The sequence below is a fragment of the Crotalus tigris genome, unplaced genomic scaffold, assembly GCF_016545835.1.
Source record: "Crotalus tigris isolate CLP2741 ecotype Arizona unplaced genomic scaffold, ASM1654583v1 scf7180000022970.308977840:1548163, whole genome shotgun sequence".
Classification (NCBI taxonomy): domain Eukaryota; kingdom Metazoa; phylum Chordata; class Lepidosauria; order Squamata; family Viperidae; genus Crotalus; species Crotalus tigris.
Window position 1 is genome coordinate 1291218 of NW_024099557.1, and position 60948 is coordinate 1352165.

At 45.1% G+C, this 60948-nt stretch overlaps 1 protein-coding gene across 3 annotated transcripts; it reads right to left on the reverse strand.

Annotated features, from left to right (window-relative positions):
- Positions 1-5706: 5706 nt before the first annotated feature.
- SHC2 (SHC adaptor protein 2) lies at positions 5707-56876 on the reverse strand. Of its 3 annotated transcripts, XM_039319272.1 has the most exons (13): positions 56257-56876; positions 47122-47192; positions 45368-45428; positions 44921-45040; positions 43311-43364; positions 32788-32839; positions 30520-30646; positions 28737-28914; positions 22689-22755; positions 18476-18631; positions 10376-10683; positions 7631-7766; positions 5707-6019 (listed from the first exon to the last, which is right to left on the reverse strand). In XM_039319272.1, the coding sequence occupies exons 1-12, from the start codon at positions 56743-56745 to the stop codon at positions 7638-7640; spliced, it is 1812 nt and encodes a 603-aa protein (XP_039175206.1). In that variant the 5' UTR covers positions 56746-56876; the 3' UTR covers positions 5707-6019; positions 7631-7637. The 3 variants fall into 3 exon arrangements, with proteins under 3 accessions (XP_039175206.1, XP_039175208.1, XP_039175207.1); XM_039319274.1 differs by lacking the exon at positions 44921-45040; XM_039319273.1 differs by lacking the exon at positions 43311-43364.
- Positions 56877-60948: the final 4072 nt, after the last annotated feature.

Consider the following 60948-nt stretch of genomic DNA (forward strand, 5'->3'; position numbering starts at 1 on the left):
AGAGACAGCTGGGGGAGGGGGGGGAGAGAGAGACATCATAGAAGTCTTCCAATCCTTGAAGGGTGCGGATTTATTCTCCATAGTGCCCAGTTAGACAACAAAAACCATCAGGTGGAAGATTTATAGAAGCAGATTCGAACATTTCCAGACCACAAAACAAAAGAGTCAGAGGAGCAGCTGTAGGAGGTGCAACACTACAGGTAGTCCTGGACTTACAACAGTTCATTTAGTGACCACTGGAAGTTACAACAGTGCTGAAGAAAGTGACTTACAACACTTGCAGCCTCCCCAGGGTCACGTGATCAAAATTCGAACACTTTGGCAACTGGCTCATCTTTACGACGGTTGCCGCGTCCCAGGGGTCATGTGATCCCCTTTTGCGACCTTCTGACAAGCAGAGTCAATGAGGGAAGCCAGATTCACTTAATGACCGTGTTATTAACTTAACAACTGGAGTGATTCACTTAACAACTGTGGCAAGAAAGGCCGTAAAATGGAGGGGCAAATGTCTCAGTTAATGACAGAAATTTGGGGCTCAATTGTGGTCATAAGTCGAGGACTACACATACAGGTTTTTCAAGGGAAGACCGGACGACAAGTCATTCAAGAATCCTGTCCAAGGCTGGGGTTGGACTGGATGACCTCTAAGGTCCCTCCCAAGCCCATGATTCTATGAAACAGGGCCTCCCTGTGCCAAAGTTTGGTTGTATAATCTCCTTATTTTTTCAGACTCAGAAATAAGAAACAGAGGCTTACTTTCTGGAGGGTTATTGTTATTTGTTTGACTTTAAAACCCACACCCACGCCACAAAAACAGAGCAAGATTTCAGACAATGTATGATTGCCCTGCCTTTTACAGTTCTCAGATGCCAAAAAGTAATAATAATAAATAACAGGTTTGATTCCCTTGGCCACAAAAGGTTTCAGGAAATGGAAGCAGTTTCTCTTTGCAAGTCATTCTGGTTTATTTGCCAATTAAATTAATGAACAGAGAAAGCCTATCGCAGTCCCAAGACAGCCGTTTTGAAATTGTCAGCCTACAATCCTAGCCCACACAACCTTAACCTGGGCCTAATCAAAAGAAAACACCACTCTGTTCTATGTGCATTTATCTCTCAGTGTGTAAAGCAGGGATGGGGAGCTATGGCCCCTTTATGATCTGTGGACTTCAACTCCCAGAATTCCTGAGCCAGCCAATACCAATCAAGGAACTTTCCTGTCCTCTAAGATGGAGGTAGGGAACTATGGCCCATTTATGACTTGTGGACTTCAATTCCCAGAATTCCTGAGCCAGCCATGCCAATCAAGGAACTTTCCTGTCCTCTAAGATGGAGGTAGGGAACTATGGCCCCTTTATGACTTGAGGACTTCAATTCCCAGAATTCCTGAGCATGGTTGGGCTCGGGAATTCTGGGAGTTGAAGTCCACAGGTCATACAGGGACCATAGTTCCTCACCCTTAGTCTATACCAGTGGTTCTCAACCTTTTTAATGCCGCGACCCCCAAGCAGTCATAAGTCGAGGACCACTCAACCAGTCATAAGTCGAGGACTACTCAACTGGTGCAGCACCATTTGCAGAATGGGACTTTTGGTGGGCTCAGCAGGACAGAGACAGCCTGGACAATTCCTAATAGCTTTTGAAAGCCAATAGAATTAGACTCTATTCAAGAGAGTCTATTCTATTGGCTTTCAAAAGCCAATAGAATAAAAGGGAGTAGCACAGCTAAGGAAAAGGGGGAAAAAATGGCGGACTGCGTTGTTTGGCGACTCCCGTGAAATGGTCATTCAACCCCAAATGGGGTCCCGACCCACAGGTTGAGAACCACTGGTCTATACAGCAAGGGTCTTCAAACTTGGGCCTTTTATGACTTGTGGACTTCAACTCTTAGAATTCCTCAGCCAGGCTTGTTGAAGTTCACAAGTCATAGAAGGGCCAAGTTTGAAGACTCCTGGTTTATAGAATTGTAATTAAGGTATTTTAACAGTTTGAATTTTTCATTCTTTTTTTTTAAAAAAAAATAATCCTTAGGAGTTAAGGTTTGTTGGAGAAATTGGGATGCTGTATATACCTGTATACAAAATGTGAAGGACTGAAAAGGTTTTTTTTAAAAAAAAAAAGAATTGGGGCCACGTTAAACATCTGTACGCTCAATTAAGACATAATTAAAACAGTGATTTTCGGTCCTCTGATGCTTTTCTGGATAATTGCATGATTACAGCATAGGTCATATATATATTTATACGTGTGCTAAAAATTCTCTTAAAAAGCTATTCAGCTGAAAGAGGGAGGGGAATCGCCAAAAGAGGGAAAATAAAACTTTAAAGAAGCAAAGGCTAGATTTAAAAAAAAAAAATTGTCAAGAAAAAAAATTGTTCTGGCGTCACAGCGCCCCCTAGTGACCTGTCTGGGCATTTCTCCCAGCTCTCCCTCCCAATCTATAACTCTTAAATAGAGATTTGGGCAGGACAATATGGGACTATCTAAGAGGCTGATAAATTGCTGGGGTCTTTGTAGTGCTATGAGTTAGCATGATATTTGTTAAATTAGTTTCATATAATAAAGGTTTGGGGGGGGCATGAGCAATTGGGCTCTTTGTAAAGGGTTGATGAGTGTGGGGATGTACAGGTAGTTCTCAACTTAGGACCCAAAATTAAAAGCAAATTAAATTTGTTCCATTTTACGACGTTTCTTGCAAGAGTCAATCCCTGCAGCTATTAAGTTAGTACCACAGTTGTTAAGTGAATCTGGCCTCCCCATGGGCTTTGCCTGTCAGGTCTCAAAAGGGGATCACATGACCTCGGCACGCGGGAACCGTCATAAATATGAGTCAGTTGCCAAGCGTCTGGATTTGGATCATGTGACCCTGGGGATGCTGCAACGGTTGTCAGTGTGAAAAACAGTTGTGAGTCGTTTTTTTCCAGTGCCTTTGTAACTTCGAACGGTCGCTAAATGAAAGGTTGTAAGCCAAGGACTTTCTGTAATGGTATGAGCGAATCACCTTGGGAAACGGAGGGAGGGGGGAAGATCCACAGGCTAGAGAAGAGATAAGAGGCAGCTGAGCCCTCAGAAAATGATCCGTGAGAATCCTCTCAGAAGGAACCCTCCCTAGTTTCCGGAAGTGGGTGGGGCTAAGATCTGGAGCTGGGGAATCATGGTTACAAAGGGATAAATCAAGGTTAAACCTCTGGGGGGCTTTAGGCTCTCAATTCGCCCCTTAACTGACCCCTTAGAACGGGTCTTCACACGTGGCCACTTTAAGACTTGTGGACTTCAACTCCCAGAATTCCTCAGCCAGCCAAGGGCAGGCTGAGGAATTCTGGGAGTTGAAGTCCACAAGTCTTAAAGTGGCCATGTTTGAAGACCCCTGCCTTAGAATGAAAACCTTGGGCCAAGGTGTGACTCCATCTTCTCCGAGAACACAGAAGGATACTGCAGTGGAATGAGCGAATGGCTTTGGGAGACAGGAGAAAGAGCTGCAGACTAGGCAGTGGGCGGATAAGAGGCAGCTGAGCCTGCGGGAGGAAGGGAACATGGGAAATCTCCCAGAAGGGACCCTCCCTAGTTCCTCGGACTGTAAAGGCGAGGGAGGAGAATGGTACTTTCCAACCTGCAAGATTCTGTTAATGTAACTTTGGGGTCCTTGGTGATCTCCGAGCTTGGCTGTTTCCTGGCAGACGTTTCATTACCCAGCCAGGTAACACCATCAGTCCTACTGCCGCTGACGTGCTAGCCCTGAAGATAACATTCAGCTTAGCCTCCAGAAGGAATGAGGCCTTAGCAAACATCTCAGAAGGGACCCTCCCGAGTTTCTTCGACTGTAATGGGGGTGGGGGGAGGAGAGATATGTTATAATAATAATAATAATAATAATAATAATAATAATAATAATAATAATAAGAAGGGTAGTACCAATAGTCATAGGCTCCTTGGGCGCAATCCCAAAACAACTGGAGCACCACTTGAATACCATTGGCATTGACAAATTTGCTATTAGTCAATTGCAAAAGGCGGCCTTATTAGGAACTGCTTCCATCCTGCGACGATACCTGTAATACCATCAAACATCCACATCTGCCTATCCCAGGTCCTGGGTAAGGACTCGATAGGTAGACAAAATGCCAAATCCAGGCTGAACATCTGGCTGACTGTGCGATGAATGATAATAATAATAATAAATTAATAATAATGATGATGATAATAACAATAACAATAACAATAATAATAATAATAAAGTTGGAAGGGACCTTGGAGGTCATCTAGTCCAGTGATGGCGAACCTTTTAGAGACCAAGTGCCCAAACTGCAAACCAAAACCCACTTATGCATCGTTGGGTGCCGGGTGGGTGTGGCCCATTGGCTGGGTGTGGCCAATTGGGGGGGGTGGCCCATTGGGTGGGCATGGCTGCGGTGGTAACAGCAGACTGGGTGGGACTAAAAAGTTCAACCAACCAATTCCAACTTTGCAAGATCTTTTTCTTTCCCGCAAGAAGTTGAAATTGACTGATTGATTGAACCTTTTCTTTTTTTTTTTTTTTGCACATGGCAGCAGAGGCCTAAAGCGAAAAGCTTTTATAAAAACCAGCTGAAGGCCTAGGACTGGGGCGATGGCACGCGTGCCCACAAAGAGGGCTCTGTCTGCCGCCTCTGGCACCCATGCCATAGGTTCACCACCACTGATCTAGTCCAACCCCCTTCTCAGGCAGGAAACCCTATACCCTTTCGGACAAAAATCTGTTAATGCATCGGTACGGTAAAATTAGAATTAGTGCTTCTGGGTGTGCTTCGGGTCTGGACTACCTCGCAAGGCTGGTTCAAAGGAACTTCGGGGCCTCTCCTAAATACAGGCAGGAGAAACAACAGCCCCTTACCGCATCTTCTCATCAAGCCAAAATCCTAGAATTGTAACGTACAGAAATTACGTACAGAATTGTAGAATTGTAACGTACAGAAACACTTCAGGGCAGGGTGAAAGGCAGTAGAAATCCCAGGATGGTTCACGTTGCCTCTTCGTTTGCAACTGAGTTTGTCGCGTGAGCAAAAAGAAATAAAGATGGGGGGGAAAAAAGAGGAGGAGAATTGGGAGAAGTTTAATCTAATAATATACCCTCGGTTTGTTTTTGTTTTTTGGTTTGGGGAAACTGAATTATCGGGAAAAGCCCTGTCAAAGTTCCCAACGTTGAACGGAAGCAGGCACCCTTCATGCCCTCAACGAATGTCTTTTTAGTTCTCGCGTAAAAATTGGATTAGAGTTGGAACAAGGTTTTTCTTCTGCAGTTCCTTCTTCTTCCCACTCACACACCCATACACCTTTGCTTGAGTTGTATTCCTAAACACAACCAGCAAACCCTTGCAGGGTTTTCATGGAACATAGAATAGTATACTTGGAAGGGACCTTGGGGGTCTTCTAGTCCACCCCCACCCCCCCACCACCCCGCTTGAGTAGGAGACCCTGTACTATTTCATATAAATGATTATCCAGTCTCTTCTTAAAAATCTCCGGTGATGGAGCGCCCACAATTTCTGGTGGCAAGCTGTTCCACTGGTTGATTGTTCTCACCTTAGGAGGTTTCTCCTTAATTCCAGGTTGCTTCTCTCCTTGGTTAGTTTCTGTCCGTTGTTTCTCATCTTGCCTTTTTGGTCCTTTTTGGAAAATGGGGGGGGGGGGGCAGTTGAGTTCCAAAAAGCTAAATATACATCATTTGCTAATCATCATTCCCACATCCATCTTGCAAGGTAGGCTCCTGAGGTTCCCACCACCTTTGCAAAAAAAAAACAAAAACCCTGGGACACGCAAGGAAGTGGTAGCAATAAGAAACCGCTACAGAGAAGATCAAGTGAAGGCAGTAAAGAGTTTAAATGCAGGTTTTTGTGGTTTTTCTCCAAGAGTTGTAAGTCTCTTGCTGGAAAGGCAGAGGTGAAGCCTTGCAAAGCTGTCGGTGGGTTTGCTGGCCTCCAGGTCAAAAAAAAATAAACTTTCAAAAACTGTCCGGTGTTTATTTCAGAGCAGAGGGACGGTTCCTAAGAAAGGAAAGGAAGAGCGATGAGTACTCTCATCTCATTTTCCCCTCGCCCTCCAGTTAGCTTTTCGGCTGCCTATTGGATGTTCATTTATTTTTGAATTGCACTGTCTTTCTGCACTCCATTTTAGGGGTTAGATTTGGATCGCTTCCTCGCCCGTCGAAAACAGTGGGAAATAAAACCAGACAGACGTGGCAATTTCAAATTTAGAGCTTGCTGCTGAGCATAAGGAAGGAAGCAAGAGTCAACTGGATTCAGGTAGCACCTAAATAGGGGAGGGGAGGGGAGGGAAAGGAAGGGGGAGGGAGAAGGAGGGGAAGGGGGAAGGGGAAAAGGGGGGAAGGGAAGAGGGAGGGGGAAGGGGGAGAGGAAAGGAGAAGGGAAGGGGAGGGGGAAAGGAGAGGAGGAGGGGAAGGTGAAAGAGAAGGAGAGGGGAAGGGTAAAAAGAAGAAAAGGGGAAGGGGAAGGAGGAGGGGGAGGGTGAAGGGGAGGGGGAGGGGAGGGGGAGGGGGAGGGGGAGGGAGGGGAAAGAGAAGAAGGGGAGGGGAAGGGGAAGGGGAAAAGAAGGAGAGGGGAAGGGGAGAGGGAAGGGCAAAGAGAAGAAAAGGGGGAGGGGGAGGGGAGGGGAAGTAAGGGGGAGGGGAAGGTGAAAGAGAAGGAGAGGGGAAGGGCAAGGGCAAGGGGAAAGAGGGGGAGGGGGAGGGGAAGTAAGAGGGGGAGGGGAAGGTGAAAGAGGAGAGGGGAAGGGGGAGAAGGAGGGGGAAGGGGAAAGAGAAGAAAAGGGGGAGGGGAAGGGGAGGGGAAAGAAGAAAGGGGAGGTGAGGGAGAGGGGAAGGCAAAGGAGGAGGGGGAAGGGGGAAGGGGAAAGAGAATAAAAGGGGGAGGGGAAGGGGAGGGGAAGGGAGAGGGGGAAGGGAAAGAAGGAGAGAAGGGGAGGGGGAGGGGGAGGCAAAAGAGGAGAGGGGAAGGGGGAGAAGGAGGGGGAAGGGGAAAGAGAAGAAAAGGGGGAGGGGAAGGGGAGGGGAAAGAAGGGGGAGGGGAGGAAGGCAAAGGAGGAGGGGAAGGGGAAAGGGGAAAGAGAATAAAAGGGGGAGGAGGAGGGGAGGGAAAGGGAGAGGGGGAAGGGAAAGGAGAGAAGGGGAGGGGGAGGGGAAGGCAAAAGAGGAGAGGGGGAGGGGAGGGGAAGGGGAAAGAGAGGAAAAGGGGGAGGGGAAGGCAAAAGAGAGGGGGAGGGGGAGGGGAAGAGAAGGAAGGAAAGCTTTATAAATGAATCTTTGATGCTACCCTTGGGGTAAATATAAAATCCTACAAACCATCAATACTAACACCAGCTTCATTGTGAGGTTACAACAATAGAACCGCCCAAGTCTAAAAACAGCTCTCCTCTCCTTTACTTTGGCTCTCCTGAAAACAAGGGAGGGTCTCCTTGTGTGAAACCCTTTCCACGCCCATTTCCCTTCTCTGGGCTGAGGTATCCCTTATCCGAACCATTCCCTCGGCTGCGGCCCTTCCTCCTTCTTCCTCCCCCCCAAGGTCATTCTCACAGACCCCTTCGCTTCTACCACCACCCCCCAACGGTCCCGGTGCCTGACAAGAACCGCGGGGGCGTACCGCAACATCATGGCTTCCATCTGACCACCTGCCGCAGGTGGAGTTCGCTCTCCGCGGCCACGATTGGCTGTTCGTTTTGCAGGTGGTAATTTATGAGGTGGCTGATGCTTTCAAACAGGGCGTCTTTTGTTCTCACCTGGGGAAACAACGACGAGAAACGAGGAGTGGAAAAGCTCCCGCATTTCACTTCCTTATTATCAGAATCAAAGATTTCGGTCAGCCAGTGGGATAAACAGAACAGACAAGAAACACTGGAAGTCTTTAAGAAGAGACTGGACAGTCATTTGTCTGAAACGTTCTAAACCAGGGGTAGGCAACCTCGGCTCTTTTATGACTGGTGAACTTCAACTCCCAGAATTCCTGAGCCAGCCATGCTGAGGGGACAGGGAGAGGTTTCCAAGCTGAGCCATGCTGGCTCAGGAATTCTGGGAGTTGAAGTCCACCAGTCATAAAAGAGCCAAGGTTGCCTACCCTTGATCTAGATCTATCTGTCTGTCTGTCTGTCTGTCTGTCTGTCTGTCTGTCTATCTATCTATCTATCTATCTATCTATCTATCTATCTATCTATCTATCTATCATCTAGGTGAGGGATAGGCAACCTGGACTTTTTTATGACTCATGGACTTCAACTCCCAGAATTCCTGAGCCAGCCATGCTGAGGGGAAAGGGAAAGGTTTCAAAGCTGAGCCAAGCTGGCTCAGGAATTCTGGGAGTTGAAGTCCACGAGTCATAAAAGAGACAAGGTTGCCTAGCCCTGGTATACGGTTTCCTGCCTGAGCAGGGGGTTGGACTAGATGACCTCCAAGGTCCCTTCCAACATTATTATTATTATTATTATTATTATTATTATTATTATTATTATTATTATTATTATTAAGAACGTGGAATTGCCGATTCTGGGAAACTGGCTTTCCAGCCCCGCCGCACTTATAGGCAGAGAGTCCTCCCCTTATAACAGTTCGTTTACTGACCATTCAAAATGGCGACGGCATGCAAAAAAGGAAGTGACGGCCATTTTTTCCACATGTACGACCGTTGCTGCAACTGGCTCAAATTTAGTGTCCCGGGGTTGTGTGATCCCCTTTTGTGACCTTCTGGCAAGCAAAGTCAATGGGGGAAAGGCAGGTTGGCTTAACAACCATGTAATTAACTGAACCACTGCAGTGATCCGCTTAACAACTCAGGCAAAAAAGGTCGTAAAATGAGGCAAAATTCACCTCACGAATGTCTCGCTTAGCTGCAAAAACTTTGGGCCCAATCGTGGTGCAAGTCGACAACTGCCTATATTTAAAATATTTTTAACTTGTTTTCCACGAACTTAAAAGTAATGGATACGTCTACCTCCCATGCCGAAATAAGTCAAAATTACCCCATCTTGGAGAGGCTGGCTATGAGCCCTGGCTGACGAATCGTACAGAGAGATACAGGGTAACCTCTTCATCTGTTAGTGGCGCCCTTTCAGCTTTCTCCGCGTTTCCCAATTATTTTCACACATTTCTTCCCTTTTTCTCACAGCCACACTTCCTGTTTGAGGAGCGTGCTGTGGTGTTGTGCCAGACCTTATCTCCCAGGCTGGCTTGCATGCTGCACTCCAGCGACAAGGCGGTTATTCATTACACTGAGTATTAATTAAAAACAACATATTAACTGGCCCATCAACCAAGTCTACTATAATAATCATCCTTTTTTTCCCGTTATTGCTCACAAATGTTGCCAGCAAATTTATCACTTGATCTTGCAGTTGGAGGGACGGAGGGAGGGAGCGAGGAAGGGAGGGAGGAAGGAAGGAAGGAAGGAAGGAAGGAAGGAAGGAAGGAAGGAAGGAAGAGGGAGGGAGGGAGGGAGGGAGGAAGGAAGGAAGGAAGGAGAGGTGGGATTAAGGCAGAAAGAAAGGAAGAAGGAAAAAAGGAAGGAAGGAAAAAAGAAAGGAAGGAGGGAGGGAGGAAGGAACAAAAGGAAGGAGGAAGGAAGGAAGGAAAGAGGGAGGGAGGGAGGAAGGAAGGAAGGAAGAAGAAATGAAGGAAGGAAAGTGGGAGGGAAAGAGAAAAGAAGGAAAGGAGAGGAAAGGAGAGGAAAGAAGGAAGGAAGGAAGGAAGGAAGGAAAGAGGGAAGGAAGGAAGGGAAGGATGGGGGAAGGAAAGGAAGGGGGAGGTGGCATTAAGTAAGGAAGGAAGAAAAGGAAGGAGGAAGGAAGGAAAGAGGGAGGGAGGAAGGGAGGAAGAAGAAATGAAGAAAAGTGGAAGGAGAAGAAGGAAAGGAGAGGAAAGAAGGAAGGAAGGAAGGGAAGGATAGAGGAAGGAAAGGAAGGGGGAGGTGGGATTAAGGAAGGAGGAAGGAAGAAAAGGAAGGGAGGAAGGAAGGAAGAAGAAATGAAGGAAAGAAAATGGGAGGGAAGGAGAAAAGAAGAAGGGAGGAAAAGAAAGGAAAGGGGAGGGGGAGAAGAGTGGAGGGGAAGAGGAGGAAAGCAAAGGAAGCAAATAGAGAAGGGAAAGGGGAAAAAAATCAGGATTAGGATCTCCCTTTTCCTGCTGGTGATCCCTCTAGTGACGTGCTCCAGAATTTATCACAGGGACCCTTATTTTCGTTGCTTTCCAGCCTTCAGGGACGCCGGTGAGCTTCCTTGCAAAGCCCAGGGTTCAAGACATCCTTCCTGCCTTATTGCCTTTTCTACAGCAGATGAAACGACGTTTCAGGCTGCCTAGCCCAGCGCCAGCCTCTCCCAATCCTGCTCTGACTTGCACTTACCACTCCCTCAGGATCGACCAGGAGCAAATGCTTAGGCTGCCCGCCGTGCATGCCTGTCAGGACGTATTGCCCGGGGTTGGTGATGCTGTCCCGGACGAGGAAGTCACCGTCCGTGTGCAACAGCTTCTCCGCATCCCGTCGGCTCATCTTCCCGTGGTACCACAGTTCCTGCTTCAGCTGGTCTTCGGTGGGGGCAATGGGAGCCTTGCGGCTGGGCGGGCTGGGCCACTGGTCCTCCATCTGGAGGCCGCTGTGCGCCCCGCAAGCGGACATGGACTCGTGATGCTTTAGAGCGTCTTCAAAGGGCCCTGGGAGGGGGAGGGGGAGAAGAGACGTCAGGATGACTTAGAATATCCATCAGCATCCCTAGTGCCACCTGCCTATTTTTTTCATCATTTATAGGCTAGTCTCGCCTTGGGCCAGTCACTTTCGCTCTGCCCTGAGGAGGAGGAGGCAATGGCAAACCAGTCCTGAAAAAATCTTGTCCAGAAAACTGCACAGTCCCTAAGAATTGAACATGGGAGAAAGGTAGGTAAGTAGGTAGTGGATGGATGGATGGATGGATGGATAGCTGACGGATGGATGGACAACTGATAGATAGATAGTGATGGATGGATAGGATAGATAGATAGATAGATAGATAGATAGATAGATAGATAGATAGATAGATAGATAGATAGATAGATAGATAGATAGATAGATAGATAGACAGACAGGATGGATGGATGGATGGATAGATAGCTGATGGATGGATGGACAACTGATAGATAGTGATGGATGGATTGGATAGATAGACAGACAGGATGGATGGATGGATGGATGGATGGAAAGCAGATAGATAGATAGATAGATAGATAGATAGATAGATAGATAGATAGATAGATAGCTGATGGATGGAGATAGATAGATAGATAGATAGATAGATAGATAGATAGATAGATAGATAGATAGATAAATAGATAGATAGATAGATAGATAGATATGATATTTATCTTTTTTGAAAAAAATTATTAAAGAAATTTTAAGAGAATTCAAACAATACAAGTTTTGAAAAGAGTAAAGAAAAGCAACAAGAAAGGGGAGAAAAAGATGCAAAGGAAGAGAGAGAAAAGGAAAATAAGAAAAGTTATAAAGAAGCAGCTTCTGATCTTCTTAACAGTAACTACAAGTACATTTATATTTTACCTTCTCTATGGTTACATCATAATTTCCTTCTTTTCATAATCTACCCTTTCTATCACCAAACTCATAAATCACATTTTTTTTCTTTTTTTCAGTAAAAAGTCCATAAGGCAGCGGTTCTCAACCTGTGGGTCGCGACCCCATTTGGGGTCGAAGGACCATTTCACGGGGGTCGCCAAACAATGCAGTCCGCCATTTTCCCCCCCTTTTCCTTAGCTGTGCTACTCCCTTTTATTCTATTGGCTTTTGAAAGCCAATAGAATAGACTCTCTTGAATAGAATTCTATTGGCTTTCAAAATCCAATAGGAATTGTCCAGGCTGTCTCTGCCCTGCTGAGCCCACCAAAAGTCCCATTCTGCAAACAGTGCTGCAAGTTGTCTGCAGTGAAGGCGAGCTGTCTGGAAGCTTCCACCCCTCCCTGCTGAGCAACTACTAAAACTGTAAGTAAAAGAGGGCCAGGGGTGGGAGGTGGGTGGCCGGCAGGTGCAGGGAGGGTTGCTGGCTCGCGTGGGGCCTGGCAGGTGCCTTATCTCCCTTGGGCTGGGCCAGCTGGTGGCCCAGCCGGTGGTCGCCTTGCGCCATCGCTGCCACTTGCCAGCTATGCCTCGGCCGGCGCAGGGGGCGGCACCACGCATGCGCGGCACTTCTGGGCAGGGAAAGTCCTCAACTTACGACCGGTTGGGTAGTCCTCGACTTACGACTGGTTGGGTAGTCCTCAATTTACGACCGGTTGGGGGTTGCGGCATTAAAAAGGTTGAGAACCACTGCCATAAGAGGTTTCCAATCAGGAAACTGTACTCTTATTCAGTTTCAAGAGCTTCCATTGTGCATTGAAATGAGGAAGATTGAAAGTGTGTATGGAACGCATTTTCATCTATACATCTCCCAGAGCACTTTAGTGATTGAAAAATGGGCCAATTAACTAACTCGCCCACGGAAGAAGCAAATAAAACACTAACAGAGAAGGAGGGAAAGGAAAAAAAAAAACCCTAGAGATCAAACTGAGAGCTTAGCAAAAAGTTGTAGCAAGACAATAGGAAATAAAATGGAGCAATTATTTTTAACCCCTGCAAACAACCCAGAGTCAGGAACCTGAGATGGGTGGCTATATAGATTGAAATTATAAATACAAATATTTGGATGCAAAGAATGTCCAATTCGGTCTTTAGCATTTCTAGCGTAGAAGGCCCTCTCAATTCCTGGCAAATAGGTGGGGAAGAAATGGAGGTAGTGACAGATAGATCTTCCTGGGCTCCAAGATCACCACAGATGGGGACTGCAGCCAAGAAATTAAAAGACGCTTGCTCCTGGGGAGGAAAGCTATGGCAAATCTAGATAGCATACTAAAAAGCAGAGGCATCACCCCTGCCAACAAAAGTGCGTCTAGTCAAGGCCATGCTTTTCCCAGTTGCAAAGTATGGCTGTGAAAGTTGGACCATAAGAAAGGCTGAGCGCCAAAGAATGGAGGCCTTTGAACTATGGTGCTGGAGAAGACTCCTGCGAGTCCCCTGGACAGCAAGGCCATCAAACTGGTCAGTCCTAGAGGACATCAACCCTGACTGCTCTTTAGAAGGCCAGATCCTGAAGTTGAAACTCAAGTACTTTGGCCACCTAATGAGAAGGAAGGACTCACTGGAGAAGAGCCTGATGCTGGGAAAGATGGAGGGCAAGAGAAGAAGGGGACGACAGAGAAGGAGGTGGCTGGATGGATGGAGTCACTGAAGCAGTAGGCGTGACCTTAAATGGACTCCAGAAGATGGTAGAGGACGGGAAGGCCTGGAGGAATGTTGTCCATGGGGTTGCGATGGGTCGGACATGGGGAATGGGGAAGGCCGGTTTCTGCTGGCACACCCAGGACAACTGCTAGTGTCAGCTGCCACCTCACTCGTGTGCTTCACTGCCGCTGGATGCCAGTCTGCCATGAGCTCTGAGGAGGGGGCTGAAGGGGAGGGGGAAAATTTCAAGGGTTACGAAAAGTTCACTGTATCTCCCCAAGACACTGCTTCAAGGTCAACCAGCTGGTAATGGAACACAGCTGCATACCAAACCTACCGTCAACTCTACAATGAACTTGGCTGCAGCTATCTTTCTCTTCATTCTAGGTTACCGCATAGAACGGAGGGAGGGGGGGGGCTTGCCCAGGTACTTCACGAGTCAAAATAATCTTCTGTCCCATTTGAACCAAGGTCATCTACTGCTCCCACGACTGGGCGTTGTATAAGAAAGCCCGCCAAATGTATATATTGGCGAATGTAGTGATGGCATAGCTTTGTGGGTGGGACATTATACTTTGTAACTGGGAAAATTTTTAGTGGGAATTTCAGACATGGTTTCACTTTTGACCCTGCTGATGCTTTGTAACTAATAAACATGTTTGTTGAGGAATTTCCAAGCCTCGGAGTTCTGCTTTATTTGTCTCTGTCTGTCAGAACCATGATATCTACATGGAGCTATTGGTGCCAGATGTGAGGTAAAGCCTACCCCGAAAATAAGACCTATTGTAAGACCTTTTATATATCTTGGAAACACTCACGCACGCGTAGGAGCAGCAGAGCGAAAAAGCAAGAGGACTTTATTGGATACACATCCTGCCAACAGCCTTCCAGGGAAAGAACGGTTGTGCTTTGGGGTAGAAACGAGGAGAGGGAATGAGCAAAAGCATGCAACACAATGGGGTGGTTGGAAACACACGAACGAATCAACGGTTGGGGAAAAGGAGGAGGGGGGAGTAGCGACCCTAAAAATCATTGAGATTACAGCAGATAGCCATGGGCAGGTGAGGGAAACAACCGAAAAAGAGAGGGAGGAAGGAACAACAAATCTGGATGATGGGATGCATACGAAGAAAGCAATGGGCAAAAGAAAGGAGAACAGCAGCCCTAGAAATTGGTGGTGCAATGACAGACAGCGGGGGATGCACAAGGGAGGGGATGGGAGAAAAGAAAGTGGATAAGGTAATTGCGGCTTTAAAAACCATCAAGGGAACAGCGAGTACGTGCCTTTCAAGAATGAAACAATCAGAGACATCAGATGGACTGATGACTAGGTCCAAGAGCCGTGCGCAAAAATCGGCCGGTATTATAAAAGGAAACTCCCATTGACTTGTTTCTATGCTCTGATGATGTCAGCAGTGCTGGCCGACGAAAGCTCGGCGTTTTTATTAAACAAATCCTAGTTGGATATTATCCTGGTGTTCGTGTTTATTTGTTTTTACTACATGGCATTACCCAGGATTCGAATTTTTAACGTAATTAGATATATAGACTGCTCAGCATTCATTTCCATATTTCTCTAGAGGGGATTAAAACCTGTCTTCGTTTGGATGCATTTGAGCTGTTTTCTTGCTACTTCCATCTTGAGGAGGATAGCCACGCCAGCAACATAGCCTAAAAAAAACTTCTAGGAACACAGCTTAGACCAGTGATGGCGAACCTTTTAGAGACCAAGTGCCCAAAAACTGGCCCCGCCCACACTTCACCTCCCTGCTCCGCCCCCACTCTGCCCCCCCCATCCCCCGCCCCGCCTGCCCACAGGACCACTCATTGCCTCCAGGGCCCGCCACAGATCGCCCAGGCAGCCCAGCAGTGCTATGGCAGCCACACCCTCTGCCCGTGCCCTGCAGCATCAACTGGATGATGGGATGTGAGGGCAGAGTCTTGTCTACACTGCCTGGCTGCCATGTCCTTGGCTGCACTGCTCCGTGTGGGCCACGCTCGCTGGCGACTCTCCTTCAGGGGGGCTGCTGGAGAGGAGAGGGTCGTGGGGGGAGGCAAGGCTGGAGTAACGGCACGTGTGCCCACAGAGAGGGCTCCGAGTGCCGCCTGTGGCACCTGTGCCATAGGTTCGCCACCACTGGCTTAGACCTTGGGTTCGGGGAACCAAATATTTATTTAAAATCAAGTGTAAATTGTTTATTTTTGCAATCTCTCTTTGCAGTCAAAAGAAATTGAGTAGGCCTGTCCGAGCAGGAATCCAGCATGAATGTTTTCCTCTGTCCGAAGTTATTAGCACTGTCCATGGTCCTGAATCCACACTGGCAAGCTTCGCTCCTGATCACAACTATGGGTATGCTTTCCCAGCCATCTTTACCTGAACCCATTTGCAAAGCCAGTTCAAACCCTCTATTTTTGTCTTCAACAAAAAGACATGGAGATCTGGGAGTGGACAATCACTTAAACAGGAGCCAGCCGTGTGCTGCAGCTGCCAAAAAAGCCGATGCAGTACTAGGCTGCATTAACAGAGGGATAGAATCAAGATCACGAGAAGATGATTAGGGGACTGGAGGCTATAACATATAAATAACGGTTGCTGGAATTGGGTATGTCTAGTTTAATGAAGAGAAGGACGAGGGGGGACATGATAGCAGTCTTCCAATATCTCAGGGGCTGCCCCAAAGAAGAGGGAGTCAAGCTCTTCTCCAAAGCACCTGAACGTAGAACAAGAAATAACAGATGGAAACTTATCAAAGAGAGAAGCAACCTATAACCAAGGAGAAACTTCCTGACAGTTAGAACAATTAACCAGTGGAACTACCTGCCTCCAGAAGCGGTGAATGGTCCAACACTGGAAGTGTTTAAGAAGAGACTGGACAGCCATTTGTCTGAAATGGTATAGTTTCCTGCCTGAGCAGGGGGTTGGACTAGATGACCTCAAAGGTCCCTTCCAACATTATTATTATTATTATTATTATTATTATTATTATTAACAACAACAACACTTTATAATGCCTTGGTAAGGCCAGAGTTGGAATACTGCATCCAGGTTTTGTTGCCACAATATAAAAAAGATGTTGAGACTCTGGAAAGAGTGCAGAGAAGAGCAACAAAGATGATCAGGGGACTGGAGGTTAAAACATACGAAGAACGGTTGCAGGAATTGGGTAGGTCTCGTAGTTTAATGAAAAGGAGGATTAGGGCCGGGGTGACAGGATAGCAGTCTTGCAATATTGCCCCAGAGAAGAGGGGGTCAAGCTATTCTCCAAAGCACCTGAAGGCAGGACAAGAAGCAATAAATAGAAACTAATCAAGGAGAGAAGCAACCTGGAACTAAGGAGAAATTTCCCAACCGTGAGAACAATTAATCAGTGGAACGACTTGCCTCTAGACGTTATGAGTGCTCCATCACTGGAGGATTTTAAGAAAAGTCTGGACAGTCACTTGCCTGAAATGTTATATGGTCTCCTGCTTGAGCAGGGGGTTGGACTAAAACTGGGATAGGCAACCTCAGCTCTTTTATGACTCATGGACTTCAACTCCCAGAATTCCTGAGTCAGCTATGCTGACTCAGGAATTCTGGGAGTTGAAGTCCATGAGTCATAAAAGAGCTGAGGTTGCCTACCCCTGGACCAGAAGAAGTGCCTTCTAACTCTGTTATTATGCTATTCCGTTAAGAAATTATGCACCACAGGGAAATGTATTTAAGTATTTTCAGCTACCGATATATTTCTTTAAACTGTAAACTTGGGAAGAGGCTGAACCAGTGTGTGTTAACCTTGGCTACTTTAAGATGTCTGGAGTGCAACTCCCAGAATTGGCTGGCTGGGCAATTCCGGGAGCTCAAAAATTTAAATCTTAAAGTGGTTGAGAAGATTGGTTTGGACATAGAACTTGAATATACAATCCAACTGTTTCTAATTGCCCCACCGGGTCCGGATTCCATTCTTCCTTTAAATTGGATTAGGAATTTTGCCTAGGAAAATAAACTTTCCCGCCTGCCCTCATCGCTCTTTCCCAACATATGTAAATTTTGTGCTTCCTATTTTCCCGATTCTCCCCTTTATTCAACCTGAGCATCATTTTGAAGTAGGAAACTATTAATAGCATTATTATTCGGTTTTTCAAAAGGGGAGCTGCACACTCCTGTCATTGGCACTGACAGCATTGGCAAACATGATTTAAATTAGATCTTTATCCTGCCTTTATTACTTTATCAGTAACTCAAGGTGGCGGACATGCTAATATTCCTTCTTCCTCCTATTTTCCCCGCAACAACAACCCTGTGAGGTAGGCTAGGCTGAAAGAGAGAGAGACTGGCCCAAAGTCACCCAGCCAGTTTTGATTCCTAAGGTGGAACTAGAACTCACTGTCTCCTGGTGATTATCCCAAAATCACTCAGCTGGCTTCCAGACTTAAGGTGCCACTAGAACTCACCGCCTCCTGGTGATTATCTCAAAGTCACCCAGCTGGCTTCTAGACCTAAGGCTGGACTAGAACTCACTGCCTCCTGGTGATTGGCCCAGAGTCACCCAGCTGGCTTCTAGACCTAAGGCGGGACTAGAACTCACTGTCTCCTGGTCATTGGCCCGAAGTCACCCAGGTGGCTTCTAGACTTAAGGCAGGACTAGAACTCACTGCCTCCTGGTGATTGGCCCAGAGTGACCCAGCTGGCTTCTAGACCTAAGATGGGACTAGAACTCACCACCTCCTGGTGATTATCTCAAAGTCACCCAGCTGGCTTCTAGACCTAAGACGGGACTAGAACTTTCCACCTCCTGGTGATTATCTCAAAGTTACCCAGCTGGCTTCTAGACCTAAGACGGGACTAGAACTCTCCACCTCCTGGTGATTGGCCCAAAGTCAGAGCTGGCTTCCAGACCTAAGGCGGGACTAGAACTCTCCACCTCCTGGTGATTGGCCCAAAGTCACCCAGCTGGCTTCTAGGCATAATGCGGAATGAGAACTCACTGTCTCCTGGTCATTGGCCCGAAGTCACCCAGCTGGCTTCTAGACCTAAGGCGGGACTAGAGCTCACTGCTTCCTGGTGATTGGCCCAAAGTCACCCAGCTGGCTTTTATGCCTAAGGGAAGTCTAGAATTCAGTCTCCTGGTTTCTAGGTCAGCCCCTTCCCTACTAGACCAAACTGGCTCTAGAACCAGTTCTGGCTAAAATCCTTCTTTCCTCATAAGCCCTCTCTCTTACGCATATCGAAAAGATCTTTGGGAGGACTCTCCTCCAGTTTCCCAGCATTGGCCTCCCAGCTGTTGAAGTTTTCCGTGTTGACATACATGTGCTGTTCATAATCCTGGGAGCCCAGAGGTTTGCTGTCTGCCTGAACGTAGCCATCGCAACACTGGCCTGAAAGACAGAACGGTACCATTATTTCCATCATTTTAATAACATTCTGTTTCTCTCACACTCTTGAATTCCTTCTGTCCCATTTCCCAAATCAGTCTGCGTCTTCCAACATTCAAAAAAAAAAAAGTTCTGTGTTTGCATTTGTCATACATTTTCTGGCTTTATGATATACATATTTTTGGAAGTTCTTTCCCCATAGAGTTCTGTTTCCTACCATTTTTTTTCCATCTATGTATTTTTGAACAGAAGGAGGGAGCATCACAAAACTCCCCCAAAAGAAATTGCCAAATAGGGAAAGCTCCAGTCCCGATCCTGATTTGAGAATTTATTCTGAATTAATTAAGTTTGTAGGAACTAAATTGCATCCCCCCCCCTCCCCGCTTCTTTATTTCCATCCATTTCAGAAGTTTGGACTCGAAGGGCTGCTTTTACATCCAAAACAGCACCACTTGAGCGAAAGCCAGCTTGCAACAGCTGGCAAAAAAATGCAAAACCAGAACTAAAAAAAAAAAAAATCTGTAAATTCATTTCTGCTCCTGAAGCTCAGAGCATAATTGCCGTTTTTTTAAAAGCCAAAACTGCACTGCTTGTAGGCAAGAATGTGGGAGGAAGGTGAGGAATAAAGAAAAGCTCGACAGTTGGAGAAAAAAACAATTAAAAATGTAGGGAAGGAGCCGTAAGCATCCATCCCCACCAACTACAGCTGAGAAATTCCAAAGGTGCTTTTTCCAAAGGCATCTGGACGTTATTTGTTTTTGCTTGAAGACGTTTCACTTCTCATCCAAGAAGCTTCTTCGGTTCTGACTAAATAGTGGTGAATGGAAGGATTTCCAAAGAAGAGGGAGTCAATCTATTCTCCAAAGCGCCTGAAGGCAGGACAAGAAGCAACGGATGGAAACTAACCAAGGAGAGAAGCAACCTAGAACTAAGGAGAAACTTCCTGGCAGTGAGAACAATTAACCAGTGGAACAAACTGCCTCCAGAAGCAGTGAATGCTCCAACACTGGAAGTTTTTAAGAAGAGATGGACAGCCATTTGTCCAAAATGGTGTAGGGTTTCCTGCCTGAGCAGGGGGCTGGACTAGATGACCTCCAAGGTCCCTTCCACCACCACCACCACCACCACCACCACCACCACCACCATTATTATTATGGATCATCGCACAGTCAGCCAGATGTTCAGACTGTATTTGGCATTTTGTCTACCTATCGAGTCCTTACCCAGGACCTGGGATAGGCAGATGTGGATGTTTGATGGTATTACAGGTATCGTTGCAGGATGGAAGCAGTTCCTAGCAAGGCCGCCTTTTGCAATTGACTAATAGCGAATTTGTCAATGCCAATGGTGTTCAAGTGGTGCTCCAGTTGTTTTGGGATTGCACCCAATGAGCCTATGACTATTGGTACTACCCTTGCTTGCTTTTGCCACAGTCTTTCTATTTCTATTTGTAGGTCTTTGTATTTTGTTATCTTCTCCAGTTCTTTCTCATCTATTCTGCTGTCTCCAGGCACTGCCACATCCACTATCCAGACTTTTTTGTCTTTCTATCGACAATTGTTAAGTCTGTGGTGTTATGTTGCAGGTGCTTGTCTGTTTGAATTCTGAAGTCCCAGAGCAGTTTAATTTTATCATTTTCTATGACTTTCTCTATTTTATGATCCCACCAGTTTTGCTTACAGGCAAATGATATTTTTTGCAGATCTTCCAATGCACCATTGTTGCTACTTTGTCATGCCGCTGCTTGTAATCAGTTTGTGCAATCTTCTTGCAACAGCTTACCAAGTGGTCCACTGTTTCTTCAGCTTCTTTGCATAGGCGGCACTTACTGTCTGTTGCTGTCTTCTCAATTTTGACTTTGTATGCATTTGTCCTTAAGGCTTGTTCTTGTGCAGCCAGAATTAATCCCTCGGTCTCTTTCTTCAATTTTCCTGCTCTTAGCCATTGCCAGGTTTTATTATTATCTGCTTTCCCAGCTATTTTTTTCATGTATTGGCCATGTAGTGCTTTGTCTTCCCAGGTCTCTATTCTGTTCTTCATTTGATCTTTCTTGTAGGCCAGTTTGGTCTCTCCAGTAGTTAGTAAACCTTCCTGATATACTAATTTCAGTGCATCTTCATCATTGTTCTTCATATATTCTTCCAAAGCCATTTTTTCTTCTTCAACCATCTGATGTACTTGTAGCATTCCACGCCCACCTATTTGCCTTGGTAGATAAAGTCTGTCAATGTCACTGCGTGGATGAAGGGCATGATTCATTGTCATTATTTTTCTGTCTTCCTATCCATTGCTTTTAGTTCTGCTTGAGTCCAGTCCACTATTCCAGCTGTGTACCTAATGACTGGATTGCCCAGGTGTTGATTGCCTTTATGGTATTTCCTCCATTGAGTTTGGACTTTAAGATCTTCTTCACTCTCTTGATGTATTCACCTCTAATCTTTTTCTTGACTTCAGTGTGTTTGATGTTGTCAGCTTGAAGGATACCCAAGTATTTGTAGTATTCTTCCTCATCCAGACTCTTAATGTTATTTTCGTGGGGCATCTTGATTCCTTCAGTTTTCACTATTTTTCCTTGTTTGATAGCAAGTGTGGCACATTTGTCCAAGCCAAACTCCATTACAATATCTTGGCTATATATACGGACAGTGTTGAGCAGCGATTCTATTTCAGATGATCTTTTTCCATACAGTTTCAGATCATCCATGTAAAGGAGATGGGATAGTCTGGCAGATATTTTTGATGTTTGATAGCCATGTCCTGAGTTATTCAGTATTGTTGACAGAGGAAATAGTGCAATGACAAATAGTAATGGTGATAATGAATCTCCTTGAAATATTCCTCTCTTGATATTAACCTCTCCCAGCTTCTCACCATTGATCTGCAACTGTGTCTTCCATTGTGCCATCGATCTTTGCACAAATTTTCTGATGTTTCTACTGACTCCTGTTATTTCTAGGCACTTGATTATCCAGTCATTATCCAATAATCATTATTATTATTATTATTATTATTATTATTATTATTATTATATTCTTTGCAGTGATCTGATCATTAGCACTCTCTCTGAGAGTCGTTGAGGCCACTTGGAGGTTTATCTGTGCCCTCGGGGAACTGCTGAAAGGCCAGTCCTCAGAGAGAGCGCTAACGACCAGATGACTGCAAGGAATATTAAATCCTTCCATTCTCCACCATTCAGTCAGAACTGAAGAAGCTTCTTGGATGAACAGTGAAATGTTTTCAAGGAAAAACAAAAAAAGTCCAGTTGCCTTTGGTAAAAGCAGCTTTGGGACAACCATGACTGGATGATTGAGAATTTCCATAGCCCAGGGGTAGGCAACCTCGGCTCTTTTATGACTCGTGGACTTCAACTCCCAGAAGTCCTGAGCCAGCCATGCTGAGGGAAAAGGGAGAGGTTTCCAAGCTGAGCCATGCTGGCTCAGGAATTCTGGGAGTTGAAGTTCACGAGTCATAAAAGAACCAAGATTGCCTACCCCTGCCACAGCCATATAAGTGAGAAAGAAGAAAGTAAAGGACCAGGCTGATGGGAAACAGAAGAGGAACATTTGACACACCGCAACATTTTATTGCAGCTTTTCCCAAACTGCTCTCCTCTGTATGTCTTGGAGTGGCAACATGCAACCTGTTGAGAAGGGTGCCTATAGAAACTAAATAAATAAATATAAATCCAAAGTTTCCTACAGCCAGTTGTGACACTAGATGGGGAAGAAGATTTGTTGAGAATTGAGACGATAAATCACTTTCAAGTGCAGCTTGGTTTGGGCTGATTTTGTAGAGGTGTATCCCAAACTTGGCCATTTTAAGACGTGTGGACTTCAACTCCCAGAATACACCCAGCTAACAATGCTAGCTGTTGTATTCTGGGAGTTGACGTCCACACACCTTAAAATGGCTACGGTTGCTCTAGGGTCTGCTTCCAACCCAGCATCTTGGCAAAACCTGATTTATTTATTTTTTTTACAATCTTTGCCTAATTCACACGGTGCCTAGCTTCATAAATAGAATGGAGTATGGTAGCTCACAGGATAAATATAGTAGTTACCAGTAAGATCAGCATCCCAGTTCAGGTTTGAGTGGCTACTGGGCTCCCTTCTGGCTGAAGATCCGACCTGTGGGTTGAAAAGAAATGGAATTATATTGGCTCAGAGGAGCAAGGATGCTTTTTCATAAGACCATCTACATCAGGGGTGTTAAACTGTCAGCCCGCGGGCCAGATGCGTCACGTGGAAACCGTAATCCCCCCAACTCCGTCAAGGGGAAAAAAGTTGCAACATGTCACGTGACGCAGCAAGTTTGACACCCCTAACCTACATGATTAACATGAAGGTAAGAGAAAGACATATTTGGGGAAAACTTATGGAACTCACTGCCACAAGATACAGAGTCAGCCAATAGCTTCGATTTGATGTGCCTGCTCAAGATAGTTAAGCAGAATACAGGGAACATTATCCAAATGTGATTTATTTTCTATACCACAGGTAGACAACCTTGGCTCTTTTAGGATTCGTGGACTTCAACTCCCAAAATTCCTGAGCCAGCCATGCTGAGGAGAAAGGGGGAGGTTTCCAAGCTGAGCCATGCTGGCTCAGGAATTCTGGGAGTTGAAGTCCACGAGTCCTAAAAGAGCCAAGGTTGCCTATCCCTGAACTAGCCCTTCTACACAGAGCACCATATTTTCTCTTTATAGGCTGTATTAGTCCTCACTTAGCAACTGCAACTTTGTCATTAAGTGAAGCGGTCTCTAAGTGAAACCACAGCTTGGCGTATGATCTAACTTCAGTTTTCTTTTGCTTTACAGACCCGCAAACCCCCACCCACTGCAAAAGTCCATCCAGATGGCCATGCAGCCTCTGTTCCAGAGTTTTCAACTTTGGCCACCTGAAAGATGGGTGGACTTCAACTCCCAGAATTCCCCAGCCAGCACCATTCTGAGGTAAACCCAGAAGGCTGGCAATGATTACATTAAGTGGAAGTCAGCTGTTCTGAAAAATATCATCAGATACAGAGGTGGTTCTCAACTTACAATCATTCAGTTAGTGACTATTCAAAGTTACAACAGCACTGAAAAAAGTGACTTATAGCTGTCCGTATGTATAGTCAAGGCCATGGTTTTCCCAGTTGCAATGTATGGCCGTGAAAGTTGGACCATAAGAAAGGCTGAGCGCCAAAGAATGGAGGCCTTTGAACTCTGGTGCTGGAGAAGACTTCTGCAAGTCCCCTGGACTGCAAGGCGATCAAACCGGTCAGTCTTAGAGGAGATCAACCCTGACTGCTCTTTAGAAGGCCAGATCCTGAAGTGGAAACTCAAGTACTTTGGCCACCTAATGAGAAGGAAGGACTCACTGGAGAAGAGCCTCATGCTGGGAAAGATGGAGGGCAATAGAAGAAGGGGACGACAGAGAAGGAAGTGGCTGGAGGGAGTCACTGAAGCAGAAGGCGTGAGCTTAAAGGGACTCCAGAAGATGGTAGAGGACAGGAAGGCCTGGAGGAACGTTGTCCATGGGGTCGCGATGGGTCGGACACAACTTTGCAACTAACAAGAACAACAGCTGTCCTCACGTTTATTTGTTGTGGCATTATCCCACAGTAACATGATCAAAATTCAGGCACCCGGCAACTGGCATGTATTTATCAGGGCTGCTGTGTCCCAAGGGGGGGGTCACATTATCCCCTTTTGCGACCTTCTTATAAGCAAAGTCAACGGGGAAGCCGGATTCACTTAACAACCGTGTGACTAATTTAACAATTCGCTTAACAGCAGGGTCACGTGATCGCCATTGGCCACCTTCCCAGAATGGCTTCCAACAAGCAAAGTCAATGGGGGAAGCTGGATTCGCTTCACAATTGCTTAACAACTGCAGGGATTCGCTTAACAGCCGTGGCAAAAAAGGTCATACAACCAGGCCTGACTCGCTTAACCACCACCTTGCTTAACAAAAATTAGGGTCCCAGTTGTAGTCCTAAGTCAAGGACTATCAATAAGCTGAGTTGGTCACGGAAAAGTACAGAGAAATTTCATCCTCTCTTCACATCTATGAGATGTTTTGATCATTACGACAATGTGAAAGTTTTTGTTTATATCTTTTTCCTGTGCCTCTCTCTCCCGTAGCCTGCTGCTAATAAAATACAGAATACCGAATATCAGAACTGAAAGGGTTGATAGAGGTCATCTAGTCCAACCCCCTGCTTAAGCAGGAAATCCTATACCGGTGATGGCAAACCTTTTAGACACCAAGTGCCCAAACTGCAACCCAAAACTTACTTATGTATCATCAGGTGCCAGGTGGGCATGGCCCATTGGGCGGGTGTGGCCCATTGGGTGGGTGTGGCCCATTGGGTGGGCGTGGCCACGGTGGTAACGGCAGACTAGGTGGGACTAAAAAGTTCAATCAATCAATTCCAACTTTGCGAGATCTTTTTTTTCCCCGCGATAAGTTGAAATTGATTGATTGATTGAACCTTTATTTATTTTTTTTGCACACAGCGGCGGAGGCCTAAAGCGAAAAGGTTTTATAAAACCCAGCTGAAGGCCTAGGACTGGGGTGATGGTGCGTGTGCCCACAGAGAGGGCTCTGAGTGCCACATGTGGCACGCGTGCCATAGGTTCGCCACCACGGTCCTATACCATTTCAGACAAATGGTTGTCCAATCTCTTTTTAAAATGATGGAGTACCCACAACTTTTGGAGGCAAGTCATTCCACTGGTGAATTGTTCTACTGTCAGGAAGTTTCTCCTTAATTCCAGGTTGCTTCTCTCCTTGATTAGTTTCCATCCATTGTTTCTTGTCTTGCCTTCTGGTGCTTTGGAGAATAGTTTGATCCCCCCTCCTCTTTGTGACAGCCCTTCAAAGACTTGAAGACTGCTATTATATCACGCCTAATCCTTCTTTTGTCTAGAGTAGACATTCCCAATTTCTGCAACTGTTCTTCATATGATTTAGTCTCTGTGATTAAGAAATTAAGGAGCTGCGTCTTTCTTTCACTCCTGTGTTTCTCGATCTTCAGTATGTCATTTACATCAAACTTTCCTGCACTGTGTATTTCTCAATAAGTCTATCTTTCGCTCCAGATATAATTAACATCTGTTTGCATTCACCAACACAGCTGGGTTAAGCCTCTTCTTGGCATTCAAACGAGGCTATCCGCATTTATCTTTTGGAATTGGCTCTGCCACTGAATTGCTCATGTTTCTTTAATGCTCTGCGCGTTCTCAGGAGCCCATCCCCTAACAGAGGCTCCTGCTGAGTTCGGATTTCCACCAAAAGGATCTTATTACAAGCGCAAAGAATTGGTTAGCCTGCAGTTTCATCCCCCACTGCCCTTAGGTGAGCCTAGGGCAGAAATCTGTTCATAATCCAGAAGGAAATTGTTCTTGGCCAGACTCTGCCAATTTGGGGGTCCCCTGTAGGGCTGGACCGTTGCCTGGGGTGATGAAAGTTGTAGTTCCCCTGCGGGAATGGCATTCTTTCAAGACAAGGTATTCTAATCCGCAATTCCATTCCGAATGTCATTCTCCTATCATGATAGTTTTATTTTGCTGTTCAGAGAAAAAAAAATAATCCTTTGTGATAGGATTTTTTTTCTGCAGAAGACAAAGATTTAAATTAAAAACACACACACACACTGTCAAGGTTCTATAGCACTGATGGCGAACCTTTTAGAGACCGAGTGCCCAAACTGCAACCCAAAACCCACTTATGCATCGTTGGGTGATGGGTGGGTATGGCCCACTGGCTGGGTGTGGCCAGTTAGGTGGGTGTGGCCCATTGGGTGGGCGTGGCTGTAGTGGTAACAGCAGACTGGGTGGGACTAAAAAGTTCAATAAATCAATTCCAACTTTGCAAGATCTTTTTTTTCCCACGAGAAGTTGAAATTGTCTGATTGAACTTTTTTTTTTTTGCACATGGCAGCAAAGGCCTAAAGCGAAAAGGTTATATAAAACCCAGATGAAGGCCTAGGACTGGGGCGACGGTGCATGTGCCCACAGAGAGGGCTCTGAGTGCCGCCTCTGGCACCCGTGCCATAGGTTCGCCACCACTATTCTATAGGAAACACCCTAATAAACTGAGAGGCAATCCCTAACATGTGCTTTTGTTTACATTACAGGATCTGTCCTTTTTCTAAGTGGGGGGCAGATGTCAACGCTGCTAACATCGGATGTTTTTGCTTTGACAACAGTTAGAGATGCAACCATTTTCTTCTTATGTTTTGCTTTTAGAGCTAGATAATGCTGGGGGGGGGAGGAATGTGCATGAGAATTTAGATAGACATAACAATACTGGACCTAGCATGAGAATCAAGGTTATTGAAATAAGAGATGATAAGAATTGGAGGGCAGGAGAACTGGAGGGAGAGCCTGCATTTCAAGCTAATTGGGGAATGTGATTGATGACTGTTAATTGGAGGAGGGAATTGTGCTTTGATACTATGTGCTCAGGGGAGGGGAATTCAGATTTTGTCTTCGACTGTGTTAGTGCCGATGCTATGCTACTCAAATAAAGATTCTTTAAGGTAAACAATGCCTCAAAGTTCTTTGAAGAGTTTCATCTGTCAGAACCATGACATGCATATCCAATGTCTGATTAATTGGTGGGGGGGCAGTACCTTTGGATTGCAGAAAGGGAGGTTTTAAAGCAACCATTTTCTTAAATTATAGGTAGTCCTCGACTTAAAACCGTTCCTGAAAAAAGGGACTTATGACCATTTTTCACACTTATGACTGTTGCAGCATCCCCAGGGTCATACAGTCAAAATTCATATGCTTGGCAACTGGTTCATATTTGTAATGGTTACAGTATTCACAGGTCACGTGATCCCCTTTTGCTATCTTTGGACAAAGCCAATGGGGAAACCAAATTCGCTTTACAACCATGTTACTAACTTAACAACTGCAGTGATTCGGTTAACAACGTGTGGCAAGAAAAGTTGTAAAATGGGGCAAAACTCACTTAACAACAGTCTTGCTTAGCAACAGAAATTTTGGGCTCAGTTTTGGACAGACGTCAAGGACTACCTGTAGTCCTTTTTTCGTAGATTTTTTTTCTGCAGAAGAAAAAAAAATTAAATAAAAAATACACACATCCAATGTGTGGTTAACAAAAGGGGGCGGCCCCTTTTGATTTGCAGAAAGAGAGATTTTAAAAACAACCAATTTTCTTAATTATGTGGATCCTTCACCATGTTCTGGCGTCAGTTCTTCTTTCACCACAGGAAAGATTTGGTGGGGATGGGGCGGGAAGAGATCACAGTTAAGGAACAAGTGATGATGCCCTTTAGTTGAGCTAAAGTATTAATACCACTTTACAATGCCTTGGTAAGGCCACACTTGGAATCCTGCATCCAGTTTCGGTCACTACGATGTAAAAAAGATGTTGAGACTCTAGAAAGAGTGCAGAGAAGAGCAACAAAGATTATCAGGGGACTGGAGGCTAAAACATATAAGGAACGGTTGCTGGAATTGGGTATGTCTAGTTTAATGAAGAGAAGGACAAGGGGGGACATGATAGCCGTCTTCCAATATCTCAGGGGCTGCCCCAAAGAAGAGGGAGTCAAGCTATTCTCCAAAGCACCTGAAGGTAGGACAAGAAGCAACAGATGGAAACTAACCAAGGAGAGAAGCAACCTAGAACTAAGGAGACAGTTAATTGTCCTCTTGACAGTGAGGACAATTAACCAGTGGAACAACCTGCCTCCAGAAGCTGTGAATGCCCCAACACTGGAAGTTTTTAAGAAGAGACTGAACAGCCATTTGTCCAAAATGGTATAGGGTTTCCCAGTGCTTTTTTTTTTTTGTAAAAAAAAACAAGGTGCCGGAACTCACACACATCATACAACCTGTTTTGCAAACCCTACAAGGTTCCACCCAAAAAAGGTGCCGGAACTCCATTCTGGGCGTTCTATGAGAAAAAAAGCCCTGGGGTTTCCTGCCTGAGCAGGGGGTTGGATTCAATGACCTCCAAGGCCCCTTTCAACATCATCATCATCATCATCATCATCATCATCGTTGTCGTCGTTGTTGTTGTTGTTTTTATTGTTATTATTAAACAGGCTTGGAAACACCAGCTGGACCTGTCAAGGATTTCGGGGTCACCTGGCTGAAATGAGTCGCGTAGGAACCCAGCGAGAGCGTGTGGCTGGAAGCTGATCTATAATGGAGACGAGAGTCCACCAGACCTCCAAGTGGGGGCTGCTTCCCGGGGATGCTGTTATAGTAGTTGTGTCCTGACGGGTCTTCCTCTTCACACCAAGAATCATCCACTCCCATTGTCCTGATTAGAAAGATAAAAGGGGAGAAGGCCAACGCTATATAAACTGAGTGAATGAATGAATGAATCAATCAATCAACAATCAATCAAACATCACAAACTAGGGGAGAATGTCACATATTTAAGAAACATGGACATCTATAATGTATGTGTGTATGTGTGGGGAAGAGAGAGGGAGAGTCTGTATGTGTGTGTGAGTGAGTGAGAGAAAGAGTGTGAGAATGTGTGAGAGACACCTGTGTGTGTTTGTGAGAGAATCTATGTGTTTATGAGTCTGTGTGTCTGTGTGTGTGACAGAGAGAGTCTCTGTGTGAGAGTCTGTGTGTTTGTGTTTGTGAGAGTCTGTGTGTGAGTGTGTGTTTGTGAGAGAGTCTGTGTGAGAGAATCTGTGTGTGTTTCTGAGAGTCTGTGTGGGTGAGACTGTATGTTTGTGAGAGAATATATGTATGTGTGAGAGAGAGACTGAGTCTGTGTGTGAGTCTGTATGTGTGTGAGAGACAGAGTCTGTGTATTTATGTGAGAGAGTATTTGTGTTTGAGAGGGAGACTGTGCATGTGTGTGTGAATCTGTGTGTATGTGTGCATGTGTGTGTGTGTGTGTAAGAGGCAGTATGTGTGTGAGAGAGGAGTGTGTGAGTGTGTGTTTATAAGAAAAAGTGTGTATGTGTGTGTGAGAGAGAGAGTCTGTGTGTATGTGTGTACAAAAAATCAAGGTGGATGCTGCAATTGAATGATCAAACTTCACTCCATTTATACATTGGGGGGGCTTCAATTTCATGTGTCATCTTTTTTTTATTAGAACTGGTCCAGCTCCTCCCTCACTACACCTAATTGGCTCTTAGGCTGGGAGGGAGGGGCTGCCCAGTGTCAGCCAGTGGCTGAAAGAGGACTAGATCCTGGGTCTCCCAATCTGTCCTTTCCCCACCACACCTGATTGGCTGTTGGATTGAGAGGGAGGGACAGAGTCAATTCAGCCAATGAGCTTCCATGTCTGAAGAGAGATTAGAACCTAGGGGTCTCATTTCCTAGTCCAGCCCTTTCCCCACTATATCTCTTGGGCTGAGATGGAGGGACTGGCTCACATTCAGCCAATAAGCATCTGTGGTTGAGGAAAGACTTGAACAGGCGCTTATATGATTCATGGACTTCAACTCCCAGAATTCCTGAGCCAGCATGGCTCAGCTTGGAAACCTCTCCCTTCCTCTCAGCATGGCTGGCTCAGGAATTCTGGGAGTTGAAGTCCACGAGTCATAAAAGAGCCAAGGTTGCCTACCCCTGGACTAGAACCTTGGTCTCCCCACTCCTAGTCTAGCCCCTATCTACCAAACACAATTGGTTTTTGGCTGAGAGGAAGGGAATGGCTCACATTCAGCCAATGAGCTTCTGTAGCTGAGCAGGATCTAGAATCCAGATTTCCCTGTCCTCAGACCAGCCCCTTCTCCAGTAGAGTACACCTGATTGGGAATAAGATGGAGGGACTGACTTAAAGTCAGCCAATCAGCTTTTTTGCCCGGGGGGGGGGAAACAGAGGGCAGTCTAGAACCTGCAAATCCAAATGCACAGATCTCAGCAGGATGCCCAGGGGGAAACTGAGGCTACAATCCCATACCTCTCATGTGGTGCTACAGTTTGGGGAGGGCTGTGCAGGTACTGTTTAAAGCGGAGCTCAAAGGCCTGACCCACAGTGTTGATGATGCTCTGCGCCAATCCGTCACAGCATTCCAAGATGTGGCAGGCTGCCAGAGAGAAAGAGAAGACCCACAGCCAGAAGTTAAACATTCCCCCCCCCCAAAAAAAACAGGTGTGGGAAGTCAGCCCTCCAGAGAAGGAAATATTAAAAGGACAGAAAAATGTATTTCCTAAAAGGATCTTAAAGAGGCAGAAAAGCATGCCCAGTTTTTTCTTAATATCCCCAAGTCTCCCTCCCCCAAGCAGAAACCAGCTCTGTAGAAATGGAGATGTAAACCATTCGGGAAGGTTGAAGCTAGAAGATTAAGAAGACAAAGACACCTAAAATCTACATACCCCACCCAAACTCTAAGAGGGGACATAATAGGATTAACCCACAGATGCCAAAGGGACACAGGTCAAAATATATGACACAAGAAATACAAAGCCTCAAACAGGAATAGGAAACAACCTCAAGAGCCCCAGAGGGTATAAAAACCCACTCCCTACATGTGCTCTCTTTCTTTTCTTCCAGAGCCATCTTTCTATCTGGCTCTCCTCTTCAATAAACTGCAACCTTCTTTCTAAAGCAGTTGCCATGTTGTTTATTCCCGGCTTGGATTGAACCATGATGAAGACTTTTCCTTCAACACAGGTACACAACAAGACACAAACAGGATCCCGCAGTGTGATGCAGCTGCAGAAACAGCCAATGCACTCTTAGGCTGTGTTAACAGAGCCAAAGGGCCTGGTGAACACAGCCTAGTACTCCTCGACTTATGAGCACAACTGAGTCCAAAACTTCCCTTGCTAAGCAAGACAGTGGTGAAATGAATTCTGCCCCATTTTACAACCTGTCTTGCCACTGTTGTTAAGTGAAGCACTGCAGTTGCTAAGTTAGGAACACGATTGTTAAGTTAATCTCACTTCCCCATTTGACTTTGCTTCTCAGAAGGTTACAAAAGGGGATCAACATGACCCCCGAGACACTGCAATGGTCATACGTTGGAGTCAAGCTTCTGAATTTTGATCACACATCTGTGGAGATGCTGCAACAGTCGCAAGTGTGAAAAACGGTCCTAAGTCACTTTTTTTTCAGTGCCACTGTAAATTCGAACAGTCACTAAATGAACTGTTGTAAGTCAAGGATTACCAGTAGGACATGTTTGGACAAGTGAAAGTAAAAGTAAAAGTAAAAATGAGGGGTTGAGGTGGGGAATGAAAGAATAGAAGTAAGTTTTCCACTTTGATAACATTTATTTCAAAATTTACATTCTTTTCCCTGGTATTTTCATTACAGCTATTTACTGACATATCATGCAGGTAGTCCTCACTTAATGACCAGTTGTTTCACAACCATTCAAAATTTTGATGGACCCCCAACAAAAGTCCTTTTGATCCAATTTCGAAGTTCTGATGGTCACATCTTTTCCCAAAGTCATATGATTGCATTTTGGGCCCTTGTCAGCCAGCTCCCATTTGCGGCTGTCTGCACATCCTACTGTCATGTTGCTGCGATTTGTGGCAGGTTTGAATGGTTGCTAAGGAATTGGTCATTAAATGAGGACTATCTGTATGTTATGTCAGTGAATGGTTGTAATGAACCACACACACACGGTCATTTTCACTTTACTTCTTTACCACTAGTTTCCATCAAAAAATGTCCGAAGACAATAGAACAGAACAGAACAGAATAGAATAGAACAGTGGTGGCGAACCTATAGCACGGGTGCCAGAGGTGGTACTCAGAGCCTTCTCTGTGGGCACGTGCGCCGTCACCCCAGTCCTAGGCCTTCAGCTGGGTTTTATAAAACCTTTTCGTTTTAGGCCTCCACCGCCATGTGCAAAAAAAAAAAAAGTTCAATCAATCAGTCAATTTCAACTTCTCATGGGAAAAAAAAAAATCTTGCAAAGTTGGAATTGATTGATTGAACTTTTTAGTCCCACCCAGTCTGCTATTAGCACCGTGGCCATGCCCACCCAGTGGGCCACACCCATCCAATGGGCCACACCCACCCGGCACTCGACGATGCATAAGTGGGTTTTGGGTTGCAGTTTGGGCACTCGGTCTCTAAAAAGTTCGCCATCACTGGAATAGAATAAACACAGATAAAACATAGAATAGCTTTTTTAATAACATCTTTTGCAAATTTTTGTACCGTGCTTAAACTTTTAAAAAGCAGCATGCCATTTCTCTAATCACACTCACCTCGCTGGTTGATGGGATCCTTGGCAACATAAGCGACGTAATCGGTTATATCCTGGCCAGAAATATAATTCAGAAAAAAGGGAGTTAAGTTTGAGGCCGCTGAGGCTAAGCAGCAGGACTTACAGTCAGAAGGAGTGAAGAGGAAGAGGAATTAAGAGGAATAAATTTAGCCTGAATAGGTTACGGCTATGTTAGCAGTAGCATTCCACAATCTCCAAATGTGCTATTCCAATAATCCCCTGCCACAGGATTTGTTGTGATTTTTTTTTTAATTTAACATCATTAGAATGCAGAGGTGGGCCAAGGATGGGAAAGAGATCAACCCTGTACCAGTTTAGCTGAATAAGAGGGAAATTTTATTTACGGAGGGTGGGGGTGACTTCTGTGCTGATCAGTTGTGTGGGCCAGAATTCCTCCCTGATCACCTTTCTACGTTTGTTTTTAAACTTTTACATTCCACAATCAGAAAAAATATGTTCCCCATGGTGAGAGTTGATCAATTGTGAATAGACTAGACCTTTTCTTCAGAGGTCGGATTTAAAAGAAGTTGGGAAGGCCTTTGGGGGAGATTTGGTAATGATGGGTTCCTACCCTGGGTGAAGGGTTGGATTAGATGACCTCCAGGGCCCCTTCCAACTTTTTCATTCAAGGATTCTATAAAAGAATAAATTAGCCAAGGTTATGGTTTATTAACCTTGTTTAGCATGCTGTGGGAATGCAACTGCTAGCTAAAAATGGACTGGAACAATGTGCCTCAATCCTTCGTGACAATCCTTTCTCAAGCTTGGCAGCTTGAAGACTTGGGGACTTCAGCTCCCAGAATTCCCTAGCCAGCTATGTTGGCTGGGGAATTCTGGGAGTTGAAGTCCACAGGCCTTCAAGCCCACAAGGTTGAGAAACACTGTTCCATGAAATAAAGCAATACATTACAGAAAACTGTAACTCTTTAGTGCCATCTACCGAGTGCCTGAATGTTTGCAACCCAAATAGGACAATGTATACACCTCACAATGAGGGATGTCCATAGGGTTGGGGGCAAACAAGTCAAGATGGCTGCTCTGATTGCCACCATCTTGTTTTTTGCCCCATCTCTACTAGGGTTCCCTCATGACAGGCACACCAAACCTTTCTTTTTCCCCTTTATTTAAATCTTTATATATTTTCTCCTTTATTCAGACTTTTCCTGACAGACCCAGGAGCAAAATCTTAGCTTCAGCCCCATTTCTGTACTGTCTTCTGACTTCACTCTGTTTCTGAGTCTCTTTTTCCTTCATTGTTTTTTGTTTGTTAAAGCTCAGTAGGCAGGACTGTGTGAGGAACTCCCCAAAATACTGAATTAACTTTTGGGGTTATGTTTTAACCAAGGATGCCCGCAGCTGGGTTAAAAAAAGTCAAAAGGCTGGTAAAAGTTGGCTTTTTTAATTTGTTTTTTTTTTGTTTTGTGCATTTTATATTCTTTCTACCTTTTAAAGTTTTTTACTCCTTTTTAAAAATAAAAGTTTAAAAAGCTTTTTAAAAAGCTTTTACTGTTTTTATTCTACTCTTCCTATGCCGATCTACGACAATAATAAAGATTTGAACTGATTTGTCTATACCTGTATGATTGAAGCCCCACCCTTTTTAAAGGGGGTGGGGCTTCAATCCCATCGACAGAGCTGAGCTGCCATTTTGACTTCTTTGACCTCCCATGAGGTTGCCTTTGATTTGAACAGGTTATTTTTATTGCCTTGAATGAAAATAACTGATCCCATATTGACTTTGGTCCAGGCCATAACATGGGGAGGAGGGAATACCATATTTAGAATTTTTTATGGGAAGATGTCAGAATTCAAACAGAGGAATCAGAGAGGGCTCAAAGAAGTCAAAATGGTGGCTGTGACAATGCAATCAAAACCTGCTTTTGCTTGAGCCATGCATGCACAACACATGTAAAAATGGCATAAGGCAGGGGTGTCAAACTGCCGACCCGCAGGTCAGATGCGTCACGAGGAAATCGCGCCCACCCCATTGCCGGCAATGGGGAAAAAGCTCCAATACGTCGTGTGACATCACATGACGTTACGAGTTTGACATGTCTGGCATAAGGCTTCTGTCATGTCTGCAAGAAGCCATCTTGATTTTTTGACTCCTTCCCTCTGCATCAAGGTTTCCCAACCTTGGACACTTTAAAACATATGGACTCAACTCCCAGAATTCTCATAAATGGCTTCTCTGACTGTGGAATTCTGGGATTTGAAGTTTACACCTCTGGAAGTGAATTGGGTTAAGAAACCCTATAAGGACATTCCTGTACACAAACCCTGAAAAGCTCTGACATCAATACAGCTTGGCATTCTGGGAAAATAAAATGACCTTCAATGACAGTTAATGGAATCTGCTCAGGAGTGCCAAAAACAAACTTTAGAAAAAAGAGAGAAACAGATAAAATGAATGTAATGTAATGAGGCAGCTCGACAGGATGGCAATGAATAGATGCACAAGAGAATATGGTAAATGCATCTTCTCTGTCATTGTTATGTGTAAAATAACACTTGACCCAAATGTTGCCGGGTGTCAATCCTTCCTTTCTGCTTTAATCTCTGCCCATATTTGCAGATATTTCAACATGGATGTGCTAAAAAGACCCCTGAGCTCAGATTTCAGCAATCTGAGTGCTCTCCAGATAACTGGACTTCAACTTCCAGAATGCATTGTAACTGTCTGGCTAACTGCAGATTGGAATTTCCAGCTAGCCGGGCTGTTACAATGCATTCTGGGAGTTAAAGTCCATATATCAGAAAAGTCATGCTGGCTGGGAGTTCTTGTCTGCGTTGCAAGCTATGAAGGGTTGGCCCTGATTAGTACTGGAAAAGAGACCACCAGGAAATCTTAGACGAGAGAAAACAGTGGTAAACCATTTCTGTAAAGCTGCCAAGAACTGCTCTGGATTTGAGGATTCTAAACAAGTGTTTTGTAAAGTAGGCCACTTTAAGACATACTGACTTCTTAGAATTCCCCAGCCAGCCATGCTGGCTAGGGAATTCTGGGAGCTGACGTCCACACGTCTTAAAGTGGCTAAGGTTGAGAAATCTTAGTCTAAATCTTTTTAATTTGACCTCAGCTCTTTCATACTTGGTACAATTCAGGCCTGTGGCCTCTCAGGTGTGACTTCCTTGCTAAGTCCCACATCTGCTTGGACCGCAGCAGCAGAACCCCCACAACCATCTTCCTCATCTGACATGCTGTCATAGATCCACAAAAGCTCCTGGTTACTCTCTGGCTTATTTCAAAACTATGCTCCATTTTGTAAAGGGAAGCAGAGAACCTAATCGTGCCCTAATTACCAGTGTTTTACAGGTTGTATCTAAGGTGACCAACTGTCCTCCTTTAGGGACAGTCCTCCTTTTGTGAGTTCTGTCCTCCTTCGAAAAGTGTCCTCCTACATGTCCTCCTTTTTGATATTTGAAGACTAATCTGCAGGGCTTTTTTTTTTCCTCATAGAACGCTCAGAACGGCGTTCCAGCACCTTTTTTTGATGTTTTTTTTTTCAACTTTTGCATGAGCTGTGCTACTCTCACTATTGGCTTTCGAAAGCCAATAGGAATTGCTGCTGAGCGCACCAAAACACCCGGCTGGCAAACTTGGCACATGTAAGTTGTCTGCAGCGAAGGCGGCAAGAACTTTGCACCCCTCCCTGCTACCCAACTACACCATCTCCTAGTTAGTCCCAAAGATACCTGGAGGAGACTGGAGCAGCGACACTATGGTAACTTTCTCTTGATCTTCGGCCCTGCTAGGGCAATAATGGCTGCGGGTGCAAGAGGCAGGGGCAGTGGGGCTGCTGCGGGCGAGGGTGTGAGGGGCGGCAGTGGTGGCTGCCCCCCGTGCTGTGGGAGCTGCAGGGCCTGCTCTACACGGGGTTGTGCAGGGTGGGTGGTGGTGCGGGTGGGGCGGCTGCAGATGGGGTGTGTTGATGCCGGGCTGCCCCCCCCCCCAGGGCCGGAGCCGGTGCAGCTGGTGCTTTGGGAGCCACGGGGCCTGCTCTACACGGCGGGGCAGCAGTGCTGGCGGGGCGGCTGTGGGCGGGGGCACAGCATGTAAGCATAATTACAATATAAAATGTTATTGTTACAAATGTTTTTATTATGCATTTATCATATTGTAGTGTATTCTGTATTATTGTTGCAATGAATAAACTGTTTCTTTTATTTACAATATTTTTTTCTTCAATTTATTTGTGTCCTCCTTTTCGTTGTAAAAAAGTTGGTCACCTTAATGACACACACTTACCAAACTGGCCGTGCTCTGAGTTTTTCCAGTCCACAGATCCACAAACTGAAATGTTATAGGTTTCGTATTTGAGCAAGGGGTTGGACTAGAAGACCTCCAAGGTCCCTTCCAACTCTGTTCTTCTCTTATTCTGACTGGACAAGCTATATGTTGCCTCACAAAAATAACCTAACCAAGATTAAAAGCTAATGGTTGTGAGAAGGCAGCCGCTGGGCTTTTATCTCATCTGGGCTAAGCGGGGCCTGTGAATCTGAGTAGCATTTAACAGGGCACAGGAGATGCTTCCTAGCTTCTCCTCAGGCCGAGAGGCTTTGAAAAAAATCCATCTCGTTAGTTGGTAAATTGCCTTTGTTCGTTTCCTGCAAGGCAGAATCTCTCACTCGATTTTTCTGTGACATTTACACAGCCCAGACAAACACTTTGAGATTTTGGCACCTGAGCAAGCGGCAAGCTTTTTTCTAGCTTGGAAACGGGCCTTTTGTTATCTTCTGCACATCTCTGTGTGTGTATGTGTGCGCGCACGCGCGCATATGTGCGCAGGTGTTTCTGTGTATCACACACACACACACACACAGAGAGAGATGTACATCCTTTCTTACTTTCACGCCTTCACCTGCATTTCATCCCCATCTAAGGGAAAATTTTAGCAGAGATGTCTTTGTAAAACACCATGCAGTTAGTCCTCAACTTACCACAGTTCATTTAGTGACGGTTCAGAGTTACAACCACACTGAAAAAAGGGACATGTGACCATTTGTCACACCTACAATCATTGCAGCATCCCCATGGTCACGTGATCAATATTCAGACACTTGGCAACTGACTCATGTTTACGACAGTCGCAGTGTCCCTGGGGCCACGTGATCCCCTTTTGCGATCTCCTGACAAGCAAAGCCAATGGTGGGAGCCAGATTCACTTAACAACCATGTTGCTAACTTCACCAGCACAGTGCTTCACTTAAGAACTGTGGCGAGAAAGGTTGTAAAATGGGGCAACATTCACTTAACAACTGTCTCCTTAGCAACAAAAATTTTGGGCTCAGTTGTGGTCGTAAGACAAGGACTACCTGTACTGAGAAATGCCATATCCTTATCATTATCACCATTATTTTAAAAGACATTATTGTCATCTTCTGCAGCAGCAGAATTACAACCACAATTGGGACTGGAACTTGTTGCTTAGTGAGTTACACCCCATTCTTTGCTACAAGTCTTTAAGTGAGTCATGCAGTCACCGAGCGAATCCTGATTTGACTTTTCTTGTCGATAGCTGGTTGGGAAGTCACAAATGACCATCCAGTCACTCAGGATGCCGCAATCGTCTTAAATACATTTCAGTTGCCAAGCACCCAAATCACAATCACATGACCACTGGGATGCTGCAATGGTCCTAGGTGTGAGGACCAGCTGTAAGTCAAAGCACCGCTGCAACTTTGAACGATAGTTCAACTAATAGGATTATCTGTAGTATCATCTTTGGTAATTAAGAGAGTGTCGATCTTTGATGTTGGACCAAGGCTGGTGTTTCTCAAAAACTCTATGGATTGTGCCTCTGTTTAGCTGGAAAGCAAGTGTTTTGTTGCTGTTGAAAATATTGCTGTTGTTGAAAATATTTTCTTAGTTAAATAAGAAAAGAAGAGACGAAGAGCCTCTATACCAGTGATGGAGAATCTTTTAGAGACTGAGTGCCCCAAAATTGGCCCCGCCCTCACTCCACCTCCTGCCCCCCCAGCCCACCTGCCCACAGGGCCACTCACTGCCTCCAGGGCCTGCCGCAGATCATCCAGGCAGCCCAGCAGCGCCATGGCAGCCACGCCCTCTGCCCGTGTCCCGCAGCATCAACTGTGCATGATGGGGCATGAGGGCAGAGTCTTTTCCACTCTGCCTGGCTGCCATGTCCTTGGCTGCACTGCTCCGCGTGGGCCACGCTCAGGGGCGACTCTCCTCCAGGGGGGCTGTTGGGGAGGAGGGGGCCATGGGGGGAGGCGGGGCTGGGGCAACGGCACATGTGCCCACAGAGAGGGCTCCGAGTGCCGCCTCTGGCACCCGTGCCATAGGTTCGCCACCACTGCTTTTTATACTATGAGGATTAGGGTCCAAGTGATTGAGTCTTCCCTTCTCCTTTTCATCCATTTACTTTTTTTCCTTTCCTTTCCTTTCCTTTTTCCTGTCCTTTCCTTTCCTTCCCTTTCCTCTCCTCCCCACTACTCTACTCTCCTTCTTTTTCATCCATTTACTTCCTTTCCTCTCCTCTCTTCCTTTCCTTCCCTTCTTTTTCATCCATTTACTTCCTCTCCTCCCCTTCATTTTTATTTATTTACTTCCTTTCCTTTCTTCTCCTCTCCTCCCCTTCCCTTCTTTTTCATCCATTTCATTTCCATTCCTCTCTTCCCCTCTTCTCCCCTTCTTTTTTCATTTATTTACTTCTTTTCCTCTCCTCTCCTCTCCTCTCCTCTCCTTCCCTTGCCTTTTTTTTCATTCATTTACTTCCTCTCCTCTCCCCTCCTCTCCTTTTTCACCCACTTACTTCCTTTCCTTTCTTTTTCCTTCCCTTCCTTATCTATTCCCTTCCCTTCCTTTTTTTATCCATTTATTTCCTTTCCTTTCCCCTTTCCCTTCCCTTTTCCCTTGCCTTCATTGTTGCCTTTTAGACACTATTTTAAGCATCTTTTCTTCCAGCAGTGGAGTTTGAAAAAAACAAACGAACACCTGCTTGCCGAGGTTACGTTATCTGCTGCTTTGAAAATGTCAGCTTTGTTAGATTCTGAGATAGCTGACCTGAAGAAGAAGCATAGCTCAATAATGCCTGGACAATGACTTCCATGTAGGCACCACTTCTTCACAGAATGCCTCATTTCCCTGCAGAATTCATGGCCCTAAGACCAGGAATGGCCACCAACTGGGATGGCTTTTAACACAACCAGAGAAATCCAGGTAAGGCAAATCTATCAAGGCTTGTGGATCTTCAAGAGTTATCCCAAAGGTGCTTTTTCAGGAGGCAACTGGACTTTCTTGTTTTTCCTTTGAAGATGTTTTGCTTCTCATCCAAGAAGCTTCTTCAGCTCTGACAGACACAGATAAACCTCCAGGTGGCCTCAAGGACTCTCTAAAACAGCGGTTCTCAACCTGTGGGTCGGGACCCCATTTGGGGTCGAATGACCATTTCACGGGGGTTGCCAAACAACGCGGTCCACCATTTTTTCCCCCCTTTTCCTTAGCTGTGCTAATCCCTTTTATTCTATTGGTTTTTGAAAGCCAATAGAATAGACTCTCTTGAATAGAGTCTAATTCTATTGCCTTTCAAAAGCCAATAGGAATTGTCTAGGCTGTCTCTGCCCTGCTGAGCCCACCAAAAGTCCCATTCTGCAAACGGTGCTGCAAGTTGTCTGCAGCGAAGGTGAGCTGTCTGGAAGTTTCCACCCCTCCCTGCTGAGCAACTACTAAAACTGTAAGTAAAAGAGGGCCAGGGATGGGAGGTGGGAGGCTGGCGGGCGCAGGGAGGGTTGCTGGCACGCGTGGGGCCCAGCGGGTGCCTTACCTCCCTTGGGCTGGGCCAGCTGGTGGCCCAGCCAGTGGTCGCCTTGCACCGTCTCTGCCGCTTGCCAGCTACGCCTTGGCCGGCGCAGGGGGCGGCACCATGCATGTGTGGCGCTCCCGGGCAGGGAAAGTCCTCGACTTACGACCGGTTGGGTAGTCCTTGATTTACGACCGATTGAGGGTCGTGGCATTAAAAAGGTTGAGAATCACTGCTCTAAAAGAAGGCAAATGACCAGCTGTCTGCAAGGAGTATAAATCCTTCCATTCCCCCACCATCCGGTCAGAACTGAAGAAGCTTCTTGGATGAGAAGCGAAATGTCTTCAAAGGAGAAACAAGAAAGTCCAGTTGCCTCCTTTAAAAAGGTAGTCAGTACAGGTAGTCCTCAACTTACGACCACAATTGAACCCCAGATTTCTGCTGCTAAGCGAGACAATTGATAGAAGTAAAGGAAAGGTCTTCAAAATTTAATATTGAAAGAGAAATTTAAAATTGAATTTGCTGCAGTGGAAATTTACTGAGTGGAGAAAAAAACTATAACGGTTGGGAAACAGGAAAGAAGAAAGAAAGAAGGGATGTAAGAGAAACACATAGGCAAAATTATCTAAATTCAGAATGGGAAAAGGAGCTGTAAGAGAAGATAACTAGCAAATCAGGAAAGAACCTTTTTTTCTAAGACATCATTAAAAAGGGGGGGCCAGAACTCAAGCAACTGAGCATGTGCAACTAGTTGATTAATATTAACTGACACACATTGCATAAATTATCTCCTAATTTTAATGTACACATGATGTAAGATTTAGTATGTAGCAGGAAATATGTAGGAGGCGGTCGGAAAGAGTGTAACCTCATAGTACCTCAGCCAATGGGGAAAGAGGAGGGCTGTGGCAGCCGGGACAGGGCTGTATAAAGAAAGGAATATTTTGGGTTGGAACTTTGGAGAGAATCATGCTTTCATAGCTTCTCTCCCCGCTTATTGCAATAAACGAAACAAAAGGCCTTCACTGTGTCTTGGCTGGTTATTGGTCAGGCGAGCTTGCCTCTGCTCACAAAGAAAAGTAGCCAGGAGCACATAACACAATTGTAAAGTGAGTTTTGCCCCGTTTTGCAAACTTTCTTGCCACAGTTGCTAAGTGAATCACTGCAGTTGAATGTTTGTAAGTCAAGGACTACTGGCAGTGCTGTTGCAATACATGTAACCAGGGCTTTTTTCCTCATAGAACGCCTAGAACAGAGTTCCGGCAGCTTTTTTGGATGGAACCTTGTAGGGTAGGCAAGATGGGTTGTATGACGTGTGTGAGTTCTGGCACCTTTTTTTTTTTTTTTAGAAAAAAAGCACTGCATGTAACTAAAATTACATGGCTGCCGGAAGAGCAAACTGCTAGATTAATATGGCTACCAGCCTGATCCAACATGGCTGTTCTTGGATTCTTACATTTTTATGGCCATAAAAAAAGGAGCAGAGTTTTGATCTGGCTGTGACCGCCATCTTGACTTTTTGGACTGCCAGATAGTTGAATGGTGTTTAACTATTTCAGGGATGGGGATCTATGGCCCTTTTATGACTCGTGGACTTCAACTCCCAGAATTCCTGAGCCAGCCATGTTGAGGAGAAAGGGAGAGGTTTCCATGCTGAGCCATGCCAGCTCAGGAATTCTGGGAGTTGAAGTCCACAAGTCATAAAAAGGCCCTGGTTCCCCACATCTGCCCCCCCCCTTAAGATGTGTTATATCGTTGTATGGAATTCTAGTTGTGGAAATTCAAAATTTCCGCCACCAGTAGAAATTAAAGATTATTGCCTTTTAATTCCATATACTGTATATGTGTTATAATGCTTTAGGAAAAGTAAAATAGCAATAATAATAATTCTGTCACATAACAATCCAAACTTAACCACTGTAGATAAGAAAAATTTTAAAAGCCTGGATAAGGGACATTGCCATCCTTGGAGACAGCAGAATACAGGTAGTCCTCGAATTACGACCACAAATGAGCCCAAAATTTCTGTTACTAAGTGAGACAGATGTTAAGTGAATTTTGCCCCATTTTACCACCACGGTTGTTTAGACTTTGCTTGTCGGAAGGTAACAAAAGAGGATCATGTGATCCCAGGACATTGCAACCATCATAAATATGAGTCAGTTGCCAAGCGTCTGAATTTTGATCTCATGACCATGGGGATGCTGCAAACGTAAGTAAGTATAAAACGGTCAACAGTCATTTTTTTTCAGCACCGTTGTAACTTCAAACGGTCACTAAATGAACTGTTGTAAGTTGAGGACTACCTGTAAAAGAAAGCACTGGAGAAAATCACAAAATACAAAGGCCTGAAAAAAAGAAGTAGAATAGTTGTGGGAAAAAGAAAACAAAGATAGCACCAACAGTGATAGGTGCCTTGGTGGGCAGTCCCAAAACATCTGGAGCACCATCGGCATTGACAAAATCCCTATCAGTCAATTGCAAAAGGCAGCTTTGCTTGGAACAGCTTACATCTTGCTACAATACCTTTAATATTATTAAACAACATCATCTGCTAATCCCAAGTCCTCACAGAGGACTTATTGGTGAACAAAAATGCCAAATCCAGTCTGAACATCTGGCTGACTGTGCAACCAACCATAATAACACAATAATAACAATTCTGCATTTCTTTCCTGTGAATCTAAGCACCCATGCTACCTCCCATGCACAGGACATGTAAGTTCAATGATCCCCTTACCGTGTCACCCCCCGAAGCGAAGGAGATGGATTGCATGTGGTGATTCGCGATGATCTACGGTGGAAACAGACAGATAGAGATGGAAGGGAAGGTATGATCAGCTTTGTGAGGAAGAAGGGGAAAGACCAGTAAAGAGGCTTGGGCATTGCTCAGCAATTAGTAGGAGTCTCCAAATGTGACGACTTTAAGACTTGTGGTCTTCAACTCCCAGAATTCCCCAATCCCTAATTGGCTGGGATCACCCATGTAGCCAGTTGAAAAATACCAGGTATTTGGTCTACAGGTAGTCCTTGATTTATGACCACAGCTGAAACCAGAAAATCCACCATTAAGCAATGCAGCTATTAAGTGAAGTACCATTATTATTATTATTATTATTATTATTATTATTGTTGTTGTTATTATTATTATTATTATTAAAACAAGAAAGTCCAACTGCCTCTTGAAAAAGCACCTTTGGGACATCCATGACCTGGATGACTTGAGAATCTCCCTAGACATACAGCCTGTGTTTTATATTTCAGTAGATTCTGTCAAATGCCAGGGAAATCAAGGAATTGAGACTGATAAAATTAAACTGCTCTGGGACTTCAGAATTCAAACAGACAAGCACCTGCAACATAACACCCCAGACTTAACAATTGTCGATAAGAAAGACAAAAAAGTCTGGATAGTGGACGTGGCAGTGCCTGGAGATAGCAGAATAGAAGAGAAAGAACTGGAGAAGATAACAAAATACAAAGACCTACAAATAGAAATAGAAAGACTGTGGCAAAAGCAAGCAAGGGTAGTACCAATAGTCATAGGCTCCTTGGGTGCAATCCCAAAACAACTGGAGCACCACTTGAACACCATTGGCATTGACAAATTTGCTATTAGTCAATTGCAAAAGGCGGCCTTATTAGGAACTGCTTCCATCCTGCGACGATACCTGTAATACCATCAAACATCCACATCTGCCTATCCCAGGTCCTGGGTAAGGACTCGATAGGTAGACAAAATGCCAAATCCAGTCTGAACATCTGGCTGACTGTGCGATGATCGATAGTAATAATAATAAATAATAATAATAATAATAATAATAATAATAATAATAATAATAATAATAATAACGTTGGAAGGGACCTTGGAGGTCATCTAGTCCAACCCCCTGCTCAGGCAGGAAACCCTATACCATTTCGGACAAATGGCTGTCCAGTCTCTTCTTAAAAACTTCCAGTGAATGTTGGAGCATTCACCGCTTCTGGAGGCAGGTTGTTCCACTGGTTAATTGTTCTCACTGTCAGGAAATTTCTCCCTAGTTCTAGCTTGCTTCTCTCCTTGATTAGTTTCCACCCTTTGCTTCTTGTCCTGCCTTCAGGCGCTTTGGAGAATAGTTTGACTCCCTCTTCTTTGAGGCAGCCCCTGAGATATTGGAACACAGGGACTCGTGACCTAATGACCCGTTTGACTCCTCCCTCGGGCTCAGCCTGGTCCTCTCCCACAGATTCCTAACCTCGGCAAAATGTGTTTTGAAGTGGAGGTTTCCAGATTTGCCTTCTTCCAACACATACCTGAGGGAGGAGTCAGATGGCAGATGGAACAACCCAAATGGAGGATGGAGGTCTTACCTGTCGGGTGTTGGGGATCATCAGGTTTAACCCATCGATGGAAATGTTGACAGCTATGCTAATACCGGCAAATCGGAGATTGCTCTTGCCCAGAATTGAAAACAGACTTTTGTTTGGTGCCTGGGAAGACAGAATCAGAGATCAACCCATCTATGGAAGCTCTTCAATCCTTTATCAACTCAGCAAAGTCAACGACGGAACCTGGATTTGCTTAGTGACTGTGTGATTCATTTAACTGCGGTGACTTGCTTAACAAATGGGGCAAAAGGTTGTATAATCAGGCGCCCCTCATTGAACAACTGCTTTGCATAACCACGGGAATTCTGATCCCAGTTGTGGTCATAAGCTGAGGACTACCTGTATAATGTGCAATCCTTACCTTTCTGAATTCCTCTCCAGCCACACAGACTTAGTGAATTCCATTTGGATTGATCCAAACAAACTCACCTTTTTCTTCCAGTTCCCTCGGACTCCTGGGACAGTCTCGTGCAGTCGGTTGATGGCTTCCCTGCAGCAAAGATGATTTCAAGATGGATATTAATTACAGAAGAAGAAAAAAAAATCTTAGTCAGAAGTTGACTTAGCTAGTTTTGGTCATCTAGCCATTCACTTGATGAATGACCTATTTTGCAAATGACTCAGTTTATAAAAAATTCTCCAAATGTTCACATTGAAGCCCAAAAACATGATCCAATCTGAATGCAAACCACGCTACGGATTTGCTACAAATATACCTCTTAATATTTTCCCTGATCTAATTAACCAGGTTATGTTGCACAGCAATGTCAGGATGCCAGGAGCATCCATCTGCTTTCCGATCTTTTCTCAGGCAAAGATGCTGGGACCTTCTGGCTGCAAGCCAAAAGACAAGATGACAAATTATCTCCCCATAAAAAAGCTATCTTATCAAAAGGAGGCTGTCTTCTTAAATCACATAAGGAAAGTAATTATGGAAAGGAGACAGTTCTTAAGGGATATAAAGGAGCTAATTACCTGAAAAGGAGGCTGTTTTTTTAAGGGACATATGGAATGAGGGGGGGTCTTTGATGCTCGCTGAACTTTCTTGATTTCTTGAAGACATTACATTACCCAAACTAGATAAATCAACAGTACTAGTCTGATGTTACCTAGTTTGGGTCATGAAATGTCTTCCAGAAAACAAGCAAGCCTCAAAGAGCACCAAGGACCCTTCATTTCAACCCTCAGCTATAAATAGTCTCCTTTATTGGGACATGAGGAAGCTAATTTATACATGGCAATCTATTTGTCCATCTCTCCTAGGGGCAAGCAACCTACAGCCTTGTAGGCCCCATTTCTCTTCCACAGCACTCCCCGAGTAAACTATTGTTGAAAGGAAAAGTGAACACATCTAAGCAGCCAGTGAATTCTGCTCTTTCATGTGCCAATGAGGTTACCTAACCTGGTCAGTTCGAAGCGTGTTTTGCTGTTGCGACAATTATTGCTTCTTAGCTTGCCAATGAACTTGGGGGGGGGAAGGGAAGGGGAATTGAATGGAATGGAATGGACTAGACTGGACTAGACTAGAACAGAACAGAACAGAACAGAACAGAATTAGAAGAATGGAATAAAATGGAATGAACTAGACTAGACTAGAACAGAACAGAATTAGAAGAATGGAATGGAATGGAATAGAATAGAATGGAATGGAATGGAATGGGCTAGACTGGACTAGACTAGAACAGAACAGAATTAGAAGAATGGAATTGACTAGACTAGACTAGACTAGAACAGAACAGAACAGAATTAGAAGAATGGAATGGAGTGGAGTGGAGTGGAGTGGAATGGAATGGAATGGAATGGAATGCCGGCTCCAGAGATCAAGATATCAGACCATAATAACGAAGGACAGTTCACCAGATGTCTGGCCAAACTCAGAGACACTTTCTCATAACAATATTTTAACGCCTAATTGGGCAAAGTGACAGGACTAAAATGGAGGGGGGGGAATTTTACACTTTTACTATGTGGATTGGGAGGGCCGTTGCCAAAGTTGGTTTTGCTTGCAATCATGCCAAAATGATGTACTCAAAACTTATTGAGTTTTGCATTAAGAGATTGGATCGTCTCAGGAGGCGCTTGCTTGGTTGGGTTCATCGGAAACATCTGCAGGGAGAGACAAGATCAGAGAATACCAAGAACCAGAGGAGAAAAAAAGAAGAAGATAGACAAGGGGTACCTACTTGGTGACTTGCGTCCGGGTGTTAAAATCCAAAGATCTCATTGATCGCAGGATCTCAATACAACCCATATACTGGGGGGGGGGGAAACAAAGAAGATACAAAATAAATCCACAGGTATTAATTTTGTTGGAACAGCTAATCTGGTCCCACACTTCTCCAGGTATCTCCTGTGATCTTTTGCAGTGTGATCTGCTTTACAACTCCCCTGTCTGAACTAAGTGGGTTCTCCAGGAAGCAACTTCTCCTAGGACAGGGGTAGGCAACTTTGGCTCTTTTATGACTAGTGGACTTCAACTGCCAGAATTCCTGAGCCAGCCATGCTGAGGGGAAAGGGAGAGGTTTCCAAGCTGAGCCATGCTGGCTCAGGAATTCTGGGAGTTGAAGTCCACGAGTCATAAAAGAGCCAAGGTTGCCTACCCCTGTCCTAGGTTGTATCCTCCAGAGGGTGTTGTTGCTGCTATTGTTGTTTGCAGTTATAATTCCCACTAATTCAAGCTTCAGCCACACTGGCTGGGGAGTTTTAAGATTTGTAATCTCAACCCAATTGGAGACAGTTGCTATGAACAATCCTAATAATTGATCACTTCTTTCTTTCTTTCTTTCTTTCTTTCTTTCTTTCTTTCTTTCTTTCTTTCTTTCTTTCTTTCTTTCTTTCTTTCTTTCTTTCTTTCTTTCACTTCCTATAGCCGCCTATCTCCATCAATGACTGTGGGCAGTTTATAATTCATTTTGAGTTGTAGAGATCCATTTTAGGGAGCAGTCTCAAACTGGATTTATTATTTATTTTATTTTATATTCTGGCTTTATTATTTTTATAAACAACTCAAGGCGGCAAACACACACAATAGTCCTTCCTCCTCCTATTTTCCCCACAACAACAACAACCCTGTGAAGTGAATTGGGCTGAGAGAGAGGGACTGGCCCAGTTACGCAGCCAGCTATCATGGCCAAGGCAGGACTAGAATTCACAGTCTCCCAGTTTCTAGCCTGGTGCTTTAACCACTAGCCCAGGGGTAGACAACCTAGGCTCTTTTATGACTGGTGGACTTCAACTCCCAGAATCCCCCTGAGGGGAAAGGGAGAGGTTTCCAAGCTGAGCCATGCTGGCTCAGGAATTCTGGGAGTTGAAGTCCACGTGTCATAAAAGAGCCAAGGTTGCCTACCCCTGTCTTAGGACAAAGATTAAAAGCAGGAGTCTTCAAACTTGGCCCTTTTATGTCTTGTGGACTTCATCTCCCAGAATTCCTGATCCAGCATGGCTCAGCATGGAAACCTCCCACTTTCCCCTCAACATGGCTGGCTCAGGAATTCTGGGAGTTGAAGTCCACGAGTCATAAAAGAGCCAAGGTTGCCTACCCTTGCACTAGACCAAACTGGCTCTCTGTCCTTTAGTACAGTAGCTTCTACAGCCTCAGCGTCTAAAACAGCTTTTCCAAAATGATAGCGCCAAGTACAGAATTCCCAGTGCAATTATTTTTGCTAGGGTGGAATTCTGGGAATTGTAGTTCAATACAGCTGACATGTACAAGATTGGGTAAAATAGCTTTAACCTTCAAGCATCTACTCAGTGTTTCTCAACCTTGGCCACTTTAAGACAGGTAGACTTCAACTCCCAGAATTCACCAGTCAGGATGTGTAGATTTCAACTTCCAGCATAGTGGCTAGGGAATTCTGGGAGTTGAAGTCCACCAATCTTAATGATGGCCAAGGTTGAGAAACACTAACCTAGCTCAGTTCTGTTGCATAACCCATGCGTGCTCCCTAAGATGAAATCCTAGTTTAAATGCGTTCAGCTGATCTAGCCTGCCAATGAGGATAAAAATAAAAATTCTTTCTTTTCAATTGTCGGTCTGTACAGTTTGTCATAATGAGTAAATACAGATTGAGGGTCAAGCTTGTCCAACATTTTTGCATTAAGGCTTAATCCCTGACTTCCTCAACTGAATTTCAGAGCTACACAACACCCCAGTGTGATTACTGGGAATTAGCCAGGGAGATTGTGTCCTCCCTTTTGCAATTCAGCAGCTGTCATGCAAAATCCTTAAACCTGTTTTGCAATTCATGGCAAACAAAACAAAGCCTCGCAAATCAGCAGCTTTTGTTTTCCCAGTGCTGTGATTTGCTTTATTTTGTATTCCATTTTTTTTTACAGTATTTATTTTTCTCTTCTGCTTGATTCCCGCCAAATGAGCAATGTATATCAGCAGCGAAACGTTAAGATTTCCTCGAAAAGCAGGAAAACAACAAATGATAAGCAACAGCAACAGAGGGCTTTGAAATCTAGAACCACCACTGTAAAATATCCAGGGAAACCAGGGGAAAGCTCAAAAGATTTAGCATTTTCTTGAAAGAAACAAAGAAGGAGCAAATAAAGAAAATTCCATAAAACTGTTGCTGTTGGTTGAGAAGGCCCTTCCCCAAAGCACAAGAAACCAGGCCTGAAAATCCCTCAAAACATTTGAGGGGATTGTGGGAAGTCAGCCCCCCAGAGAAGGAAATATTAAAAAGGCAGGAAAATATATTTCCTCAAAGGATCTTGAAGAGGCAGAAAAGCATGCCCAGTTTTTCTTGATAGCCCCAAGTCTACCTCCCCCAAGCAGAAGCCAGCTCTGTACAAATGCAGATATAAGCCATCAGGAAGGTTGAAGCTAGGAGATTAAGAAGACAAAGACACCTAAAATCTGCATACCTCACCCAAACTCTAGGAGTCATTAGCCCCAGCACCAGGGAAGCAGGATATGACCTTTGGGACATAATAGGATTAACCCATCACCATCAGAATACCAGAAAAGCACACTCAGACTCAGGTCAAAGTTCATGCCAAGGAACAGGAAACAACACCAAACAAAAGGCTCCAGAGGGTATAAAAACCCACTCCTTACATGTGCTCAGCCCTTTTTCCTCTTTTTTCTGCCAGAGTCAACTTTCTATCTGGCTCTCTTCTTCAATAAACTGCAACCTTCTTTCTAAAGCAGTCACCATGTTGTTTATCCTCGGCTTGGACTGAACCATGAAGAAGACTTTTCCTTCCAACAGGATGATTACAGCTCCCAATCTGAATATTCTATGGAAGACCTGCCGTTTGCAGATAGTTCTCCACTTACGACCGTCATTGAGCAATTGTTCAAAACCATGGAGGACCTCCCAAAAAGGTAGTTATGTCCCAGTTTCAAACGTCTATGGAGATTCTCGGTCATTCAAGTCACAGTTGGCCCAAAGGTGCTTTTCAAGAGGCAACTGGACTTTCTTTGTTTTTCCTTGAAGATATTTTGCCTCTCCTCCAAGAAGCTTCTTCAGTTCTGACTGATGAGTTCTTCTTATCTTCTTGGACAAGAAGCAAAACTTCTTTAAGAAGAGACTGAACAGCCATTTGTCTGAAATGGTAGGGTTTCCTGCCTGAGCAGGGGGTTGGACTAGATGACCTCCAAGATCCCTTCCAACATCATCATCATCATCATCATCATCATCATCATCATCATTATTATTATTATTATTATTATTATTACCTTTAAGGAAAAGCAAAGAAACTCCAATTGCCTCTTGAAAAAGCATCTTTGAGACCCCAGTTTTAAAATTTCAAACATTTGTGCCACGGTTTTTATGTCTCCATGCCTACAGTGGGACTAGAACTCATAGTCTCCAGGTGATTGGCCCAAGGTCACTCAGCCACCTTTCATGCCTAAGGTGGTGCTAGAATTCACCATCTCCTGGGTTCTAGTCTGGTGCCTTGACCATTAGACTAGGCCAGGGGTAGGCAGCCTTGGCTCTTTTATGACTCATGGACTTCAACTCCCAGAATTCCTGAGCCAGAATGGCTCAGCTTGGAAACCTCTCCCTTTCCCCTCAGCATGGCTGGCTCAGGAATTCTGGGAGTTGAAGTCCACGAGTCATAAAAGGCCAAGTTTGAAGACCCCTGCTCTTAATCTTCATCCTAGAACAGAGGTAGGCAACCTTGGCTCTTTTATGACTCGTGGACTTCAACTCCCAGAATTCCTGAGCCAGAATGGCTCAGCTTGGAAACCTTTCCTTTTCCCCTCAGCATGGCTGGCTGAGGAATTCTGGGAATTGAAGTCCACAAGTCATAAAAGAACCAAGGTTGCCTACCCCTGGACTTAGACCAAACTATTTCTCAATAAATGAAATCTTGCCAATCCCCAAATATGCAAAGGTTTTCCCAACCCTCTTAACACATAGATGCAAAAATACTGACATTTTCCCCATACAATAGCTTCAGAAAGCATGCACTTTACTTTCAATAGAATTTCATTTCCCCCCAGAGTTTTTGAAATGATTTCAGTGCCAGGGGTCTTATGTTTGAACTCTTCATGAAGGAACTGAAGCCCTGCCAATCTGCATTCAATACCCTCTATTGTTTTGCAGCTAATGGCTTTGCAGTAATTTGCAAATCATTTTTATACAAAAGCAAAGTCCCAACTCTCTTCAACTAGAACTGCAACGAAATCCCTTTCATGCATTTTTATTTTTAAGTCATCTTATCTTGCCACTGTTCATAAGAAAAGAAGTAATGTTTCACGCCTTAAGTTTTTATTCTCTGTACTACAGACCAGGGATCTCCAAACTCAGTGAGCTTACGACTTGTGGACTTCAACTCCCAGAATTCTTCAGCCAGCAGTGCTGGCTGGGGAATTCTGGGAATTGAAGTCCACAAATTTTAAAGTCACCAAGTTTTTTGGAGACCCCCTGCTACAGATACTACTACAATACCTACAATTTTGGATTTCTTTAAATCAGAGATTCCCCAACCCCCGGTCTGTGGACCAGCAGCGGTCCGCGACATGCTAGGCCATGCAAACAAGCAAAGGGCCATCCGCAGGATGCCAGCAACACAAAAAACCACACGCCATCTTGTCCAAGGGAAAACCTCTCTCCATGGAACTGCTCCCTGGTGGCCAAAATGTTGGGGGCCACAGCTTTAAGTTAAAACCTTATTTATTTTTTTACTGAATTTCTATGCCACCTATCTCACTAATACTATGAAGTCCGCAATTTACAACAGTTCATGTAGTAGTAGTAGTAGTAGTAGTAGTAGTAGTAGTAGTAGTAGTAGTAGTAATAATAATAATAATAAAGTTGGAAGGGACCTTGGAGATCATCTAGTCCAGGGGTATCAAACTGCCAGCCCTGTAGGCCGGACGCATCACGTGGAAGCCGCGCCCACCCCATTGCTGGCAATGGCAAAACCGTCCTGATACGTTGCGCGATGTCACATGACATCGCAAGTTTGGCATGACTGATCTAGTCCAACCCCCTGCTCAGGCAGGAAACCCTATACCATTTCAGACAAATGGCTGTCAGTCTCTTCTTGAAAACTTCCAGTGTTGGAGCATTCACAACTTCTGGAGGCAAGTTGTTCCACTGAGTTGGCTAATTTCTCAGGTAAGAACAGAACAGAACAGAACAGAATAACAGAGTTGGAAGGGATCTTGGAGGTCATCTAGTCTAACCCCCTGCTCAGGCAGGAAACCCTATACCATTTCAGACAAATAGTTGTCCAATCTCTTCTTAAAAACATCCAGTATTGAAGCACCCACAACTTCTGGAGGCAGGTTGTTCCATTGATTAATTGTTATAACTGTCAGGAAGTTTCTCCTTAATTCCAGGTTGCTTCTCTCCTTGATTAATTTCCATCGGTTGCTTCTTATCCTGCCTTCAGGTGCTTTGGAGAATAGCTTGACTCCCTCTTCTTTGGGGCAGCCCCTGAGATATTGGAAGACTGCTATCATGTCACCCCTCCTCCTTCTCTTCATTAAACTAGACCAGGGGTAGGCAACCTTGTCTCTTTTATGACTCGTGGACTTCAACTCCCAGAATTCCTGAGCGAGCCATGCTGAGGGGAAAGGGAGAGGTTTCCAAGCTGAGCTATGCTGGCTCAGGAATTCTGGGAGTTGAAGTCCACGAGTCATAAAAGAGCCAAGGTTGCCCACCCCTGAACTACACATACCGAATTCCAGCAACCGTTCCGTATATATGTTTTAGCCTCCAGTTCCGATTATCTTTGTTGCTCTTCTCTGCACTCTTTCTAGTGACCGTTTGAATTTACAATGGCGCTGAAAAAAGTGACTTATGACCATAATATAGCTATCATGGTTCTGACAGATGAAACTCTTCAAAGAACTTCATTATTTCCCTTAAAGAATCTTTATTAGAGAAGCATAGCTTCGGCACTAACATAATTGAAAACTGGATTCCCCTCCCCTGAGCACATAGTATCAAAGCACAATTCCTTCCTCCAATTAACTGTCATAAATCACATTCTCCACTGTAGGCTTTCCCTCCAGTTCTCCAGCCCAGCCAATTCTTATCATCTCTTATTTAAATAACCTTGGTTCACACACTAGGTCCAGTATTGTTATGTCTAGCTAAACTCTCATGCACATTCCTCCCCCCAGCATCATCTAACTTTAACTCTAACTCTAGAAGTAAAACATAAGAAGAAAATGGTTGCATCTCTATTGTCAAAGCAAAAACATCCGATGTTAGCAGTCTTGACAACAGCCTATAAAGATACAGAGATTTATTTCTCTCTTTTAAACGGCACATTAACAGTGCGTGCGGGTGCGTTTTTATTGATCACATTTTTGAATCGCCTATCTCCCTCACAGAGGCAGTCTTCTTATATTTTATGTTATTTAAAATAAAAGGGTGTTTTCAAAAAACAGGAGATTGTCCCCAAATGAGCAGATAATTATTGTGATTGTACAATTACTGTGCAATATAACATTAATAAAAGATACCAAGCAAAGTATTTTAAGATGTTCTGGTGTTATTAAAAAAAGAAGTATAAATTCCTGAGCATCATGCTAAAGTCTCCACTACGTTATTGTTTATAAATGAATGAAGCAAAACAGTTTGGTTGAAATATATATATATTTGCAGCCAAATTGTTTATCTGTGCTGGATTGTAGTTCACAACCAAGTCAGTGCAGAACCAAAGAACTTTCTTCATATTGTTTTATGGGAAAAGGCTGGAAAATAATAATTTTACACTAAATTGAACTTACCTATTTACTTTGTTGGGATTCAACGCATGAAAATAAAAAGAGAAAATGCCTGAAGGGAGGACAAGAAGCAACGGATGGAAACTAATCAAGGAGAGAAGCAACCAAGAACTAAGGAGAAATTTCCTGACAGATAGAACAATTAACCAGTGGAACAACCTGCCTCCAGAAGCAGTGAATGCTCCAACACTGGAAGTTTTTCAGAAGAGACTGGACAGCCATTTGTCTGAAATGGTATAGGGTTTCCTGAGCAGGGGGTTGGACTAGATGACCTCCAAGGTCCTTTCCAGCTCTATTCTATTTTCTTCTAACCTATTCTCCAAAGCATCAGAGGAAAAAACAAGAAGCAACGGATGGAAACTAATGAAGGAGAGAAGCAACCTAGAACTAAGGAGAAACTTCCTGACAGTTAGAACAATTAACCAGTGGAACAACCTGCCTCCAGAAGTTGTGAATGCTCCAACACTGGAAGTTTTTAAGAAGAGATTAAGCCATTTGTCTGAAATGGTATAGGGTTTCCTCCCTCAGCAGAGGGTTGGACTAGATGACCTCCAAGATCCCTTCCAACTTTATTATTATTATAAGTGAATACTTAGAGTCTACTAGACGGGGTGACGTATTCAACTGCCAGCACACGACCCCTTAGATCCCACGCTCGCCAACGATCGACTCTGACCACAAATTGTTTTGTTTTGTTGTTGTGATGGCACCGTATGCTGTGCGTGGAGCATTGTCCAGCTTGTGAAGGATCCAGCGATAGTTTGGTGCTTTATTTCTTGAAATCTTATTGAACAAGGAATGATTGATAATCTCTTCCCTGAGCTAGGCCATATGTGGAAGTGAAGAGAACTCCAAAGGTTTACTAGCCCAATTTAACTGTCAACATAAATTACCCTTAAATTAATTAAGAACAAGGGGTTAGTTGTGCAATTCCATCTGCTAAATTGATTTAAAGATGTACTTTCCAAAGGAGGCATGAGGAGACTGTGTTATTCAGAGACATGATTCTCTGTTATTCAGATTTTAGCCCTGCTTTCTGATCTTCCCTTTACTAGTCTGGTGATTGTTATCCACAGTTTACAGGGTGGTCTATAAATGATCTTTTGAGTCCTCGAGTCAACGGTGAATGAATACAGCACATTCTGTAGTTCCAACAGCTCTTTATTTGAAGTATTTCTCTCTCTGTCACAGCTCTGAGGCTCGCAGGCCTCTCTGACTCCTTTAATATCATCCCTGGGCAAAAAGGTAACAATTAGGCGCGCTCCGCACCTCGCGCATGCGTGCAAAGCCAGCGCCAGCCAGTCTGGTCCCAGGCAGCTTGCAACTGCCCGGGACCATTGCAACGTCCCGAGCCTGCCTTTGCAGGCTCAGGACACAACACTTTCTCCTTCAAGTTTAGCCAACATCATTATCATCCCAGTTGGTCTCTCCAGTCCTCCAATTTCCAGAATAACTTTTGAAGGTGCAAACAAACGATCTTGGAATCCATAACGCAAGAGATAAAATGAGATAGGCTTCCTAAGCTGCATTCAGCACTATCAAAATCTTAGAAACGGCCTCTGACTTGAGCAATTTGCTCAAGATGATTGCAAGGAGCTTTATAGTCTGCTTCTAATATCGTTCCAGGCCAAAACACCCATTAAAGCAACGATGGGGCAACGGGATCAGCTCATAACAATAAGGACTGGAGTTTAAATACGCTCAGAATATTCATTCTACCACCTCCCGCCTATAATCTATTAGGGGCACCTCAGTGGAGGAGAAATTACATCACACGTTGCCTCTGAGCCTCTACGAAGCGCAGTTTCCAAAGATCTCAGGGAGATGGGGAGAGAATTGAATCACCAAAGTCCACCCGAACGGCGAAGAAGTGGAGAAAAACAATAAAATCATTGCGCTAATCCAAGCCCCAATGCTTCGTCTTTTGGAATGGATGAGCAGGGCTAAGCTGGGGGCAATCGACTAGGCAGATCCACAGGCTAAATGTGGCAAGCCAACCCCCCCAAAATCAGCAAAACCCCAAACAAACATTGAATGACCCCAGACATTGTCCCCCGCCAAACCAAGGTAGCTCAGCTGCTTCGTTTGGTAACGGAAAAGACAAAAGGCTACTCACCCGGACGATGTAGGAGACCCCGGGCCCTAAGACTCTCTCATCTGGATGCAGCCAACCTTGGACCGGTTTGCTGATGAAACTCCCTTTCCGGCTCCACTCCTCCCCAGAGGCTCGGGGCCCCGGGGCCCGAGGCGTCTTCCTGCCCCCGCCCGTCCCTCCTCTCAGCCTGCTGCAGGGTGTGGCACAGACCGGCTCGCAGGCACTGAGAACAGCGGCCAGGCCTGACCCCGAGGCCGAGGAGGGCACCGTGACAGCTCCGGCCTCGGCCAGGCCGCTGCTTTTGACCGATGCTGAGAGGTCTTTGCTGGCACTGGAGGGGCTGCGGCTGAGAAAACCGGACGGGCCAGAAAATTTCCATTGGGGCATCTTTGGGAGGAGGGTGCAAAAAGTGGTCACCACCTCCTGTTCCTCCCCCAGGGGAGAAGGGCCAGGGGGGTTCAGGGGGGCTGGGGAAGGGAGAGGGGTGGCTGCGGTGACCTTGCTGCTCATGGCTGCCTTCTCGGAGGGCGTCAGCCAGTCCTTCCGAAAAGGATCATACTTGGATTCTGTCTGCTGTGGACGGTCTGGCTAAGTGGTTTTAGAGTGCTCGGATGACTCCTCTGCCCGGCTCGCCTATCAGCCCTGCCACAGCACACATCAGCCCCCCCCCTTTCTCCCAAGCTTAGAAACAGCCTCCATCACCCACCCCCATCCCCTTGGGAAGATCAGTTCACACTATGATGTAATGGCACTGTGGTTTCTCTCCCCCCCCCCCCTCCGCTTGACCAACTGCTGCACACTCGGAGGAACAAACGCTGGAGATGCTTCTTCTTCTCTCGGGGCCGGGGTGGGTGGCTGCCCATCTCCTTTCAGTGATAGTGTGGAAGGGGGGGGGTACAGGCAAGGGGAGGGGGAAATGCTATTTTGGTTTCAAGGAAACATTATGAGGGAGGGAGGGAGGGAGGGAGGGAGGGAGGGAGGGAGGGAGGGAGGGAGGGAGGGAGGGAAGAAAAAAGGAAAGATGGATGGACGGATGGATGGATGGATTGATGGAAGCAGGGAATGAAGGAAAGAAAGAAAGGAGGGAGGGAGGGAGGGGGAGAAGAAGGAAGGAAGGAAGGAAGGAAGGAAGGAAGGAAGGAAGGAAGGAAGGAAGGAAGGAAGGAAGGAAGGAAGGAAGGAAGGAGGGCGGGAAGGAGGGAGGGAGGGAAATAAAGATGGGGAGGGAAGGGGAATGGAAGGAAAGAAGGAAAGGATGGAAGGAGGAAAAGAAGAAAGGAAAGAAAAGTGGGAGGAAGGAAAGGGAAGGAAGGAGGGAGGGGGAGGAAGGAAAGAAAGATGGGAAGGGAGAAGGAAGAAAAGAAGGAAAGGACAGAGGGAGGGAAGAAGGAAGGAAGAAAGGAAAGATGGAAGGAAGGAAGGAAAGAAGGGAGGGAGGGAAGGAAGGAAATTCCAACTGATTGAGTATTGCGATTTAATTCATTTTTCTGCTGCTTTCACTCACTCTGGCTTCCCAGGAGCTTTACAAGCCAGGCTGACATTTACAAAAACATGCTCAGAGAAGGAAATCTAATAAGAAATAAAAGGCTAAAGCCAAATTTAGATGAGAACCAAATTAAGCCATGTTCATCTGAAGGATTTCAGCTGTCAAGACCTGTTGCACACCTGGCAACCGCATTCAGAAAGCAACAAAGCCAGGAGCTTTCCTATTCCCTTGGGGAGCCTCCAGTTAGGACATGCCACAAGCAATCTTTGCAATCTCAGCAGACCGCCCCTCCATGTGACCCCCTTTCCTTCCCCACAGCCACTCTAAGACATGTAAACTTCAACTCCCAGAATTCCTCAGGCAAGTAGCCCTATTCTTCCTTCCTTCCTTCCTTCCTTCCTTCCTTCCTTCCTTCCTTCCTTCCCTCTTAAAGCAGGGGTCCTCAAACTTGGCCACTTTAAGACTTGTGGACTTCAACTCCCAGAATTCCTCAGGCAGGCAGCCCTGTCCTTCCTTCCTTCCTTCCTTCCTTCCTTCCTTCCTTCCTTCCTTCCTTCCTTCCTTCCTTCCTCCCTCTTAAAGCAGGTTCCTCAAACTTGGCCACTTTAAGACTTGTGGACTTCAACTCCCAGGCTGGCTGGGGAATTCTGGGAGTTGAAGTCCACAAGTCTTAAAGTGGCCAGATTTGAGGGCTTCTGTCTTAAAGTTTGCTTAAAACCAAAATAGGGGAATTCTGGGAGTTGAAGTCAACATCTTCAACATCTTCATCAATGACTTGGATGAAGGGATAGATGGGGAACTCATCAAATTTGCAGACGACACCAAGCTGGCAGGAATAGCCAACACTCCAGAAGACAGGCTTCAGATACAGAAGGATCTGGACAAACTTGAACACTGGGCACTAACTAACAAAATGAAATTCAATGGTGAAAAAAGCAAGGTTCTACATTTAGGCAAGAAAACCAAATGCACAAGTACAGCATAGGTGGCACCATGCTCAATAGTAGTAACTGTGAGAGGGACCTCGGAGTCCTAGTAGACAATCACCTAAATATGAGCCAGCAGTGTGCTGCAGCTGCAAAAAGGCCAACACAGTGCTAGGCTGCATTAACAGAGGGATAGAATCAAGATCACGTGAAGTATTAATACCACTCTTTAATGCCTTGGTAAGGCCACACTTGGAATACTGCATCCAGTTTTGGTCACCACGATGTCAAAAAGATGTTGAGACTCTAGAAAGAGTACAGAGAAGAGCAACAAAGATGATTAGGGGACTGGAGGCTAAAACATATAAGGAACGATTGCTAGAATTGGGTATGTCTAGTTTAACGAAGAGAAGGATAAGGGGGGACATGATAGCAGTGTTCCAATATCTCAGGGGCTGCCATAAAGAAGAGGGAATTAAGCTATTTTCCAAAGCACCTGAAGGCAGGACAAGAAGCAACGGGTGGAAACTAATCAAGGAGAGAAGCAACCTAGAACTAAGGAGAAACTTCCTGACAGTGAGAACAATTAATCAGTGGAACAGCTTGCCTCCAGAAGCAGTAAATGCTCCAACACTGGAAGTTTTTAAGAATAGACTGGACAGCCATTTGTCCGAAATGGTGTAGGGTTTCCTGCCCGAGCAGGGGGTTGGACTAGATGACCTCCAAGGTCCCTTCCAACTTTACTATTATTATTATTATTAAGTCCACATGTCTTAAAGACGCCAAGTTTGGCGACCCCTGCTTTAAGGCATCTGCTGAGACCTTCATTCAACAGTGGCACTGGGAAACCATCATTTTCTTAGGTTCCTGGAACTCACGATGCGTGTGACCATCATTGGTGTCCCCAGGAATCCGCATAGCTGGGGCTGCTTCATTGGTGTCACCTTCAAACTCATTTTAGCAGCAACTGGGTAGCAGAAACAAACTTCATCAAGTAGGCCTACTTGAATAATAATAATACGGTATTTAATTTATATACAGGTAGTCCTTGACTTACAACCTGATATAACTTCATTTCGAAGTTACAACAGCCTCGGAAAAAGTGACTTGCAGCCACTACACCACCGCAATTTGGCACTTGGCAACCACTTACATTTATGACAATAGCAGCGTCTTGTAGTCACATGATCAGAATTTGCGGCCTTCCCAGCCAGCTTTCGACAAGCAAAGGCAATTGGGGAAGCTACATTTAGTTACCAACCGCTCACTTAATGGCGCAGTAAAAGTGGTCACAAAATTAGGCCTGTCCCTAGGATGTCTTGCTTTAAAACTGCACTGGTTTATGATGGAAAATTGTAGTCGTAAGTTGAGGATTACCTGTCAAGAGCCAGAAATCAGGAGATTCAGGCTGTTCAAATGAATATATATAGGTTTATTGCCAGCTTAAGCTCTCTACAAGAATCTGAACTACAAACAATCAAAGCAAATTGGTGGTAGATGAGGAATACGGACCCAGATCTCCTGTGGGCGTGAAGAGAATTGAGACTGATGACATACTTGACCCCTCCCTCAGTCTCAGTCTCGTCATCCCCTACACAACCTATACTGGCGGACTCCCAGTGATTCTAGGTCAGTGATGGCGAACCTTTTAGAGACCGAGTGCCCAAAACCTGGCCCTGCCCCCGCTCCACCCCCTGCCCCACCCCGTTGTGCCCCCATCCCCCGCCCCGCCTGCCCGCAGGGCCACTCACCGCCTCCAGGGCCCACCGCAGATCGCCCAGGCAGCCCAGCAGCGCCATGGTGGCCACGCCCTCTCCCCGCGCCCTGCAGCATCAACTGTGCGCGATGGGACGTGAGGGCAGAGACTTGTCTACACTGCCTGGCTGCCATATTCTTGGCTGCACTGCTCCGCGTGGGCCACGCTGAGGGGCGACTCTCCTTCAGGGGGCCTGCTGGAGAGGAGGGGGTCGTGGGGGGAGGCAAGGCTGGGGCAACGGCATGTGTGCCCACAGAGAGGGCTCCGAGTGCCGCCTCTGGTACCTGTGCCATAAGTTCACCACCACTGTTCTAGGTGATTTACAATTGTTAAAACATTTAAAAATAAAGGATAATAGAAAAAAACCCTGCAAAACAGAGAGAAGAACAGGATGGGGGGGGGGGAAATAAACCCAGAAGGGAGGGAGGGAGGAAGGAAGGAAGGAAATGGGAAGGGAGAGGAAGGAGTGAATGAGTGAGTGAAGGGAGAGGGAGGAGGGAAGGAGGAAGGAAATGGGGAGGGAGAGAGGGAGGGAGGGCGGAAGG

What these genes read in the sequence shown, in the direction of transcription:
- SHC2 (XM_039319272.1), bottom strand. Translation starts at nt 56,745, where the DNA reads ATGAGCAGCAAGGTCACCGCAGCCACCCCTCTCCCTTCCCCAGCCCCC. An exon ending in TGATCCCCAACACCCGACAG is followed by an intron (nt 43,365 to 44,920) that starts GTAAGACCTCCA and finishes TTTCCACCGTAG; the next exon opens with ATCATCGCGAATCACCACAT. An exon ending in CAAAGATCTTTTCGATATGC is followed by an intron (nt 10,684 to 18,475) that starts GTAAGAGAGAGG and finishes TCCCCCTCCCAG; the next exon opens with GGCCCTTTGAAGACGCTCTA.